The sequence below is a fragment of the Pinus tabuliformis genome, chromosome X (genome assembly GCF_031772625.1).
Source record: "Pinus tabuliformis cultivar Carrire ecotype Pingquan chromosome X, CPIR1, whole genome shotgun sequence".
NCBI lineage: Eukaryota > Viridiplantae > Streptophyta > Pinopsida > Pinales > Pinaceae > Pinus > Pinus tabuliformis.
In genome coordinates this window covers 1613352366-1613424454 of record NC_142308.1, presented here as the reverse complement: position 1 = coordinate 1613424454, position 72089 = coordinate 1613352366, and the positions used below count along the sequence as shown (strand labels likewise).

Here is a 72089-nt window from a genome sequence, read left to right as displayed (position 1 = left end):
CCATCACTGGTCCCACATCACCTAAAATTCCATGTGTCAAACTTGTGTCAAGGTTTTCATAGTGAAAAACTCACTCTAGGTGTTTTCGTAGCGCAGACAGTGTAAAAAACCAGTTTTTCAATACGAAATCACTGAACTAGGAGTTTTCGTAGCGCGCTACAAAACCCCTGAAGCAGCCTGTTTCAGCAGAAAAACTGTTTTTACTAGTTAACTTCCAGAAGGTTTCCTGAGCAGCTGAGAACTCAATTTTGAAAACTGAAAGAGGCTTTTCTTCCTAACATGCTGAACTACGAAACGTCTTTCAGTTTCTTCAAATTCATTCTGAGGTGGGAGGAATGTATGGTTAAACTTGCGCTACGAAACTGTTGAAAGTCAAGCTTGGTCTTTTGGTTTTAGCAATCTTTTTCAAGATCAGTTTCTGGTCACATGAAAAGGTATTTTGGAATTATGAAGAGGGTTTCTCTTCATCAACTCTCCAGCTAAAATAACCTATCTCACTTTCTTCATAAGTGTTTTCAGTTGGGAGATAATAAGCTTTCTTTGAAACCCAAAATTCAGAGAACGGGTTTTCCCTGTTTGACACGTGTTTTTCAAGGAAGGCTGCAAACCAGGAAGGGTCTGATTGATGAGTTCTGAGTATCATAACTAAACACCACTGCAATGAAAGTATTATAAGATGCCATCATAACAAGAACATACAAGAACTCTTCATGAATCTTGAGTTGTCTAAGTAGAAATCTGCATTAGGTTAAAAATATACACAGTCTACACATAACGCAGCAGCTGAGCCAAAAAGTCTCCAACCTCATGCTAATTTGACCTCTTGCTCTATATAAAGCATTTACAATTAGGATTCCATCATCCCTCATCAAGAGAATTCGAATTTGCCATCAGTGACACCTATTCTAACCATAAAACAAACCATTAATTAGAACTAGCTGTTAACTAGGAGTGCTAGTGACCTAATACAACTAGGAGTGTAACTCCTTATCATGATTACAACAACCTTATCTAAGCATTTAAAGCATTATTTGACTTTCGTAGCGCAAGTTTAACCATACATTCCTCCCACCTTAGAATTAATTTGAAGAAACTGAAAGAGGTTTTTGTAGTTCAGCATGTTAGGAAGAAAAGCCTCTTTCAGTTTTCAAAATTGAGTTCTCAGCTGCTCAGGAAACCTTCTGGAAGTTAACTAGTAAAAACAATTTTTCTGCTGAAACAGGTTGCTTCAGGGGTTTCGTAGCGCGCTACGAAAACTCCTAGTTTAGTGATTTCGTAATGCAAAACTGGTTTTTTACACTGTCTGCGCTACGAAAACACCTAGAGTGAGTTTTTCACTATGAAAACCTTGACACAAGTTTGGCACATGGAATTTTAGGTGATGTGGGACCAATGATGGGCAAGAACGGAGTGTTGACCCTATTTGACCATACCAACAAGACTCTTTTATAGATATTAGACACGAAAACAACCATGGAAAGACTAGACCAAGACTAACATGAATCCTTTGGAATCAAACTGATGTCAAAACACATGGTGAGGCTTTTAGGACATGGAATGAGGCTATGAAACTTTTTGGAAAAGAGAATGACACTTGTTGAGATGAGATGACTCAAAACCTATAAGACTATGACTAGAAACAAGGCAAACTTTCCAAAGCTTAGAAACAAAAATTTTATGGTGATAATAGTGGCTCCACTAGGGATAGTGTGCCCTTGTGGTATACTAAGAACTAGTAGCTCCAGTGCCGCTATCCATCCTTTAGAATAAAACTCTAAACTTCTACCCAATCTGCTCCTCAAGCCTTTAATGATTTCTGAAAGAAGAATTCAAACTGCACCTACTGAAACAGATGCTCAATCAACCTACCTTGAGCTTATTTGCACATTCCTACCTACCCTATCAGTTGCAATCTCCACTTGTAGCTCAAGGAACATGAAACTTCCAATGAAGCCAGTCGTCGATCTGATCTGACACTTGAATCTCTTGACTGTGCTTGAAGAAAAAATAAGCAAGATACTGAAATAACCAAGGCAGCATGAGGTGTAACTATTCTTCAAGATGAAAATATAACTGGAAGCCTGAACAGTAAATCTTTTCCATGTAGTCAGCTATAGGGTCAAAAAACACATGGTTAGTTTGATGATTCCCATAACATTCTATATCTTCAAACAATTGATCCTCAACTACACAAAATTTATTTGACAAGCTATCCAACTGCTTTTCTGAATGATTCCAACAAACAATGTAATTTTCCTCATTATTATCATCATTCTTTGGTGTAAGCTGCTGCAAGGAATTACAAAAACGAACAACCTTTTCCTCTGCTTGAGGGTCATAAAAAATTTCTTCCAACATTTCTTCTTGGTGTTTATAATCATGTTCATCTTGATAAAAATCCGAAGACTGACAAGTCTGCTGCATCTCTACATCAATCTCAGAGGATGTAATATGATTTTCATAAGTAAACCCCTGCTGATCTTCATGCTGCATTTCATGGGATGTTATACTTTCTTCTTAGTGTTGAAATGTATTGTTATGAAGAGCCTCTAAAATTTCTTCATCCATAAATTCATCATCATCATAACGATCCTGCAAATACTGAATAAGACTTAAAGAATGTTTACAGCAATCTTTGAGCAGCAATAAGGAAGGATGACATTCTTTATACATCTCATAGAATTCATCATGAAAATTAGCAAGCAAATATATTGAACCATTTTCCAAACTTTTATACCACGACCATGCTTTTCCTTCTAAAGTGGTCATAAACATCCTCATGAGACAATCTTCAGGAAACTGAACCTTAAGATTGTGTACATGCATATGAAACCTAACCAAATGAAGAGCAGCGTTGTCTTTCCTTTCATCTTTGAATATCGGAAGATCCTCTAACCAATCAACCTTTGGCATAGGATTTGGAAAACTAGGGATATGAGACCGATTCATAGGAGCATACTTGGCATTCATTCTTGTATTGGAACTCATCTTGAAACTTCATCAAGCTACTGATCTTCTAGCAGTGGAGTCACCTTCCAATTTCTTATTCGATGTGTGGAGTCACCAAGGTAGTTTTGCAGCCTCAAAAAGATGTCTGAGCTCCTGCTACCTTCAGAAGTTCAGCCTCTTAATTTCGGGAATGAATAGACTTCAGGCTCCCTGCAGACGCACCGAAATGTTATCACCAAAATAGGACCCTGATAGGCTATTGATCAAACTATCTTGGTGTAACTATTTCAAACCAATCTTTTAGCTAAGGCTTAGCCTCCTCAGCCTGAGAGGGCTCTCTCAAAGGGTTAATGATTTAGATTAAAGATATGAATAGATGGCTAACTCTATGGTTTGTAATTGTATATGTTTATAGGTTGAAAGATGAAGGTTGGCTACCATTGGGCTATGGATTCAAAGTATGTTTCAGTACCACATCAAGATCAGCTTAACATGAAGTCAGGGCATAGAGAATTTTTATGCATCAACAAAACAAAGATACAATTCAAGGAAACATTGTTTATAAATACATGAAGGAAGTTAGAGCATGATTGATGAGTTCTAAGTAACATGTATTCATACCACTGCAAGTAAGTGAAAGAGGAAAGCCATGAGACAATATGACATTAAAAACTCTCTTTGAATCCTTAATAGTGAAGCCAAAGCATTCTACCTAGCATGGAAGTCAAGGCATTATAGAGTTTAAGTGCAGAAATGAAAATACAAAACAGTGAAACATAGTTAGTTTATCTATGAAGGAAGTCAAAGCATCATTGATGAGTTCTGAGTATCATAACTAAACACCACTGCAATGTAAGTATTGGACGATTCCGTCATAACAAGAACATACAAGAACTCTTCATGAATCTTGAGTTGTCTAAGTAGAAACCTGCATTAGGTTAAAAATATACACAGTCTGCACATAGAGCAGCAGCTGAGCCAAAAAGTCTCCAACCTCATGCTAATTCGACCTCTTGCTCCATATAAAGTGTTTAAAATTAAGATTCCATCATCCCTCATCAAGAGAATTCGAATTTTCCATCAGTGACACCTATTCTAACCATAAAACAAACCATTAATTAGAACTAGCTGTTAACTAGGAGTGCTAGTGACCTAATACAACTAGGAGTGTAACTCCTTATCATGATTACAACAACCTTATCTAAGAATTTAAAGCATTATTTGACAAATTTCAACCTCAAGAAGTCGAATTTGATGAAGCCTCCCACGTGGTCATCTGACTGTTGAAGACAAACCCTAGAAATTAGGGAACATGTTTCCCTGTTTTTAGGTTTAGGATCCCTGAAAATGGCACGTGGGACAGAGCCTTTATCTCCTCATCCATGACACATTTTTTGAAACTGAAGGAGGTTTTTGTATTCCATGATGTCTAGAACAAAAACCTCTCTTGGTTTTTTAAAATACTTCTCCAGCTGTCCCGAATCTATCCTTGAAAAACACGTGTCAAACAGGAAAAATCCGTTCTCTGAATTTTGGGTTTCAAAGAAAGCTTATTATCTCCCAACTGAAAACACTTATGAAGAAAGTGAGGTTTTTTAGCTGGAGAGTTGATTAAGAGAAACCTCCTTCATAATTTCAAAATACCTTTTCATGTGACCAGAAACGGATCTTGAAAAAGACTGCTAAAACCAAAAGACCAAGTTTGACTTTCAGCAGTTTCGTAGCGCAAGTTTAACCATACATTCCTCCCACCTCAGAATGAATTTGAAGAAAATGAAAGAGGTTTTTGTAGTTCAGCATGTTAGGAAGAAAATCCTCTTTTAGGTTTCAAAATTGAGTTCGCAGCTGGTCAGGAAACCTTCTGGAAGTTAACTAGTAAAATCAGTTTTTCTGCTGAAACGGGTTGCTTCAGGGGTTTCGTAGCGTGCTACGAAAACTCCTAGTTCAGTGATTTCATAGCGCAAAACTGGTTTTTTACACTGTCTGTGCTACGAAAAAACCTAGAGTGAGTTTTTCACTATGAAAACCTTGACACAAGTTTGACACATGGAATTTTAGGTGATGTGGGACCAGTGATGGGCAAGAACGAAGTGTTGACCCTATTTGACCATACCAACAAGACTCTTTTATAGATCTTAGACACGAAAACAACCATGGAAAGACTAGACCAAGACTAACATGAATCCTTTGGAATCAAACTGATGTCAAAACACATGGTGAGGCTTTTAGGACATGGAATGAGGCGGTCCTATTTTGGTGATAACAGTCTACACATAAAGAAGGAAACTCAAGTGCGGGCAGTGCGAGTGTAGTAACGCAAGTGCAGGAACGCACAAGTGCAGGAACACATGAGTGCATGAATGAGATTGTAGGAACACACTCACGAGTGCAAAAATGCTAGTGCAGGCAATGCGAGTGAGGGTTGAACATGTAACAAACTGCACCAGGGTGACATAGAAGTTGAGTAGTTCTAGGTATGTATTGTATTGATGTGTTAAGGTTGACTTGATGCTAGTGGACGATGTCTTAGGAGAGGATGGTTTGGAAGTATGTTAGTAGTCAAGAGGAAGGGTTTCCTGGGTGGTTGGATGCCCTAACCAGGAGCAGATGCTACAACAAGGATTGGTCACTCATGGTATGTTGGAGGGAAAGGTAAGATTGGACCAAGTGTGGATAGTGGATTGGGAATTTATGGTATGTTGGAGGACAGTGTGATAGTGCCCAAGTTGGAGCCTAGTGTGCACCATGTTCATGGACTTATGTGGTGGTTAGAGTGGAAATTGTTGAGCTCATGGTTCTGATCAACCAGGATTAGTTTGTGCATCCCTAGACTTGTGTGTGGAGAAAGGCATCTACAACAGATGATGGGTAGTCCTCCTAGCCCGTGTTCATTGTGGAGATGCACATCTTGCATTGATGGGTGGAAACCCTTCGTGCCCTATGTTATTCTTCATTGGAGCAACATAGGAATACTATAGTGGGTTGAAGTCCCTGGGTTGTTGACGAGAAGTAATGGGTAGTTGAGAGTTCTTCATAAATGGAGTTGTGAACAACTCAACATGAGTCTCGATGTGTTGATTCGTTGATGGATGAATGGTCAAAAAGAGAGTGGATGGTTGAACCGATACTTAGTGTCCAAATGGACTTGGAGCATTGATAGAGGCAGTGTTGCAGATCAAGAGTCGAAGGATTGGGCAGGTATAGGGTACGACTGAGAGGAGATGATAGAGTGTGCCACAGCAAAATGGTTAGAGTATCTTGTTGACGATAGATTGGTTGTTGGTGGACTCACATCAAGTCCCAGTTTTGTATCTTGTACCAGTGGATGTATGAGGGCCATTATCCCTAATATAGGAGCCCTATACTATTGTATTATTCAGTTATATTAATATAACGAAGTTAGTTATTATAAAATTGAAAAAGTTTTGTATATTTTGTGCACTAGTAGATTTACTAATGTTCATATTCCACTATGTGAAGTAGCTTCATTTTGATTCTTGGTTTTGTAGTGTTAGTGATCTAATATTCTATCCTAGACACTAGGATCGTGGAAAAATAACATGGGATTAGAGCGTGTTTGAGCTACTTTGAAGGATAGTGAATCAAAGTGTACACATTGAAGAAACTTAGAGGGAGTTGTGGGTGTCTAGATCATGGAGAAGAGGGTTCAGTTGAAGACATGGCAATGTGGTCTTGACTTTCTTGGCAATGAGATTGGTTGGGAGTTCTGGTGGATTGGTGGTGAGCCTGGTGAACAACAATTTATTGTAGTATAGGTTGTTGATTGTGCACTTCCCATGAATTTTCATGGATGGTTGGGACAACTCGAGGAATTGTTTGGCATGGATGAGATCAAGATGATCGAGATGGATTCATGTGATGGACTACATATTGGCAAGCTAGAGCCTTCATCTAATTGTGATCTTGCTATATCCGAGATTGGAGGGATTTGCACTAGTGGTATTTGATCTCGTAGTATGAGTGCTTGTAGGGCTGAGCCAGTAGAGACTGTGTAGGCTCAGAGGTAGTCTATCCTTAGAGGGAGCATCCCTATGGAGGTTTGGGATCTTCAAGTTTAGATGTGATGAGGGAGAGACACTACCGAGATTGTAGGGTTCATTCTAAAGAGTATGTTGCAATGATGGACACCATATGGGCTAGTGTCATCGGTATTGATGGAGACTTCCTAGTGTTGGAAGTACTCCCTCACTAAGAAGCAGTGTTGAGAATTGTAGCTTGGGAGGTACGCCAAACCCTAGGCTTGAGGGTTGTGGAGGAATTGTCACACAAGTGTGGCTTTTGGGCATGGAACCTAAGCATGTCGGATTTTTGCCCGAGCTTTTAGGTGTGAATCCATGAGGCTTATTGGACATGTGATGGATGGAGACGATAGAGGATGTTGAGACAAATCCAACACAATGAAAATCATCAAAATCTGGGTTTTCTATGTGGAGATATTAATTTTGAAGTTAATGTGTGGGTTTGGTCAAGGTCGGCTAGGCGTTTAGAGACCTTATGACAAGTTGTCAAGCCCACACATGTGATTTGATGGAGCCCTTGTATTATGTATAAATATAAGGTGGAGAAGAGTCATTTAACATATCCAAGAAACATATTTCATAGTCTACACATCAAGAAAGGCAGCTCGAGTGCAAGAAACGTGAGTGGAGGAACGTGCGAGTGCAAGAATGTGTGAGTGCAGGGACGTGTGAGTGTAGGAACGCATGAGTGTAGGAACGCGAGTGTAGGAATGCATGAGTGTAGGAACATATGAATGCAGGAATGTGCAAGTGTAGGATTGCGTGAGTGCAAGAAAGCGAGTGCGGAAACACAAGTGCAGGCAGCGCGAGTGAGGGTTGAGCATGTAGCAAACTGCACCAAGGTGACACAGAAGATGAAAGGGGCTAGGTATGTATTGTATTTATGTATTAAATTTGAATTTATGCTTATGGATGATGTCTTAGAAGAGGACAGTTTGGAAGTATGTTAGCAGTAGAAAGGAATGGTTTCCTAGGTGGTTGGATGCCCTAACCAAGAGAAGGTGTTACAACAAGGATTGGTCACGGGTGGTCTGTTGGAGGGCAGTGTGAGAGTGGACCAAGTGTGGATAGTGGATTCAGAATTTATGTTCATTTGGAGGATAGAATGATAGTTCCCAAGTTGGAGCCCAATGTGCACCATCTTCGTGGAATTAGGTGGTTGCTAGAGTGGTCATTGTTGATCTCATGGGTCTGATCAACCAGGAGTAGTTTATGCATCCCTAAACTTGTGTGTGGAGAAGGACATCTACAATAGATTATGGGCAGTCCTCCCGGCCCATGTTCATTATGTAATATGGACATCTTACAGTGATAGGTGGAAACCTTTCATTCCCTATGTTAGTCTTCATTGGAGCAACGCAGGAATACTATAGTGGGCTGAAATCCCTAAGTAGTTGAGGAGCAGTAGTGGGTAGTTGAGAGTTGTTCACAAATGGAGTTGTGAACAAATCAACATGAGTCTCAATGTGTTGATGCATTGATGCCAAGATTCGGTGGCCATATGGACTTGGAGCATTGATAGAGGTAGTGTTGCAAATTGGGAGCCGAAGGTCTGGGTAGGTACAGGGTACGACCGAGGGGAGTTGAGAGAGTGCATCACAACCATATGGTTAGATTATCTTGTTGTGGGTAGATACTTACATTAAGCCCCAGTTTTGTATCTTGTATTAGTGGATTTATGAGGGCCATTATACCTAGTACAGGAGCCCTAGATTGTTGTATTATTTAGTTGGATTAGTATAACAAAGTTGGGTTATTGTAAAATTGCAAAAAGTTGTGTATATTTTTTGCACTGGTAGATTTACTAGTGTTCATATTCTACTGTGCAAAGTAGATTCATTGTGATTCTTGGTTTGGTAGTGCTAGTGATATAAGATTCTATCCTAGACACCAGGATCGTGGAAAAACAATAGGGAGAAGTTGTATGCCCACCCATGGGTATGACTTTCAAGACAAGGCATGCACTAATTGGAGAGAGAGTTTCAATCTATGTGGCACAAAGTCCAAGAAACCACATAAATCTATGGTATTTATAGTCATTATTCATGATTTTTCAAGAATATTCCACTAGTGTAGACAAAATTTGGATCTGAGTAGCAGATCTGAGGGCTCATGGTTAAATCCCATGTGTCATTAATGCTTGGCACAAATTTCAAGACAAAGTTTCACTTTCAGAAGTTGATCATGTTTATAGTAAAAAGTTGCAATATGATGAGACAGACCTATTAATGTTGTGTTTACTGATTTTTGAGCATCTGATTGAGAATTTTTGCACGAAAGCCGATGTAAGTCTCATTTATTGTTTATTTTCCCTTTTCAAGTTTTATAAAAGAGAGAATGTGTACTTACATATTCTATATGATCTTTGTATGCTACAGCAAGGTAGCAAGATCTGAATTATTGAAGATAATTCTTTGTTTGATGTTATGCATGCAAATCGAGAAGGTGTAGTATTGAAAGGGGTAGTTTTCCACTTGAAGTGAGAGTTCATCCCTTTTGTATTGTCAAATGAGAACGTATTTTTGAATGAAATACATTTCCACTTGAAGTGACACTTCAACCCCTTTGTATTTTCCATGGAGAACATATCTGTGAAGGACAGGCATTGAGACTTAAAGTGAGAGTTTAGTCATTTTGTATTGTCATAGGAGAATGTCTCTTTGAAGGAGAGACATTGCCACTTGAAGTGAGAGTTAAATCCTTTTGTATTGTCAAAGGAGATTGTCTTTATGAAGGAGAGACATTACCACTTGCAATGAGAGTTCATTCCTTTTGTATTGACAAAGAAGACTATCTTTATTGAAGAGTAGCTAATGAAGCGACTACGGAGTTGAGCAGAGCCTATAGATGTAGCCCACACTAGGTGAACTTCATTACCAGCTTGGTGATCTCTTCTCTTATGTGATTTATCTTTGTATGATGTTTTCTTATGCATGTTATTTCCACAATTATGATCATTAAATGCATTAAATAATGAATTTGGATACTATCAACATATTCACAAGTTTAATATTCAAATTGGATTCATGCTTGTTAATACAATCAAGTTATAACATCATTATTATGAATCGAGTATTGTTCAAGGGGATTTCAACCAATCCAAGTTTGGGATTGGTTTCCTCTCGAATCAGATCAAGTTTTGCATCAGAATAGGTCTGACATAGATTGCAAGTGTTGAATCAGAGATGGGAAAAGCATTGAAGAATGCATGACTAAAAAAACTCAAGGAAATCAACCAAAGAATTCGAGTAGAGAATGTTGAGTTGAGAAGATTGCTACAAGAAGTAGAAGAGGAGAAGCAAATATTGCAACTTTAGCTACAAGCCATAGAATATGCCTTGGTAAAGTTGCATCCTCGCCTACAAGCCATCCTCACCTGATCCAGAATCAACAACTAAGGTAAAAAGTGTCAATAATTCTTTAGTTTCATGTTCTTTCCATTATGATGATGATTTTGGTGCTTTTGAAAAGCACACTATAGGCATTGGCTTGAAGCTAATGAAGAAAATGTGATATGAAGGAAAAGGTCTTCGAGTTAATGGCCAAGGAATTGTAAATCCCATCCAAGTGGTAGAACTGCCTTGGTATGCAGGATTAGGCTATGGAAGAGAGGAAGATGGAGAATTCTCCATGACCACCGCTGAAGGAAACTCCAAATCCATAGAAGTAAAAGAGTCTTCGAGTAATGAGTCTAAATCAGTGTAGACTGAGAGCACATCACACCATTCCAGTGATCATGACTGTAAGTCATCTCCAAATGGAGGTGAGCATTTTAGAGGATGAGCTAAGTCAAGTTTTCCTTACCAAATCTACGCCAAAAACAACCAAATAATGTATAATTATTCCAATGTTCCTTATGATTATAATAAAATTGGTAATGTAAAGAAAATTTTATGGCATAGAAAACCATGTACATTTTGTGGTTTGAATAACCATGTTGTTGCAAAGTGTTTGAAAAGAATGGCTTTGTATAGGAAATTTATGTAAACCAAGGAGGAGACATGACATAAAGACCCCTCTCCACATCAGGAGAAAAAGAAGGGCAAGAAATTTTGAATGTTGAAAAACCAATGCACCTATTGCAACAAGAGTGGGCACCAAATAGCTACATGTTGGAAGCTACATCCAAAGGACTAGAATCTTATGAAAACACCCGTGAAGAAATTAACCCTTGTGCAAGAACCAATAGATCAGAAAGTAGAGCATATTGTAACACTCCATGAAGCTGCTCAGGAAGAAAGGCAACTATATGAAGAGAGCCCATTATCCTAGTTATAAGATATGGGTAGCCTTTTTAAGTATTTGAGTATGTCCACCATTGTAAATAAAATGTTTCTTTGGAAGACCCAATAAATGGGCAATTTTTTTTGTAAAAGTGATGAATTGTATAACACTGCTTAAGTATGCAACCTAGTGATATTTTAGGCCTTTTATTAGGTAGCAAAGGGTATGTGTTCATTTCTAAATAAAAGAAAACATGTCTAATTTGTGTATGTAAAATGTTGAGGTTCAAAAGTCCTTCAGTTTGGAGGAATGAATCGAGAAGCTCCAAGAGACCTCAAAAATAAAAGTTCTCAAAATTTGATTGAAACAACACCATGTCTAAGAGCTCGATGAGATAATTCCAACACAACTTGAATCACATAGAATGGAGTCTGTATGTGAAAGTTATGAGGTTCTAAAGTTTTGAAGAAACAACAAAAAGGGAGTATGTGTAACGGATCCCCTACTATCCCTATCCCATACTAAGAATAGAAAAGGAGGTGAGTTACTATGCTAACCTAACCTCCAAGGTCCAGTTATGGAAATAGGGTCTAAATTTTTTTATCTTTTCGACTTCCTCAAAACTTAAAACAGATGACATCATTGTGTTCATCTCATTGAGACCTTTCCATTGATATAAAATTTGCCTCAATCTGATGGGCCTAGATCAAAATATATAGCCTTTCAAAGATTGCCCTATCAAATGGTGCCACATCACTTTGGCCTACCACATGGCTACCCAAGTCAGCCACCTCTCAACCACATGGAAGCACTACCCCAGTTGTTGACCCGTTCATGACTGTGTCATGCATTAACCCCTTTCTATAATTCACAAGGCCCAACACACACACACACACACACACACATATATATATGCCACATGGTGACCCAAGTCAGCTACCTCTATGCCACATGGAAGCACTACCCCAGTTCTTACCCGATTCATGATTGTGTCACGTATTAATCCCTTTCTATAGTTCACAAGGCCCAACAACGAACACACACACACACACAAGGTATGCAGGGGCATCCACACATAAAATTATGGTGGAATTGCACCTAGCCCTAATGGAACTCGTCGTGGTAAGAGCGTTAGGGTTACATGGACCCCTCCTCCATGTGTCATCTTATTACTTGCTATGACCATGTGCTTGGGCTCCAACCTGCCACATCATCCTCGACCGATACCATTCTGTGATGCTTTCAAACCATCAGGGTTACGTGGAAGTCCAACTGGCCGCCTGCCACTCCAGCTCTACTTCAACCAATCGCATGGTCATGCTCTATTACACCTATTTTAGGTGGGCCCCAACACTACCACCTCACCCTTGGAATAAAATCCCAACGGGATTATGCATAGCTCCACTAGAAATCGCTAGGTACAAGGCATCGGGGTGACATAAATGAAAATTTCCACCGCGGTCATGTCACCATTCCATGTGGATCCCCTCCAGGAGTACCACATGTCACTCATTTATAGGTTGCTTAGCACTACCAAAACCCTAAAACCAAGTGAAATGCGCCTGACCTCCCAGATCACCACATGGCTCTAAGGTCACATCACTTGCCACATTAGTAGTGGGTCCCACCAAGTCCCCCATTACACAGTTAAATTCAAATTTCACATTATAAGGAAACTCAGGGGTCCTCCGCTTACCGAAACACACGCCTTACCACAGACCCCACTGCGCAACGTCATCCTGGCAAATAAATCATAGCAGGATTGTCATGGGATCCCATCAAATTCTATAGGGTAAAACCTCTGAGACATGTGGATAGCACAAATTCTTCCTCAGTATCTACAACTCATATATCTCATGCCTACACCCTTCGTCATGACTCTTGTCCATATGGTTCGGTAGGGAGCCCACTCCTTTAACCCCTAGAAAATGAATCTTGACCCCCTCTCCTAGCACTTGGACATAGTGCGTATTCACATAACGCATAATCTCAAGTCCCTTTTGCTCCTTCGAGCCTTGGAGTTCCAGACACTTATGATTATGTCAATGTTTTGGGCTTTTCCTTGCCCTGAGAGCTTGATCACGGTCGCTCTATTATATATGGCCTATTGTGATTTGAGGGTCGGTCCCTTAATGCCTTAAGGTTCAGCCCCACGAAACACACACACACACATATATATATCGATGGTTGGGCCCTTAATTCTTTAAGGTTCAGCCCCATGCAACATATGTGTGTGTGTGTGTATTGTGAATCTCTTTGGAGTTATCCCTCCTGAGCTTTAATGTGTGTGTGTATCTCTACTGGGATTTCAACAGGGCTTGACCCAGCCCCATTCCATATATAGATATATATATATCCTTCCCAAGCTTATTAATGTTAAAACAAGGTCTAATAGCCAATTCCTTTTAGTTTCATAACTCATACAATAGAGGTCTACCCATTCCTTTTCACTAAGGCTCATTACAAAAATTTCAATCTCATAACAGTTCAAAAATATAAAAGCCTCTTAGGCTAATGGTAAGAAAAAAACAATCTCATTGATACATGCATGGATCCATTCATTTACTCAAGAAATATATAGGAAATCAGCATTCCTCAAGTAGGCAGAAAATCACATTTAATAACATATCACAAGCATTGAACATTCACATTGAATCAAGATCAATACTAACCTTAAGCCAACACAGTACACACATTTTAAACATTCAATATGAAAAACTTGAGTATCACTTCTCTTATAATTTGAAAGGTCAGGCAACTAAGATTGGAACTTCAACTCTCTACCCAACCTTAGCAGCCAAGCCTTTCTTGCAATAGTCACCCCTGAGACAAATTCTAGAGCTTGAGGATGAGTTCTTAAAGGATTCAAGCAATGATGCCAACTGAAATAGGGACTCCAAATGACCATCCATCTCCACCCACCAGCTACATAGTTTCTCACATGGAATCCATATGTCCACCACCATAATAAGAATTAGAGCTCTACCATCACAGGCTGAAATAGGGGATCTAGAGGCTCACCTCCACCCACCAGCCAAACAATGGAATGCAGAGGCTCTCACCTCCACCCTAAAATCAATAATGGAATCAAGAGGCTTATACCCCCACCCTCAAATCAATAAGGGAATCCAGATGCTTATACCTCCACCTTCAATCAAACAAGGGAATCCAAAGGCTCACACCTCCACTAATATTATCAACCCAATTTAAAGCATATATGCCAGCCATTCATGGTTGCAATAAAACAAGTCAAGATTCCTTGCAATTTCCTTCTTCAAAATCTAGAATATGTGTCCCAATTCTCAAGCATTTTTAATGAAAATCAAAAAAATTGAGATATATTTAAAATGAAGGAGAATTATCCTGGGAGCTATTATAGTTTGCAGGGATTCCACATGGCAGCACTAGAAAGTGACATGTGGCACTATATGGATGTTGATGTGGCAAATCCTGTATGATAATGTGGCAGGATCTAGTAGCTAACATGGCATTGCAAGTGGTGTTGACATGGCTAGATAGGTGGAAACACATGGAAGGTACATGTGACAGAGTGCATATGAAACACATCATAGAGATGGTGATGTGGCAATAAAATGGAATAATCACTAGGTACCACATGGCACCCTACGATTGGTCGGTTTGGTCTACATAAAAAAAAATTGGTGGTTATAACGGTCAGGGGTCAAACCCTGACCTCAACGCCAACGAACAATGATTAGTCAAACAACAGCAGGGAAAAAACCATATACCATGCAATATCACACAAAAAGGGGAGGCTCGTAGGCTTGACCCTAAGACCTCTCCCCAACAAATTCCTTAAAATATCTTGCGTCAGTCATTCCACCAATGGACCACTTTGGTATATCCACCCACATTGTATTATTTAAACATGAGTTCATTTGACCATTAGGAAAGAAACCAACTTGCCCAACCATGGGCATGAATTCCAAGGGAGTGACCCATGTGCCCAACCACTGGCATTAATTCCAAGAGACAGACCCACATGCCTAGCCATTGGTATGAAATATGGGAGAGGGCTAGTGTGCCCACCAATGGGTGTGATCTGGACTTATGTAGGAATGCAACAAAATACAGAAATACCCATATACACAAAGATGCAGCAGAAATAAAACTTCATTTCATTAATATCAAGGAACTGAAATATGCTTACATATAGAAATAAAAATATACCTCGGGTGATGGTAGCTTATCTCTGAGAAGATATGTGGCAGCTACATGCCTCTGAACTATGTTACAATGAGGCTAAAGGGCTTATTTAGTATTTAACAACAAGGGAAACCATAATCAACCACAACCATAACCCCAGGAGATGGAACGCAAAGAGTTTGTGGGTCTTGTTGGGGTTAGTTGGGCAGCCAACTTCCCAGGGTTGTAACTTGGTCATATTATCTTTGTTTGGCATGTATAATACCTTATTAGAAAGATCTCTCTAAGTACTGCAATATTTTTGGCATGCCCGTAGCCTTAACATGGCTACATGCATACTGCAGACCTCAAAAAACGTCGTTTAGGGGGTCAAAACTGCTTCAGAAGTTTAGGACCCGAAATAGCTAAAAATAGTAAATGTTGCAATAAAAAAGGAAACAGATGAAACCAACTAGAGTTCTAGGTGGAATAGGTGGGTGGCCACCAATATACACCTGTATCAATCCTCCCCCCTTAGGAATAAATGGTGCCCATTGCGTGCAGAGCCTCCATGAGGTGAGGAAATTTTTGTTCAAGTTGGTCTATGGTGAAGGAGTTGGCCTTCTTTGAAAACTCGATATAGATGGATCCTCTATTGGCGATTTTTCTTGATCTGCGTGTCCATGATCTGATCAATTACATGTTCCATGTACTCCGGGTTAAGCTCTATTGGTGTGAGTTGTTTTGCAATTTCAAATGTGTCCAGCAATGGTGGAAAGTATGGTCGAAGAGGGTCTACATTGAACACTAGGTGTAGAACAAGGAACAATGGAATGCTAAGCTTGAAGGCATTTTCCCCTACAGCCTTTGTCATGGTGTATGGCCCATATCGTAGCGGGTGAAGCTTGTGGTGGGGTCCAACGAGGCGCTTGGTGGGCTCCTGTATTGCAGCAATAATGCTGCAACTCTTGGGACTCCCTTCTTTACTTTTATCAACCCGGTAGTTCGTAACAAACTTGAAAGCGACGGTGCTATATGCACAAGTACTAGCTCTTGCCGCAGCTGTCACTTGGTCAGCTGGCACAAGTCCGCAAGGAGATTAAGCAAACTTCTATGAGCTCTGAGAAGAAGCTTTCTAACTGATGGACGGAAGCTAACTCAAAGGAGGCTAATCTACTTGCAGAAAGAAACTGAAAAGCTGAAAGGAAACACAAACCCTAGCAAACCCTAATTTTACCAGCTAATCCTATTGATGCAAGAAAGAGGACGAAAGCTACTGAAAGAGATGCCATTGACTTCTAAGAAGGTGAAATGCATGTGTCTAAGCTACTTCTATAGTAAAATCTGAAAAATATAAAAATAAAAAATAAAAAATAAAAAAAAATAAAAATAAAATAAAATAAAATTAAAATAAAAATAAAAAAAAAAATAATAATAATAATAATAATAAAATAAAATAAATTAAAAAATAAAACATAAAAATAAAAATAAAAATAAAATAATAAATAAAAATAATAAATAATAAATAAATAAATAATAAATAAAAATCTTTTTGTATGTTTGAGTAAAGTGTTAGAATTGTCACGCATGTGCTTTAACTGGTTTTTTACTGTGCAGAGGTGGATTGGCGAGAGGAAATGCTTGCAAGAGGTTGGGAAGGTTAGAAGAGGGCCTAAGGGGTCCCTAACACCCTTCCAAAGAGTTTCACAGAGTTTGGCTATCAAGAAACCGCTTTCGCGAGCTTCTACAGGAAATCTGCAGGTGTTCTATAGGATGTTCTGTATTTTCTACAGGATGTTCTGTAATTTCTACAGGATGTTCAAAATGGGATTTTGGAGGGTGGATGGAGAGAGAAAGGTGGAGAAGTGAGTATGGGGGTAGGATAAGGGTGTGAGGAGGTCCAGGACTTGGTGGATGGAGCTGAGGAGTGATGAGGATGGTTGGATTTGTTCAAGGAGGAGTAGAGCAATGTTGCACAAAAATTAGGGCTACGCGAGTGAATGTGGCAAACATGAGGCAAGAATCCGAGTTAGGGGATGGAGCAGATGGGATTGATGGAGTATAGGTAGATGGAGAGGTATTACAGGCGCTCTGCAAGTTATTTCTCAAACTGAACAAACAATGACTTGGAAAACCAATGACCTAGCTACTTTACTCTAATCTGACCTAAGTAACAGCAAAGGAAATGAATAGAAGTTTATTTGCAATGAAATCACATGAAACAGCTATGAAAGCTAAGCAATCATGGACCTGAACACGTAACCACAACTGGTATCAATTTCTGCAAATGAGAATCTAACACTAATGATTGCATGGTGAGGCAAAGACAATGTTTTTGTTGGCAGCAAGGTCACCTTTGTCCTAGCTCACGATCCCACTGAGGGAGAAGTGAGATCAGAGGTGCTTGATGGCCTTTTTATGAAGATCTTCCCTGCTATTAACCTATCAACTCAATCTGAACATAAAAAGCCTTTCTAATCATCAACAATGACCTAGGTAACTAGCAAGATTTTAATCTACTTAACAGAAATTATTTTGCAAATACATAAAAAGCAAATAATAGTACACAAAGGAATCCTTGGCACTTGGGTTTGGGCCAACCCCAAGAACTATAGGCTCCTAAGAAAATCTCAGAACTAATGCCAAATAAAGCTGCTTTTCATTACTAAAAAAATTACCATGTCACAAGAAATTTATACAGCAGTAGCTACGAAAATGAGCTGAGAAAATGACAGCACTATAGTGCAAAATACAACAGTGCAAAAAGTAACCTACGAAGGCTGAAATCCTTCCCATTTATGCAGACGAGGGTCTTCAGCAGCCCTCCTTAACTCAAGGGGCTCGGCTGTTCAAACTTCCAGTAAACAGTCACTTTTCACAAAGCTGCTCAGCTGCCTTTAGGATTCGTTTTGGTGGCCTGCTGAGCTCGGAGTTGAGGGTGGAGATTTCGAGGAAGGGCCATTTAATGCAAGAGACACCCTTCCTACGAATCCTCACCCTTTTTCCTTCATGCTTGGCTGTCATCTGGCTTATAATTGCTTGGCTTTGTTCCAAAATTTGTCCAAAAACATGAAATAACCACGTATTAGCCTTCTTGGTAAAGTGACCATCCTCATTCGTTCAACTAACATAAATATACTCAAAAAACATGCATAAACTATGAAAAATGGTGGATTTATCAAGAACAGTTAGGCAAAATGAGCCCAATAAGTTACCCAATTCGGGGCTCATCATCACCCCCCTACTAAATGGGTTGCTCATCCTCTGAGCAACTAATCCAGCTCCTCATCCTTGATTGCCTTGACCACCTCTCTCACATCCCAGGCCTCCAAGGTGATATCTTCTTCACGGTCATGAAATCTGGCCTTTCTTTCCACTTCTTCCCACTGCCTGTGTTCCTCCTCTTCTTTGCCTCCTTCCAGCAGCCCCAAAAGCAAGGGAGGACTGAAATTGAGGCCGATCCAGTTGGCCTGAAGATTCTGCATGGGCTGTTTGTAGAGGGGTACTCTTGCCAAGGCCTCCCTCATCCTTGTTGGGGAGCGGTATTCTCTTATCTTTAGGTTGTGGGATAGTTTTTTCCACCTTCGTGTGCAAGCATGAACACAGTTATCCCCCAACAGTTTCTCCATGTCCTCAAAATGGGCTGTGGCTTGAGCTTGTCGTTCCATGTAATCTGGTAGGGCCTGAGAGTCATTGGCCAAGTGCTGGTGGGCGGATATTAATGCTGAGGGATCCTCTGGCTCTGCTCTGATCAATAGTGGTTCCTTTAGTTCCCTGTCCATAACATTTCGGACCTCTGCTGCTCTCTTTTCTTCATGATTTAGCCACGAGGCCATGGCCATAAGTTGCACATCTCCTACCGCAGCATTGGGGTCCCACAAATTCATGTTGGGAAGGGCCAAATTGTGGAGGTAGAACTCTGATAGTTTGGCCTTGTCCTCTGATGAGCTGCTGTCACATAAAGCCATGAATTGATGGTAATTTTGAAATGGAGTGATGCCCCTTTGGGCCAAGGTGTTAATCTGAAACTGCAACCACTGATCCTTAAGGTATAGGGCGTATGATTTGGCAGGTTTCCTACACTGCAGAGCTTCCATCGCCCAGCTGGCCATGTAGGCCAGTTGGGCCTCCTTTTCTTGCACCTGCTATTTCAGAGACTATATCTCCTGTGCTGCTTGCAAGTCCTTCTCCTGTAGCTGTCTAGTTAGTGTCTCAATTTCAACCTGCAACCCATCTCTTCTCTGCTATTCATCAAGGGTTTCTTTGTCTGTTGTGGGCTCCTCCTATTGTTGTTGTTCTCCCAAGATGTGGGGCCTATCTTCCTTATACTGTCCCTATAGCTGTAGTTGTTGTTTAAGCAACTCGTTTTCTTCCTGTAGCTTGGCCCGCTGGCTGCTTTCCACATGCCGTACCATAGCCAATTCCTTTCTCGCCTCTTTGAGTTGTTCCTCCAGGGGACCTATATCTGCCACACCCTTGGACTTGGCGATCTTCATCCAAGTGTGGGTCCTCACTCTCTCTTCTTCTAGTGCAAGGAAAAGTGGCACTGCGAATTTTTGGGGAATGATCTTTCCGGCCTCTAACAAGTTATAGTAGGAGCCCAAGCTAGGCTGGGGGCTTGGTTCCACAATGTTCTCAGCCTTTTCTTCCTCCTGTGATGATTTAGCTGCCTTTCCTTCCAATTCTTCGGTCTCCTTTAGCCTAGCCAGCGTTTCCTGTAGAACAGTCTCAGCATCCTGTAGAGAGGTCTTTGTGTCCAACATTTTAATCCTTTCTCTCCAGGTGGATGTTTTCGGGCTTCCCCGTTCATAGGTGATGGATGCCTTTGAAGGAGACCTTTCCTTTTGTTTAGCTGGGGTGTCCACAATCGTAATTGGCTCCTTTGACTATGGCTAAGGTCTGCCAGTTTTTATCTGCATGCTCCTTCTTGCCTTAAAATACATGTAAGGCTCCCTTTTTGCTTTGGAGATGTGCTTAAGGCAGCCAACACAGCTGCTGCCTCCCTGGCCAAAATCTCAAGTGATTTCTCCTTTTTCTGCTCTGGTTCCATTCTTCCTGTAGAAAGTCTTGTGTCGACTGTTTTCATGCTTCCTATAGAAACTGTTTTCATGCTTCCTGTAGAAACTTTTCCAACTATTTCGGTCTACTTGGCTAAATGTGTCTTTCCTTTTAATTTCTGTGTGGTTGCCTTGGTTGTGCCCTCCTTTTTTTGGACTTTTTTAGTCCTCTCTGCTTTACTCTGCAATCGTTTCTCCCTGGGTGTTTGTGCCATTGTTCCTCCCACAGTTTTAGGCTCAACAACTTGGCCTTTCCCTTGTTTCTCTTCTTGTTCTTTCTGTGGTGGTCTATCCTGTGTTTCTTTATCGCTGGCTTTCTCTCCTGCCTCAGTGTGTTCCCTTTCTTCACTGTTGGATGAGGTGAGTTTCTCGGCCGGAATTCGAATATCGTCATCTCTAGACATGTTGCGGAAAATCTCCCAGGAGAGGGGGACAGTGTAGGTGTGAAGGTCATCTTCCACTAAAAGCTTGATGATCCCATGATGGGCCAGCTGATCCGGTGTCCCTTCCTTAAATTTTGTGCCACACTCAATTAATGATTGTAGAAGAAAATAGGGGATGCTTAACTTCTGTTCTAGAGGTAAATCCATCCCATGTCTGAGTTCACTTAGCAACCGAAAATTATAGCCGTAGACAATACTGAACCGCCCCTCATAGGTAATGTATTTCATGATTTGGAAATTGACTTCGCTCCAAAAAGGATGTAAGCTGGCTCTCCGGACCTCGTTCTTATCTTCTGTAAACTGTTCCTCGGGTAGGAAGAATTCTTTCTTAGCTTTTTGGCCCAATGCCCTCTCCTCTTTGCTCCAGGGTATCCCCAATGGCAGATCAGCAACTCAACTAATGAGTTCAGGGGTAAGCTTTAGGTTCAACCCTTTGAAATTCACAGTGGCCAGTGTCTTTGATTTAGGTTACAGGAACATTAAGAATTCCTCCGTTATCTCATCGTCATGACCCTGAATTTTGTCACAAATGGTCATCCAATTGGCACGGTGAAGAGGTTCACCACCTCAGGATGTTCATGCAATTTTCTGGAATCCGAGGGTTCCTTCCTGATAAACCCCCCTGGCATAGTGAGAGTGCTCTGTTTTATGCTCTGAGCAGAGAGGGACTGTTGTTTTATGGTTTCCTCCTTTGAACCTCAAGATAGGATCTCTCAGGTGTTTATTTTTTAACTTGCACCAATTCCCTGGTTCTAATGCTTTTGCTGCCCAAAACTCGGTTGTCCGTGTATAAAAGGAAGAATTAGGTTTCCACAGACAGAGTGCAGAGCTCAATTTTCATCCCCAGCATACATACAACCATGTAAAATTCACATTCTTCATACACAGGTTAGCCCTCACAGTGCTTTATCTTTTCTACAGGAGGAATTTTCTTAACAGGAACGGTGGAGGAGAATTTTGACGCAGAACCAACTGAGAAATTCCATGCAACACACAGGTAAACTGCTATTTTCGACTCACAGGCAGACTTGTCTCTAACCCTCCAATTCAAGACAGCTCAATTCACCACTTTTTCGAAATATACCATGCATGGAAGAGTGTTTTTGAGCCTACCTCTCTCGGAACTCCAAATTTGACGAAGAAAAGTCCAGGCTTCTCTGCTCCGGAAGGCTATGTCGTACTTCCTATAGAGCTTCTTCCTGTAGAACTCTTGTCGGCTTCTGTAGGATGTCATTGCGCTTCTGAATGATCCTCGTATGCGGGAGAATTTTGAAATAGACTGAAAAGCTCAGTGGAGGACAATGGGTTAACAGATTGTGGAAGCAGAGGACACGTACTTCAACCGAGGACATTTGCAAGTGCAAATGAACAGCGGGTAACGCGAGTCTTCAACCGAGCATTTTTGAACTACGACGCAATTCGTGGCGAGGGGGTGAGGTGGCCAGACCGAACCATTAGCCAACGTCACGGCCATCATTTCTCTGCGTGTCCCTGACTGCCATTACCTCTCCTCTGCCATTAACCGCCGCCACCACTGCCAGTCCCACCGATTTTCCCCGACTGGACACTCCACACGTGTCGGCTGCATGTCTCGTTGGCAAATTTGAACGTAACTGAGCTTGTTCAGATCCCACGAAGCTATGTGACTGGCTATGGGTGGCTAGTTGACTGGCCACCGAATTCATTCAATCCGAACCATTTTCACAGACATGCAGTTTTCGAAATATAGTTTATGCAATTGACGAATGAGGTTAGACACTTACCTGCATGGCCGTGGACGCGTTATGCAGACTTCGGGACTTGGAACCACTGCTTCACTTGATGTTGCCTCGTGCACAGGTGCTAGAACCCATTGTTTCATTTGTTGATGTTGTATGCACGGCTTTGGAACCCGATCCTTCGATTGGCAACGCTGCATGCATAGGTTCTATTTGGTTTCAGTTGTCGAGGATGTTTTCACATCCAGGAGGAGCCTTTTTACATGTTCCCTTTGTTGGTTTTGGCTACCCCTGCCTCTAGAGTATGTCTTCCAGAGAGATCAGCCGCTACAGGATTCCTGTAGAATGTCTTGTAGTTGCTTCTCCTCCTGGGATGCAGGCTAAACGACCAGGGCTATATTCACTGATGAAGAGTCTGGATGGAGCTTGAATAGATAGATTGTGCGAGCCTTTGCTGCTTGACTTGTCACTTGAAAAAAAATTCTGTCCATCTAAAGAAAACAGGGTTTCTTGTATGACTGTGCAGGAACACATAACTAGGTGGGTGCAATGGAGGTGGAAAAAGATGAAACAGGGGTGACATACGGTGATGGATGGATTAAAGGGGTGGCTGTAGTCCTAACCAACAAATTCCAAGCTTCAAATCCCCTTCCAAAATCGAATTTGGCCCGCCCGAAGGTTCTACAAGATGTTTCCTGTAGAAATACAGAACTTCCTGTAGAAAGCACAGAACTTCTTGTAGGAGGTGGAATCTCGACCCGAATGTGATCAAATCCTGGGAAAGGGGAGTGGCCAGGGAGGGAGTGTCTGCAAGGATGTCCTGTAGCCTGGTACAGACCCCTGTCCTCGCTTTGTGCGACCCTCTTTACCTAAAATGTATTCCCTGCAACCTACAATTATTTTACAGAGATTAGGCATGTTTCTTTTTTCTTTTTCCTTTTCTCTTTTTTTTCCTCTCTTTTCTTTCTTCTTCTTCTTCTTTTTTTTTTTTTTGAGAGACAGTTGGGGCGCCTCCATGAGGTTTTCACCCCCACTATCTGCCCTAGGCGCCTCGAAGAGATTTTCACCCAAGGATCTTTTTTATTCCATTTCTTTATTTTTTGAGAGACATCTGGGGCGCCTCCATGAGGTTTTCACCCTCACTGTCTGCCCTGGGTGCCTCAGAGAGGTTTTCGCCCAAGGATCTTTTTATTCCTTTTTTTTTTTTGATGATCAAGGTGTGGGTGGAATAGAGGCAGAGCCCTGCTCCACTACCAGCACTAATTTGTCCAAAGTTTCAATGAACTCCTGCCTCGAAAGGGGTTTCCTGTAGATTTTCAATCGATGCCCATTGACAAGCATGGGGATGGCTTCTTCATCAATGATCCTGATAAGGATTGAACCATTGTCATTACATTTCTCCACTGTATATGGTCCTAACCATCGTGTCCTCAACTTCCCTTTTAAATCCTTGTATCTTGAGTCATACAGCAGCGCCCAATCTCCTGGGTGGAATTGCTTTTCATTAAGGTGTCAGTCATGCCATATCTTCCTCTGGAGTTGAACTACTTCTGAGTGGAGGAGGGCCTACATTCTATGTTCATCTAATCCATTCAGCTGCAGTAATCTTTCACGTTGAGCATGGCTGAGATCTAAGTCTAGCTGAGCTGCCACCCTCAATGTGTTGTACTCGAACTCTATGGACAGCAAAGCTTTCTTCTCGTAGACCAGCTCATAAGGTGTGAAACCTATTGTAGTCTTCCAAGTGGTGTTGTAGGCCCAGGTGGCCTCAACCAGGTGATCTGCCCAATCCTTTCTACTGCTGCTCACCACCTTAGTCAAAATCCCTTCCAATGCTCTATTAGTGACTTCCACCTACCCATTTGCTTGTGGATGATATGGGGTGGAAGTCCTGTGCTTGATCTTGTGATGAGCGAGCAAGTCTTCAATCAGGTTAGAGGTGAACTGGCTTCCTTGATCGGTGACTAACTCTCTTGGGTAGCCAAACTTGTAGAAGATATTTTCCCTTAAGAACTCAACCACCTTTTCTTTTGTCGTTGCTTTGATTGCCTTTGTTTTTGCCCACTTTGTCAAGTAGTCAGTGCACACAATGATCTAAGACCTTTGCTTTGAAGGAGGGTTGATAGGACCCACAAAATCCATGCCCCACTTCTCAAATGGCTCGAAGGTCACTTGAGGCTGGAGAGGCATTTCATCCCTTGGAGTCGGTTTCCCCATCCTCTGACATCGGTCACACTGGCTGATGTATCTTCTGACATCTTGATGAAGAGTAGGCCAATAGTAGCCTGCCTGTAGAATTTTGAAGGCAGTCCTTTTTGCTGCAAAGTGGCCTCCACAGGGCCCGTCGTGACAGGTTAGGAGGATGTCAAAGACTTCCTCCTCCCTAACACAACGCCTCAAGATCTGATCTGGGCCAAGTTTAAATAGGTTGCCCTCGATCCAAGTGAAGGGGGCACTCTTCCTCACAATTTTGCTCTTCTCCTTTGAGGATAGATGCGGAGGGAACTGTGTTGAGACCAAGTAATTTGCTATATTAGCAAACCATGGAGAGTGTACTGATATAGCAAACAGGTGTTCATCTGGCATTTGGTCATCCACTATCCCTTCTTCACCTGAAGACAAATCCAATCTAGACAGGAACTCAGCAACAACGTTTTCCTTACCTGGCTTGTCGACAATAGTCAAATCAAATTGCTGCAACAAAAGTAACCATCTAATGATACAAGAATTTACATCAGGCTTATTCATTAAATATCTAATCGTAGCATGATTAGTGTGTACAAATGTTTGATCAGTGATGTAGCGTCTGAACTTGTTTAGGGAATGGACTACAGCCAGGAACTCCTTCTCGGTTACAGTATAGTTCATCTCTGCCTTGGACAGGTTTTTGCTGACGAAGTATATGGCATAGGGTAGTTTCTCCTCAACTTGTCCTAAGGTTGCCCCTATGGCTTTGTTCGAGGCATCGGTGTGGATGTGGAAAGGTAGGGCCCAATTTTGACCTCTCAAGATCAGGGCAGACACCAGCTTATCTTTCAACTCATCCAGAGCCCCTTGACAGTCGTCAGTCCATTTAAACTCAACATCTTTCCCTAAGAAGCCAAACAATGGCGAGGCTAGCCTACTGAAATCTTTAATGAATCTTCTTTAATATCCTGCTAAGCCTAGGAAACTCTGAATATCTCTTACCTTTTGAGGAGGTGGGACCTTTTGGATGATAGAAATCTTGTTAGAATCCACCTGTAATCCTTGCTTAGAAATTATATGACCTAGCACAGTCCCTTCAGTCATCAGGAATTCACATTTTTCGGGACTGAGGGACAGGTTCATCTCAATGCACTTGGTTAAAACTTTTCCCAGGTTAGTCAATGCTTCTTGGAAGTTGGACCCATAAGGAGTAAAGTCATCCATATAGATTTCTACCGAATCGTGGACCAACTCAGAAAATATGCTCAATACTGCTCTCTGGAAAGTGGCAAGAGCGTTGCATAGCCCAAAGGGAAGGACTCGGTAGGCAAAGGTACCCCATGGACAAGTGAAGGTGGTCTTATCTTGGTCCTCCGCGCTGATTTGGATCTGATTATACCTGCTGAACCCATCTAGGAAAGAGAAGAACTTCTTCCCTGCCAGTCCATCCAACACTTGAACTATGAAAGGCAAAGGGAAATGGTCTTTCTTGGTGGCTTTGTTAAGTTCTTGGTGAAACACTTCCAGTTTTTCTTGGGCACAAGCACTAGAGGTGAGACCCACTCACTGTCGGAGATGGGGTAGATGAATCCTGCATCCAAAAATTTTTGCAATTCTTCTTTGACGATGTCTTTAAGGGCTGGATTCATTCTCCTCTAAGGCTGCCTGACTGGTTTACAATATTCTTTAATGTAAATGTGATGGGTATAGATCGAAGGGTGGACTCCTTTCATCTCCTTATAGCTCCAAGTGAAAGCATCCAGATGATTGTTCAGTAAGCTGCACAGCTCCTTCTCCTGGGAAGGAGATAGGGAGGAGCTGATCTTTAAGGTTCTTTCGGGGCCAAATTCCACATTCTTAACTCTGGGAGAGGTCGGATCAGTCACATAGAGGTCCACTAAAGTGCTGGCTTGGGTACCTTCCACCAACTCCTCTAAGGACAGTGCACTAGGAGGTGGATTTTGAATCAAATTCTCAATCAAATCATCCTCGGTTTGAGGGCCTCCCCTGGTGGTTTCTACTATGCACAATGGTGTAGAGTAGACCTCATCCTCATCTCCCTCTTCCAACCAGAGTGGTAAGTCATCTTCTAGCAGAGGTTGGGTAGGAGGGTATAGGACTAGCTGTTTAGACATAGGCCCATTCTTGATGGTCATGCTTCCAGCTCGACAACTGATGTAAGCATCCGCAGTAGCTAACCAAGGCCTTCCCAAAATGAGGGGGTATCCAGTGAGCTTTGGCTTTGGCTGAAGGACCAAGAAGTCCGCAGGGTACTCCCAAGAGTCAATAGAGACCAGGACATCTTCCACAATCCCTTCGAGAGTCACAGTGGAGCGGTCTACTAACTGTAGTACTGTCAAGGTCTTCCTTAAGGAACTCTAAAGGTTGAGTTTAAGCATAGTGTCCCTGGTCATCACATTAATGGCGGCCCCTAGATCAATCAAGGTATGGGGGATTATGGTGCCATTGATGTGGACATCAACTACAGGACTCCCAGGGTCCAAATACTTTGGACAGATTACTTGCCCCAACATTAGATCAGACAGTTGTCCTATGACATTGATAGTCGATGCATCTCTCTTTCGCCTGCCTGGGTACCTGAAACACTTCTCCTTGATCAATTTGTTGTATATTGGTACATCATTTATGGCCTGGAGAAGTGGTATTTTCACACACAACTGTTTAAGCTCTCCCTGAAGTTCAGTCTCCTCTAGGTTTGGTTGCGTGGTTACTGTTAGTTGCTCAGAAAAGGGTGGAATGGCTTTGGGTTCACTTTCCTGTTTCTCTTCCTCATCCTCCGGGGGAGGAGGTTGATGATCTGGAAGGACCTTCCCAGATCACAGGTTGATCTCCTGGATCTCCACAGCATAGGTAGGGCATGTTGTCTCCCTAGTGTATACCTGTTGGGCCTGTCTGTTGTTGGGGTTCGGGTTCGGTTGAGCAGGCATCTGGGGTTGTCTTGGAGGAGCAGGAGGTAATGGTTTTGGTTGAGCCAGTGGTGGAGGCAGAATGGCGGGAGGAAAGTTGTATTGGGGCCTCCACCCCGGTTGAGGTGCCTTCCACTGAGGTTGGGCTGGACACATGAGTGAAATGAATGAGCAGTGGGTTGAGTATGGTATTGAGATGGATAAGACCACGTAGGAGGTGTGGACCAGGAAGGATGAGAAGGGGGCCCCAAGAAGGTATGTGAGCAGATTGGTTGGGGCTATAATAAGCTTGGGATGTCCCTTGCATCCCTTGCTGGTAAGGTCTGGGCCCATGCAGCCTCCTTTGGTTGAGGAAGTAGAGAGGTTCAGTGGTTGCCTCAGTCCCTTGGTACATGGCTTTAAATCCAGGTAAGGTTGGGCATTGGTTTGTGGGGTGGTCTTCCTCACAAATGAAACATACCTCTACTGAGTGTAATGGACACTCGTTCTTAGGGTGCTTCCTCGTACATCTGGGACAGAAAATGGCCAAAGCCCTCTCAGCTTCCTCTTTCTTTTGTTGGATTCGGAAAGTATCAAGTTGCATGGCAATGGCCTGTCTCATCTCACTTTTGAGGTCTTCCATCTGATTAGCAAACTCATGCTTGGAGAAGGCGGCACTAGCTGAAAGTGGATTCCCCCTACCTCTTTTCTGGGCTGCCCTAGAATGGTTTCTAAACACAGTCTTTATGTCCTCATAAGGTAGTTGGTAGATGTCCCCTCCAGCTAGCAAATGAAGGGTATCTAGAAGGTCTTCAGGGACTCCTCGAGCAGAACCAGCTTCAGAGATTCAGGGTCAAGTGTGCACCTGGCCCGTTTATAACTAAGTTGGAACCTTTCCTCGTAGTCTTCTAAAGACTCGTCATTTCCCATGGTCATTAGAAAGATTTCTCCTTTGTTTCCTTGGACCTACAGTAGTCCCAGTATCTGTTGTTAAAGGCTTGCTGCATCTAAGCCCAAGTGGTGATATTGTTTCCAGGTAACCCCATGAACCAACATAGTGTTGCATCCTTGAGGGTAGAAGGAAAGTGTTTCAACTTTTGCTCGTCCTCAGCATAGTGATAAGTTAGACAAAGGACAGTAAACTCAAACAGGAAGGTATCAGGGTCTTCAGTGGTCAATCCATGGAAGTGAGGTAAGGCTGAGGGACTTATGTTTTTCATTTTCATGTCCCCATTGGTCTCTAGGATGGGGAAGGCACCTTCTATTCTCTCCTCATCTCCTATACCATTTCTGTGCTCGGTCATGGTCTCAAGAGCAAGGTTCTCTCGCTCTTCTTTTGTTATAGGATCTTCGTATATCTCAAGAGGTTCACCTATAGGTTCGTCTGGATCACTGCCACCAAAGAAGAGAGAAGGGTGACTCAGTGATGTGGTGGGGGTGTTGGGCAAGAATTTTCCGGTATTGTCTATGTTCCTACGAGGCATGAAATAAAAGATTTTTGGTTTCTTTTTCTTTTTTCTGCTTGTACCTGCAAAACTGAAACAGATGGAATTGCAACTAACTAGAATCTATCTCGCGGAAATGAAAATGCGGAATTGAAATGAAAGCAAGAAAGGACTAATCTATTTTGCTGAAATGAAACTACGGAATTGAAATACTAATCTACACTTGCGGAATTGAAATGCTAATCTACGCTTGCAAAATTGAAATTGCGGAATTAAAAGGCTAATCTATGAAAGCAGGAAATGTCTAATCTACTTTTGCAGAAATGAAATTGCAGAATGGAAATGAAACAAACTACTTAGTAGAAGGTTGTAGTAGAAAAATAGAAGAAAAGCAACAATCACAAATACTCTGACGCTTCCCTGGAAACAGCACCAAAAAGATGGTGGGCTCCAATATTGCGGCAATAATGCTGCAACTCCTGGGACTCCCTTCTTTACTTTTATCAACCCGATAGTTCGTAACAAACTTGGAAGCGACGGTGTTGTATGCACAAGTACTAGCTCTTGCCGCAGCTGTCACTTGGTCAGCTGGCACAAGTCCGCTAGGAGCTTAAGCCAACTTCTATGAGCTCTGAGAAGAAGATTTCTAACTGATGGATGGAAGCTAACTCAAAGGAGGCTAATCTACTTGCAGAAATAAACTAAAAGGAAATGCAAACCCTAGCAAACCCTAATTTTACCAGCTAATCATACTTATGCAAGAAAGAGGACGAAAGCTACTGAAAGAGATGCCATTGACTTCTAAGAAGGTGAAATGCATGTGTCTAAGCTACTTCTACAGTAAAATCTGAAAAAAAAAAAAAAAAAAAAAAAAAAAAAAAAAAATATATATATATATATATATATATATATATATATATATATATATATATATATATATATATATATATATATATATATATATATATATATAGATATAATAATAATAATAATAAATAAATAAATTAAAATAAAAATAAATAAAAAATAAAAATAAAAATAAAAAATAAAATAAAATAAAATAAAAATAAAATAAAAAAATAAAAATCTTTTTGTATGTTTGAGTAAAGTGTCAGAATTGTCACACATGTGCTTTAACTGGTTTTTGACTGTGCAGAGGTGGATTGGCGAGAGGAAATGCTTGCAGGAGGTTGGGAAGGTTAGAAGAGGGCCTAAGGGGTCCCTAGCACCCTTCCAGAGAGTTTCATAGAGTTTGGCTATCAAGAAACCGCTTTCGTGAGCTTCTACAGGAAATCTGCAGGGGTTCTACAGGATGTTCTGTATTTTCTACAGGATGTTCTATAATTTCTACAAGATGTTCAAAAATGGGATTTTGGAGGGTGGATGGAGAGAGAAAGGTAGAGAAGTGAGTATGGGGGTAGGATAAGGGTGTGAGAAGGTCTAGGACTTAGTGGATGGAGCTAAGGAGTGATGAGGATGGTTGGATTTGTTCAAGGAGGAGTAGAGCAATGTTGCACAAAAATTAGGACTACGCGAGCGAATGTGGAAAACGTGAGGCAAAAATCCGAGTTAGGGGATGGAACAGATGGGATTGATGGAGTACGGGTAGATGGAGAAGTATTACAGGCGCTCTGCAAGTTATTTCTCAAACTGAACAAACAATGACTTGGAAAACCAATGACCTAGCTACTTTACTCTAATCTGACCTAAGTAACAGCAAAGGAAATGAACAGAAGTTTATTTGCAATGAAATCACATGAAATAGCTATGCAAACTAAGCAATCATGAACCTAAACACGTAACCACAACTGGTATAAATTTCTGCAAATGAGAATCTAACACTAATGATTGCATGGTGAGGCAAAGACAGTGTTTTTGTTGGCAGCAAGGTCACCTTTGTCCCAGCTCACGATCCCACTAAGGGAGAGGTGAGATCAGAGGTGCTTGATGGCCTTTTTCTGAAGATCTTCCCTGTTATTAACCTATCAACTCAATCTGAACATAAAAAACCTTTCTAATCATCAACAATGACCTAGGTAACCAGCAAGATTTTAATCTACTTAACAGAAATTATTTTGCAAAGACATAAAAAGAAAATAACAGTACACAAAGGAAGCCTTGGCACTTGGGTTGGGCCCAACCCCAAGAGCTATAGGCTCCTAAGAAAAACTCAGAACTGATGCCAAATAAATTTGCTTTTCATTACTCAAAAAATAACCATGTCACAAGAAAGTTATACAGCAGTAGCTACGAAAATGAGTTGAGAAAAGGACAGCACTATACTGCAAAACACAACAGTTCAAAAAGTAACCTACGAACGCTGAAAGCCTTCGTATTTATGCACTACGAGGGTCTTCAGCAACCCTCCTTAACTCAAGGGGCTCGGCTGTTCAAACTGCCAGTAAACAGTCACTTTTCACAAAGCTGCTCAGCTGCCTTTAGGATTTGTTTTGGTGGCCTGTTGAGCTCCGAGTTGAGGGTGGAGATTTCGAGGAAGGGCCATTTAATGCAAGAGACACCCTTCCTACGAATCCTCACCCTTGTTCCTTCATGCTTGGCTATCATCTGTGTTGAAATTTGAATAATATAACACTTATTCACAAAGATTATCCTGATTATACACTATTTACGAAATGCATGCATAATACATAACCTCCTCTACCATTGATCATCAATTTGCGGAACTAAAAAACAATCACATGTGCACATTGAAACATCAATCACACATATCAACACAATATGTAATGGGGAAAGCATACAGCTGAAAACCCCCAACTATCTGTATATTATAATCATAGAGAACATGTAACAATACATAGTACAATACTCCTCACAAGTACTCAGTACTATCTCCACATGCTACACACAAACAAGCTCAGATCTGAACAAGTAACGGGTTCAAATCTCCTCCACCGTTTGCCTACCTCTACTACGCAATCCAAGTTGAGAATAGATCATATCCAAGTTCGAATTCCCTTGGCTTGTACTGCGCAATCCTCATTGGCAATCTCAATCAATGATTGTGCAAAGCTCATGCACAGCTATAGTCACAACTGATAGTAGTCTCACCCTTTCACCCACCTCTAACACTTGTCTCCATTGAACTGTCAATGCACTGAGTTAACTGATGTATTCTGTTATCACTGAAGAAAAATGTTTTAAATCCTGAACATTCATTTTTTAAAAATTTCTCAAAGGGTTCTTGTGGATGGAAGTCCCGTGTTTCTTCTCTATCAGAGCTGGATTGAGATTAAAAACACAGTGCATACTTCTGTCATAGGAGACCGAACGCACTCTCAAACAAAGGATATCTATGCAATATTAGAGAAGTTGTCTAGGGATGCAGGATATGTGCCTATAAAGGACACTCTGTTGTATGATGTGGAGGACTATAATGGATTCTTGTGGATGTGCTCAACAGCCAACTTTTGGAGAGGTCATTGATGCTATTCAAGTTGATGGAACAACTCCTTCATTGACAATCCCATAGTAATCGTTGCATTCAGGTTACCTCCAAGAGATCCTAAAGGTCCTTTCAGGATGCCATTAATAGATAGATTCAAGGATATGGGAACTGTGGTTATGGGAAAAACAGAGTCAGGCACTGTAAGGCAAGGAGACAGCTTAACTATAACGCCAAATAAGGTTCACGAGAAAGTTGTAGTTGTTTATCGTGAAAGTGATGAAATAAAGTATGCAAGGCCTGGAGAAAATGTTAGGGTGAAATTATCTGGTGTTGAAGAAGATGACATCTCTACAGGCTTTGTTTTGTCTTCCATTTCAAATCCAATTCAAGCAGTGCTGGAGTTTGAGGCTCAGTTGCAGATATTAGAACTACTAGAACATAAAGCAATATTTATTGCTGGTTATAAAGTTGTACTGCATATTCATTCTGTTGTTGAGGAATGTGAGATAATGGAGCTGTTAGAGCAGATGGATCCAAGGATGAAAAAGCCAATGAAAAAGAAATGTATTTTTGTTAAGACTGGAGCAGTTGTGTTGTGTCACATTCAGGTAAATGACACTATCTGTGTTGAGAAGTTCTCTGGTTTTCCTCAACTTGGAAGGTTCACACTTCGGGATGAAGGTAAAACAGTCGCAATTGGAGAAGTTGTGAAGCTCCTGAATAACATGAATAACTGACAGAAATTCACTGAGACTATCCCTCGGCAATTATTCCATATGCACTAATAGAATGAGTGGGGCCTCGAGGGATTCTTTAATTCATCTTTCTGCACAGATTATGTGAGGCAACCCGTGAAATCGTTTCGATTTTTAGATGCAAGGTGAACATGATGTCAGTAATCTTTATGACCAGAACTGTCTTCAAATGAAGAATAATGCAAGGGAGAAATTGCCCTTTTTATGAACTAATGGAGGAATTGCATCATGCCTTTATATTGACCCCCGTATTACCTTAGTATCGCGGCTTCCCCGGCACTCAACTCAACTGGAGATCAGGTCTACTGCATCCCATTCTTTTACTAGTTGGCCCTTTATTCGCTACAGGCGAGGCGAGGCTTGTCTTGGATTGGTCTAAAAAAAGGCGTTTCCCTATTTGGAAGCTGTTGTTGGTTTCATGATCTTCATGTACTTCATTGAGACATACCTTGACTTGAGGCAACATACGTCACTTAAGCTTCCTTATCTGCCTAAGCCTTTAAAAGGAGTGGTGAGTCAGGATAAGTTTGAAAAATCTCGAGCTTACAGCATTGATAAAAGTCGCTTCCACTTTGTTCACGCAGCAGTGACCATCATAGGAGATTCAGCAATTTTACTTCTTCGAGCATTACCATTCCTTTGGCAGAAATCAGAAGTTGTAGTTGCAAACTTGGGCTTAGATCCTCATAATGAAATCATTCATACACTCATATGTTTAGCAGTTGTTACTCTTTGGTCTCAGTTGATAGATCTGCCTTTTTCACTGTATTCAACTTTTGTCATTGAGGCTCGGCATGGATTCAATAAACAAACGATTTGGCTTTTTCTCAGAGATATGGTTGTGGGTCTGGGCTTTTCAGTTTTACTTGGGCCACCAATTGTTTCAGCAATAATCATAATTGTGCAGAAAGGAGGTCAATATTTAGCAATATACCTTTGGGCCTTCATGCTTATACTGTCACTAGTGATGATGTCTTTATATTCTATTCTTATAGCTCCTCTCTTCAACAAGTTCACTCCTCTTCCGGAAGGGGAACTTAGGTTGAATATTGAAAGGCTAGCATCATCTCTAAAGTTTCCGTTGAAGAAGCTATTTGTGATTGATGGTTCAACAAGATCGACACACAGCAACGCATACATGTATGGATTTTACAAGAACAAGCGTATAGTGATATATGACACCTGGATTCAGCAGTGCAAAAATGAGGAGGAAATGTTCTCCATATTGCCCGCCGGCTCCTTATTTTCCACCTGATCAACACAGACAATTTCAAAGTTTTGGGTTGAAACTGTGTTTTTGGAATCAAACAGCAGTTTCGTAGCGCACTACGAAACTGCTGAAGCTACACAATCTAATCTCAGTCAACCGGTTTTGAAATACAAGTGGGAATTTTGAAAAGGGGTATGTCTACAAGGAATCATCTGAAGCCATCAGTTTTCAACAAGATCAAGACAGCTTGCAAGAACTTTTGCCTACACATATGAAAACGGTGGACAGCGTATTAAGGACGTGGCATTTTGTCATATCATAAAAGAATTGAAGCATGCATCAGACAGCTTGAATGCGTTTTCTCTTTGGTTTTTAAAATAGTGGATGACACATCATCAATACAGCCTACAGCACATCAGAAACATGGCAGCGTTCCATACCTTGGATTATTAAAGACTAAGAAACATGTTGTTATATATTTGAGCAAATTAATGAAAACAAAAGCCGAGAAGCAGGGGACATCTCCTAATACTACGGGGCAGTAAAGGATTCAGCGTTCAAGGTCAATAAGGTGTATTTAACATCCAGCTCAGCCAAAACTGCAAGGAGCCCAAGTGTCAAAGAACAAGAAGGAATCATTCTACGAAGAAGATAGAGTTAGAGTCATAGTCAAATTAGAACTCTTTAGAACTCCAGTTAGCACTAATTGTATTTAATAGTTTGTTGTAAAGCAGATAGGTGTCATCATAGGCAGAATTCGAGTTCCCCTCATGTTGGAGGAGGAAGCTCGAAGTAGTTAGAATAAGGATTTTCTATATATAGCTGGAACATCTATGTAATGGGGGTTGGATATTTTATAAAAACAGAGTGTTGTTTTGGCTTATGTAAAGAACAGAGTTCAGTAATATAAGTTATATGCTTTTCTTCTCAGGATTCATACAGCATTTCCATGTTCAAGATGTGTTATTTTACTTTGTCCTTCATGTCTTTTTTCAGTTGCTTAGATGAGTAATCACTCAGAATTCACTTATGTTGCTCTGACTTCCTGTACTCATCTATGAACTGTGGTTTTATAAGAGTTGTATTTTGAACATTTAAATGTCACATGCCCTGACTTCTATGTTAAAGCAATATCATTATTTACTGAGGTTTGATTGACTCCATAAGCCCAATGGAAACTTATGTAATGTTTGTCCAGCCTTCATATTTATTAATGTTATTTCAAGAGAGTTAGCCATCTTATTAATAGTCAAAATCAATAACCCTTTGAGAGAGCCCTCTCAGGCTAAGGAGGCTAAGCCTTAGTCAAAAGATTGGTCTGAAATAGTTACTTGAAGTCTTCCTGGTTAGCAGCCTTCTAGGGCCTGATTTTGAGATAACATATTCTTTAGTTGATTTATGATTTAATAATTAGTGAATTAATTAATAATTAATTCACATCACTAATCACTAGTGTATCTGGCAGTTAGACTAAATACAACTAGTTCAACTAAGTCAAACTGAACACAACTCCATCAACTCCTCAATCAACTCCACCAAACTCAATCACTTGAGTTCTAACTGAAGTCCATCATGCAATATCTCAACTAACCCATAGGAAAAGCGTATTTCCTTCTGGCGGTTGCATGTGCCACATCCGTAGCTCGAACTGAAGTGCTGCAAGCGGATAAGATAATGTTTATAGTCCAAATATTATTAAGAGCTAATAATATTCGACTGTTCTATTTTTTGACTGGCAGTCTAAAAATAGACTCCGCCCATATGTCTAAAAATATAGGTCCATCTATTTTTACCAACATGACCAATTATCCATAAATAGCATCCTACAACTCATAGACCATGATCCATATGTCTAAAAATAGACTTTGCACCAAAAATAGCCTGCGGGCCCACTTAGTGAAGGCAACTTCTTTTCACTAAGCTCCATCATCTTGTTGCATTTTCAACACTCCCTCTCAACAAGATATGGATTATCTGCAACCCCTATCCTACCTCTGTGGTATTCGAATTTTATCCTGGTGAGCGCCTTCGTCAAGATATCAGCATCCTGATTCTCCGTGGGAATGTATGAAAGTAACATGATTCTCTGCTGAACACAATCTCTAATATGATGGTACCTGATGTCGATGTGCTTGGATCTATCATGAAATACTGGATTAGCCGAGAGTTTAATGCAACTCTGGTTATCACAAAAAATCACAGTAGGCTCCAAGTATGACCCGAACAACCCGACCAAGATCTTCCTTATCCATATAGCCTCGCATGCAGCCAAACTTGCAGCCATATACTCGGCCTCTGCTGAACTGAGGGCCACGGATCTCTGATTCCTGCTGTACCAAGAAACTGCTATCGAACCGATACTGAAGATCCCTCCAGATGTGCTCTTTTTGTCCGTTGGGCTCCCTGCCCAATCTGCATTCGTGAAGCCACATAGCTTCATCTCATCCTCCTGTCTGTACCACAATCCATATCCCGATGTGCCTCTGAGATAATGCAATACATGCTTGCCTGGCTTCCAGAAGAGCTTGGTTGGCTTAACCATAGCTTGTGAAAGCTAGTTAACAGCATAGCATATATCAGGTCGTGTATTGACCAGATACATAAGCGACCCCACCAACTGTCGATAAACAGTGGCATCCACTACCTTTGCTGAAGTAGCATCCTCCTTCCTCCAACCCCCAGGAAGAGGAGTATCAACAGGCTTGCAGCCATGCATGTTGAACTTCTCCAGTATCTCCCGGGCATACTTACCCTGAGAAACAAATATTCCATCATTGCGCTACCAAATTTCCAATCCCAGGAAATAATGAAGGAGGCCCAAGTCCTTCATCTCAAACCCTCTAGCAAGATCCTCCTTGCATGAAAGTATCAACAGTTCATCTCCTGTCAAAATCAAATCATCTACATAAAGTACAATGATCAACAACTTACCCTCCACCACAATCTGGTATAGGTTAGGATCCGCCTCACTCTTGGAGAATCCAAGTACGGTGAAATAACTGTCTATCCGTGTGTACCAAGCACGAGGTGCTTGTTTCAACCCATACAACGCTCTCTTGAGCCTGGACACATGCAACTCGCTGCTGAAGATCTCGAAACCTTCGGGCTGCTCTATGTACACCTCCTCCTCAATGACTCCGTTGAGGAACACAGTCTTCACATCCATCTAATGGATGTGCCACCCCATCTGTGCTGAGAGAGCAAGAATCGTCTGTATGGAAGAATACCTTGCGACAGGTGCAAAGGTCTCCTCATAATCAATCCCCTTTATCTATGAGAAGCCTCGGGCAACAAATCTTGCCTTGTACTTATCCACACTCCCATTAGCTGTCTGCTTCACTTTGTAGATCCATCTCGAACCCACCACTGATTTTCCCTTCGATCTTGGGACAATCTCCCATGCATTGTTTCTGACAATCGAATCATACTCTTCCACCATGGCATCTACCCATGCGGGATCCTCCACAACTTCCTCGAAAGAGGATGGCTCAGTCATGACACATTTGCTCACAAGAGCCATGTATCCAGTGTATTGATCAGGTCACTGTCTCTGTCTGCGCTGTGCTGTAGGTGTTCCTACAACCTTCTCTACATCTTGAGCCAGTCGCTCAGCTTCTGTAGTGCGCTTTCGCCCTCCGATGGTTGGTGTTGCATGAGTGGTCTCTTCCACTCCATGAACTTCATCTTGTGGCTTATCCACATCTTGAAGCTCATCCTTAGGAACTAATAGCTCCTCATCTGCATGCAAGTGTGGCTCCCTCTCAAGCAAACACTTCATGGCTTTCTCCTCCTGAAATTTGATATCCCGTCGCACAACAGTCTTGCGACTGTCTGGAAAATACACACGATAGTTGTGGGGTGTATCAGTGTACCCCACAAATATCCCAACCTCTGCGGTCGGCTCCAGATTCTTCCTGGCATCCTTCGTCACATGCATGTAAACAGGAGAACCAAAAATCCTCAAATGGGAAATATCAGGCCTCTTACCAGAATAAGCCTCCTCGGGTGTACTCATTCCAAGTATCTTGTGAGGACAACGGTTCTACACATATACTGCAGTATTGCATGCCTCCACCCACAAGTGAACGGGTAGGCCCTGATCATGCAACATCACCCGTGCAGCACCCACGATCGTTCTATTCTTTCGCTCAGCAACCCCGTTCTGTTGTGGGTTATGGGGAGCTATGAGCTCTCTTCGAATCCCTTATGTGCTTCATAAGTCCTTGAACTCGCCAGAGATGAATTCACCACCATTGTCGCTCCTAAGAGCCTTCACCTTCTTCCCCGATTCCTTCTCGACTAGTGCTTTGAACTCACAGAACTTTGAGTATGTCTCGCTCTTCTTCTACATGAAGAAGATCCAACACTTTCGAGCGAAATCATCAACAAAGATCACATAGTACTTGTGCTTTGCTGTCGAAGCTACTGAGAAAGGTCCACACACGTCTGTGTGAATTCTCTCAAGGATCATTGTGGCACGACTATCCTTCTCGTGAAAGGTGTCTTTCACAAATTTTCCCAAAGTACACCCCTTGCACTGATCTGACTATGCAAGAGTGCCTTTAGGAAGCCTAATAGAAATCTGCTGCAGTATCTTCAAGGCTCCATGGTGAAGGTGGCCCAATCTCCGATGCCACAGCTCGCCATATCCCGGCTCACCAATCCTTCTACCTTGCATTCCATTGTTGCGCAGCAATCTACATGCAATTGATAAAGGTTCTTGACTCAAACCCCTATCTTCCAGGTTTCTCCAATTGTCTTACTACGCAGGAAAGCCTTTCCCTCGCTGAAGACAACATCATATCCCTTGTCTTCTAACATCACCACAGAGATAAGATTCTTCTTCAATCCTGGAACATGCATCACTTACTTCAATACGAAGGGTTTACTAGACTCCCTCTAAAAGGAAATGGTACCAATACCGGTCGCATTGTATCTACCATCATCGCCCATCTCGATGTGCACTCCAAGATCTTTCTCATCTAGATCAGAAAATAAATCTCGATCTCCTGTCATGTGAAAAGACGCACCACTGTCCAAAAACCATACCGATCCCATCACACTTGATACCAAGCATGCAATCAGTGAAAAATCCAGCTCAAACTGTGAGGCTAAGGCCTCTCCCACTGCACATCCAGCAGCTTGCTTATTTTTCTTCTTCTGCGGACAATTTGTGGCATAATGTCCATGCTGGTGACAGTGAAAGCACTTCACCTTGGACATGTCCTGCTTCTTGCCTTTCACACCGGAATGAGAAGCTTTCTTTTTCTTCCCCTTCTTTACTTTGGTAGCCAAAGTGAAATTTTCTTCATCAGATGCCTTTGATGAAGATATGTCCCTGGTATTCCGCCTGATCTCCTCTTGCACAAGATCAGACCAAAGTCTCTCCCATCCTGGAAATTTCTCCCGACCATTAATAGGGTCCTGATAGGAATTCCAACTCTTTGGAAGACCAAGGAGAGCCAAGCTCACCAAGTCCTCATCATCGACAGTCACCCCCACACTTCCCAGCTCATCCCGGCATTGGGTGAACTTCATGAGATACTTGGGCATACTGTCTCTTTTCTCACACTTAATGTTTCTAAGTTTATCCTTGAGCGCTAACTTCCTCTGGTCGCTCTTGCTTTAGAATAAATCTGTCAACGCTTTCCACATCAATTATGGAGAAGCCTTTCCATGCAGGCTGGATACAATGTGATCTTTCACGCCCTCCAACAGAATCCTTCGACACTTTGTTGTCTTCTTTTGCCAAGCCTCAACTTGAGCAGCATCAGCAGGCTTTGGGACCTCAGCCTCTATGAACTCCTTCAACCCATTGTCATCTAACACTGCCTCCATCATGTCTTTCCATGCAATATAATTCGAGCTGCCTTCAAGGGCATACTCCAATCGCAATCCATTGAAAGACATTTCAACTTCGACACCAAGAAAACACTGCTGCAAATTCGAATTCCACCAGCTCAAAACTCAACCGCTTCTGATCTAAAATTCGTGATAACAAAGTATTTATCATATAGAGATTGACTGTATTGGCATTTACCCGATATCTCACCTTCCAAAAGAAGGATGAATCCAAAGGCTACCTGGACCGATTACAGACTCTGCCTGAAGAAATAAAAATGTAATCACTTTCTGAATAATAGATCTGATGATCAACTTCGCTCTAATACCATGTAGAAATTTGAATACTATAACACGTATTCATAGAGATTATCCTGATTATACACTATTTGCGGAATGCATGCATAATACATAACCTCCTCTACCATTGATCATCAATTTGCGGGATTAAAAAACAATCGCATGCGCACATTAAAACATCAATCACACATATCAACACAGTATGTAATGGGGAAAGCATACAGCTGAAAACCCCCAACTATTTGTATATTATAATGATAGAGAACATGTAACAATACATAGTACAATACTCCTCACAAGTACTCAGTACTATCTCCACATGCTACACACATACTAGCTCAGATCTGAACAAGTCACGGGTTCAAATCTCCTCCATTGTTTGCCTGCCTCTACTGCGCAATCCAAGTTGAGAATAGATCAGATCCAAGTTCGAATTCCCTTGGCTTGTACTGCGCAATCCTCATTGGCAATCTCAATCAATGATTATGCAAATCTCATGCACAGTTATAGTCACAACTGATAGTAGTCTCACCCTTTCACCCACCTCTAACACTTGTCTCCACTCAACTGGCAATGCACTGAGTTAACTGATGTATTCTTTAGTTGATTTATGAGTTAATAATTAGTGAATTAATTAATAATTAATTCACATCACTCATCACTAGTGTATTTGGCAGTTCGACTAAATACAACTAGTTCAACTAAGTCAAACTGAACAAAACTCCATCAACTCCTCAATCAACTCCACCAAACTCAATCACTTGAGTTCTAACTGAAGTCCATCATGCAATAGCTCAACTAACCCATAGGAAAATCGTATTTCCTTCTGGCAGTTGCATGTGCCACATCCGTAGCTGGAACTGAAGTGCTGCAAGAGGATAAGATAATGTTTATAGTCCAAATATTATTAAGAGCTAATAATATTCGACTGTTCTATTTTTTGACTGGCAGTCTAAAAATAGACTCTGCCCATATGTCTAAAAAAAGCGGTCCATCTATTTTTACCAACATGACCAATCATCCATAAATAGCATCCTGCAACTCATAGACCATGATCCATATGTCTAAAAATAGACTTTGCGCCAAAAATAGCCTGCGGGCCCACTTAGTGAAGGCGACTTCTTTTCACTAAGCTCCATCATCTTGTTGCATTTTCAACAATCTGGCTCATAATTACTTGGCTTTGTTCCAAAATTTGTCCAAAAACCTAAAATAACCACGTATTAGCCTTCTTGGTAAAGTGACCATCCTCATTCGTTCAACTAACATAAATATACTCAAAAAACATGCATAAACTATGAAAAATGGTGGATTTATCAAGAACAGTTAGGCAAAATTAGCCCAATAAGTTACCCAATTCGGGCTCATCAGCGCTCCTTCTGCAAATGTAGCCAAACTTTGTCACCCACCTGGAACTTGTGTGGCACTCGATGTTGATCATGGTGGTGCTTGTACTTAGCATTGGCTATGTCAAATATATCATGAAATTGTTAGTGGATGTGTTGAATGCACTCAATGAAGTTGTTAGCCCTGTCGGCTTCAGACTGTACGTGAGACAAATCTACCTAAGTAGCTACAAATGGTATGGCCACATCAATGGGACATAGTGGTTGAAATCCCAACCCTACCTGAAAGGGGATGAGGCTCGTTGAGCTGTGGAGGGCTTTGTTGTAGCTTTGATGGACATATGGTGAGCTTTCATCCCATGTGCATTTATGCTTCGATTTTTACATGTGCATAATGTGTACGATCATCATGTTGACAACCTTTGTTTGGCCATCAGTTTGGGGTGGAAAGTCATGGACTTAGTAAGTTTGGTATCCATCATCAACTAGAGACTTGACTAAAATACACTTATGAATATGTTGTCCTGATCTAAGATAATGGACTATGGGATCCCAAAGAGTACCCACACTCGCTCAAAGAAGATCTTAGCAATGGCCTCTGTTGTGATACTCTTCTTGTAGGCCGCCATAATGGCCATCTTAGATAATTTTTCAATAACCACGAAAACGCAGTTGTTGTCATGCTTAGTAGAAGAAAGGCCTGACATGTAAACCATGGAGATGGATTCCCAAGGTCAACTAGGAGTAGGAAGAGGAGTATATAGGCCTTGCTTCTTGATGGTTGGTTTGGAAATGGCACAGGGGGTGTAGGATCTAAAGTACTTCCCAATATCCTGACGAAGGTTCAAACAATAAAAATACTTATGCAGTACTGCCATTGTTTTCTCTACTCTAAAATGTTTGGTGACCTGACTGTAGTGTTCCTCCAAAATCATCTTGGCATGCTCATTTGAAGGAACACAAATGTGTCCCACATGGAATAACAGTGCATCCTAGAGGTGAAAATTTGGAACTTTCTTACCTTCCAGGAGTGCTTGGTATGTGTTGTCAAATTCTAGATCGCTTTTGTAAAGATGTGACCACCCCGAAGTCTTGTGCCCACAGGAGTCGAGCACAGTGATTAGTGCCATGACTGGTGGTTGGATAAGGTATTCTGCAACATTATTGGTGTTTTCATTCTTATACTTAATGTTCAAATGGAATTTGTGCAGGTGTGTGGATAATTTCTTATGGCGATCGTTCTACAACTTCCCTTGTGTCTATATGAACTGCAAGGGTCAATGGTCTGTGTGGATGACCGTTTCCTTCCCTAGAATGTAATTCTTCCCTTGACGCCAAACCTACACAACGGAATACATTTACTTTTCATAAGTGGGATACTTTCAAACTATGTCTGAATGTGTCTCACTGTGGTAAGCCATTGGATGCCCCTATTGAGTAAGAACTGCACCAATAGTGTAGTAGGAGGTATTTGTTTCAATATCAAATGGTTGTTATAAGTTTGGTAATGTGAGCACTAGGGCAGAGCAGAGGCAATGCTTCAACTCAACAAATTCCTTCTATTTGGTTTCGGACCCAAAAAATTTGCTTTCACTCCGCCCTTGGTGACTTGACTTAAAGGCCAAGTGATATCAAAGAACCCTAACACAAACCTGCGATAGAAATTGGCAAGACCCAAAAAATTGTGGAGTTGTGTTAGAGTGGTTGGGGTTGGCCAATCCTGAATGACTTGTATCTTGGTTGGGTCCACATGCAAACCCTACTCATTAATGATGTACCCCAGATATTGAACCTAGGTCATGCCAAAAGTTCATTTCTCCAAATTGGCACATAGTTTGTGTTGTCGCAGGGTTTGAAGGACCTGTTGAATATGGTGCAGTTGTTAAACTTAAAATTTGATGCCTTGATTCGATGAAATTTGATAGGATGGAAATTTCATGGAACAAGAAATAACATAAGGAGATCAAAAACTTGGTTTTAGGGGACCAAGAAGCTATGGATGCATTGAAAATTTGTGGATTACTGAAGTTCTTTATGATGCCAAATATGTGAGTGCAAAAGTGACTATTAAATATGCTCATCAATTATTGGGACCCTGAGCATGGACATTTTATGATTGATTGCATGACCTTACAGACTGAAATGTAAAATATCTACTTCGTCATAGGTTTATATAGGTGAGGAGAAGCAATAAACCTAAAAGTTAAAGCAATTGGGGGTATTAACATTGATGACCACATTGCAATATATTATGCACCTAGAACGAAAACAGTGGAATCGTCAATACCCATTGGAAGCATAGATAATATGGAAATTAAAATCCCACTTTTCATAATTGGCAAGGTTTTGGGATCAACTTCCTTGCATCAAGCTTCATGACTAGAAACGTTTTTGATAGTAGAATTCCTAAACCAGTAATCTATGATTGGTGTAACACACTCTTATCCAACATGAATAGCCAATTGACATCATATAGACAGGGGAAAATAAAGAATTTTGGATATGCTTGTTTTTCTCCAAGCAGATTTTTACCTTATGACCATGCATAACACCCCACATCATCAATCTGAGACAGCCTCGAATGGCGAGGTGAGTGGATATGATGAGCTAAGATGGAGGAGGCTGAGTGACTCAAGCAACCTTTGATGATGAGTTCTTCCAATGGTGGGAGTAACAAGTCATAGGCATAGAAGAATACCCCTACGTACGACTAGACTTCTGGGTAGATCTGGAGTTAGTACTACCCAAGGATGTTGTGTGGGGAGAGATCGATAATATTTTATAATTTTTAAGATATTTAATTTTTCTTTTATGATGATAAAGAAAAATTCTCAAGAAATTAAAGTCTTTTTTTTGGTGGAACAAATGTATTAACAATATTTAATGATGATGATACATATGTCAAACCAATGAGACCTGAAGGATTACAAAGGCACAAACATTGTTGCGGGACGCTAGAAACAAAAAAGTATGAGAGAGTCCTATGAGCAATTAAAGGAACTTAGAGAGTTTGAATCATTAGATTCATGTGGCACTAGTATAGGTCCTGTTAGGGTCCTATAATTTATAGGATCTCAAGATAATTGAGTATTGTATCTCAGGAATCTTATTTTGTAAATACTTGTCAATATGCGAATGATTTCCAAATAAAAGAAAAAATAGAATAAAAAATGAAAGAGGGTATAAATAAGAAAAACAAAGAGAAAAACAAGAATATTAAAAAAGAAGAAAAGATTGAACGCCACCAAAAGAATGAAAAAATTTAAAAAAAAAATGAATAATACTAAAAGTGTTACAAGTTTAAGTGTCACTACTGATAGTTAGATATCTTCATTATTGTTAAAATAAAAGTTGTGTGCAGCGTGTTCAAAATGCCACAATCATTAGTTTTTAGTTTAATCATATAGTGTAATCATGATTAAACTCCTTTCAATTTTTGTAAATTAGGTTAGAGAATAAAGATTTGCTCAACAAATTAATCTGGGTAGATCATTAGTTAGGTAGAAAATGACATTGATTCAATTTTTTAATGTGGATCAATTGGAGAAACAGGATAGATAGTTTTTCATTTTGTATAAAAGAAAATAAATTGGGTTTGTTAGTCTAAGTGCACCTTTTTGAAAAATAAAAAATGCTAGTTTAGCTAAGGGTAGGTAGATTAGATGATTTGTAAATAGTTGCCTATATTATTTGTATCCAAAGTTTTGATCATAGGCTAAAGGGAAAATATGTGCACTATGGGAATAAAGTAATTTCATATGTTTATTTTTAACTTTATCCTAAGTTTGGAAAGAAAAAGTTAAAAAGTGCATACGAACAAATCTTCGCTGTCGTATTATGGTTAATATACAGCAATTTGAAATCCTTGAGATCCGCTTCCACTCCTCATCCACAGCCCTCATTCGCCTTCGGCAACCCTCTTCATCCTGCCTTTACCGCTGGGGGGATCTGAAAAGTTGTTTCTCCCGTCGGGCCCCATCCCCTACGTGTCACCCTCTCGTGATTTCGCAACCCATCCAAAAACCACCTTTCCATCGCCCGCTCTACTACGCCCCACTACGACTGCTCTACCACTTTCCTCCCGCCACATTTCATAATCGATGGCCTATTGAATTTCATCCTGGCAAATAAATGTTCCTCATTGATTTGATTCTCCCAGGTAACTGTTCGAAAACTAACGGTCCCGCACCACTTTCAACGGAACCTTCCCAGCGTTTAAAACCTGTTGAACCCATCACTCTCCTTTCTTTACTACTCATCCTATCACTCTGTTTCTTTTTACTATTTTTCTTTTGTTATTAACATTTTTGCACAACAATCACTCTCAGAGCTTTTCCACGACTAGACCATGACAGAAACCTAACAGTAACCTGTTTCTTTTACCTGAAAAATTGTTACTCAAACACTTTCCCCGGTAAGCTCTTCTATAAATTCATTTTATTCTCAAATTCTTACAGTCATGCCTCCAAAGACTAAGACTCAAGATATGCCAATTAATATTTTGATTCCCCCTTCTGTATATTTAGATCATATACCTTTAGCTAATAGGGATTACAAGATTAATGAAGCCCAATTGACTGTGATTTTCTTGAGTTATATTGTTGGTTAGAAGATAAACATGCAGATAAGAATGATGAAATTGGGCTCTAGGAGTCCAACCTCCCCCATTACATTTTACCCTTGACATTCCAAGCCCAGAGTTTACCAGAAGGTGTCAAGCATGCTATTTCCCTGCCCAAAGAGTTATCATTGCCCCTATCGATGAAATTCTCTTCACAATTACTGCCCAGTCCACTGACAAAATGACGTTGGCTCCCACAGTGGAAAATATTGTTTCTTTCTCCCTAGTAGTCCTCACCCAACTTTATCAGAAGCTGGATTTCGCCACCAAAGCTAGAATATTTGAGATCTTCTTGCTTGAGAATGCCCAATTTCCTAAAAAGAATCCTCCATAACCTTCCTCCATCTTCCCTAATTAGGCCAAGAAAATTATATCCATGATTTCCTACATTTTAGGTTATTATTGTGATCAATGGGTAGATGAGCCAATTTTAGGATTCCTCTCCATATTTTCCATAAACAACAAACCTTCCATTGTGTTCAATTTCAGTCAATTCTTGGCTAACAGTATTAATGAAAAATTCATAAAGTTTCCCACAGAACAGATGTTTAATTACACCTCCGTTTTGATTTATATGTTCCTTTACTATCAATCAGACAAATTCAGTTTTGCACTGCAGAAGCTTGATGATGCAAGAAATCAGCAGCCAGTGATATTTTGGACCTCATTGGTCATGAAAGAACAATAGGAATTCACTTATAAGTAGTTCATTTAATATTTTTTTCATCCAACCATAAACATCCTTAACAATACAGTATAGCATAGGATCAGTGAGGAAATCAAGAGAATTTTGCACCTGAAAGATCAAGCAAAGACTAGGGATTGGTATTTATACCAAAATTACATAGACATTAGGGTGTATGGTTATGAATTGGCACCCTATAAACTCCAAAATACCTCCCAATGAGGATTTTTTCCCTGGAGTATATTAGACAAATGTTGAATTTAGATTATATCTATTTTGTAGTAGCCAAGAAGAAATCACAGTTCAGAATAAAGACATAGGTGGGCACGTTTGTGTGTAACAAAAGAACAACAGGTGAAGAAGTAGATAGGATACTTAAAGAAATGAAGTTCAGTCTAATCTTTACATGGTCTGATGACCCCTGTGGCATCATTTCAAAGCTTAGAGTAGAGAACAAAAGAACTCCTTACATTCATACTTCAAGGCCATAAATAGAGCAGTATGCCAATCAACTAGAATGGACATAAAACACTTTACAGGAAGCTGAAGAACAAATTTTTTCCACTTCCAGTTTGCAGAAACCCAATCCTCAAGAAAAATCAACTAAAAGGCAGAGGGAGGAATGATCATCATCAACAACTGGGAGTGAAGCCAAAGAGTTCAGGATCAACTACAGGAAGAGGGCAAAGTTGACTCCTAGAGTAGAGTTGGAAAAAGAGACTGAGGAGTAGGCTACCATCATAATCACAGATTCACCACCTGCAACCAGAAAATTCAAAACATCCCCTAATGAACCTTCATCTTCACAGGGTCACAAAGAAACTAAGCTAGAATCACAGAATGTCCAAACAGAAAAGGAGAAGATAGATTTTGACATGTACAGGGAGATTAAGCTTAGAAGCAGGTACCTACAACCAATTCTAGAAGCAGACCTCCAGTTCACAGAGTAGTTTGTTGTCAGTCTTTGACACAGAGCATGGAAAAATGTTGATGGCCTTTCTTGAGGCCCAAATTCCACGGCCAAAATCAGCGAAAAACTACAAGAGCACTACTTTTGAATTCAACACTAAAGACATAAATCCCATTGATCAAATGGAGATGCACAAGCAAACTGGTGAAATGATATCCTCCACTTTGACTAACACTTCTATGTCACTATCCAAATTGCAGGTTTGATTTGCAAATGTTTAATCACACTTGAAAATGGAGAAAGTTTCTTCCTTGGCAAAGGATAACAGGATCAAGTCTTTGGAAGACTTGGTGGTTAAGATAGGATATGATCCCAAAGATGATAATTTTGTTGAGGAGATTATTCAAAAGAAGAACCTCGACATTGAATCCTTGAAAAAGCAGCTCAAGCTACCAGCCACAGAGGATCCATTGACCAAGGACATTGAAGAAAGTGAAGCACAGAAGGCAAACATGATGAAACTGATCATAGAACAGAATATGCAGATTAGACAGATGGAGGCAGAGATGGAGAAAATTATAAAGGAGAAAGAAGACAATCAAAAGATGGTCATTGTCCCCCTGGATGCCATACCCATTTCTCAGCTTCCAGCAACAGGGACAACCACTACGACCACTTCTTCCACTTAGATTGTGAGTGTTGAACAAGTAACGAAGACACTGGAGAACATGTCACTCCAATCAAAAGAGATTGAGACTTTGCAGGGCCAACTAAAAGCCTTAGAAGTGCAAAAGGCCAAAGTTGAAGCTACTCGGGTTACTGAAATGCAGAAACCCAAAGACTATTGGAGAAGTTGCAGAAGGTAGAGATAGACACTTCAATTGGTCAGACCTTGGCCCAAGCCAAGGAGACCATTTGGATGAATATACTAGACTCTATGAATGAGATTTTGCCTTCTATCCTGTTATAGCAGCTACAACCACCCTCTAAAATTTTTCCTTAGTTTTGGTTTGGAGCCTCCCTTCCCACCTTCACAGCAGCTTGTCTTGCTTCATCAAGTTCACAAGCTTCAGTGTTTTGCTTGCACAAAGGCAACCTATCGATCACAACTTGATGCATTCCCCTCACAGGTTGTTGACTTGGACTTGGTCCAACTGCAGGCTGAGCAGCTTCCCCAAGAAAATTGCATATTTTTGGAGGGAAACCATCCTTCCCTCTAGAAATTGTGTAATCTTGTCTAGCAACCTTCTAGGCTCCAATATTGTGCAATTCTGCCAATCAACACTCCCAACAGGAATTACGCAATTTTCCCCAGCAGGGACGCTCAACCCAGAATTTTCACAAATATGGGCAGCAGTCAGCTGCTCTGCCCAGAATTTGTGCAAATATGGGTAGCAGTCAGCTGCTCTACCCAGAAATTGTGCAAATCTCCTAGGCATCCAACCCAGCTCCTAGCCAGAAATGCGCATTTTCTCACAGCAGTCGAGCAATCTCTTACATGTGCAGTTGAGGTGACCGGTTCACTCCAGGACTGAGCGAAATAGACTTGCATGCATGGACTGCGTCTCACAAGGTAGCATGCAAAGGCATCCCTTGTTTCGGGGATTTTTTTCTAGCAGTTGGAGGTTACATGCAAGGATCATTTACAAAACCTCCCACCAAGTGTCGCTTTCCCTAGATTTGTGGCATGCGTGTCACAACTTTATGTTATCAAAACTCATCAATCGGATGCTAAAGAGCTCATTCCTCACATCAACCTTGCATCTCTGACATCCCACATAACATCTAGGATTTTTCGGTACATTCATCTCAATTGTTTTGGGGTAAGCTCACTTCCCATGCCTTGTGTTGCATTTCTATCACTTTTTGTGTTTTTGCTTGTGTGGGTATTGTTTTCTTGATTTCAGTGAGTGCTTGCTATCATTTACATGTATATTAGCTTGTCCTAGCACTGTTTCAGTTTTCATTGCTATCTCATTGTTGTCGCATGCATGAAAATGTCTTTCACAAATGGTCGTTGATTCAGCGACTCGCCTCACCCACATGCATGGTGTTTCAATTTCTGAATCAATCATTGGCCATTTGCATGCATGATCATTCACTTATGCTTACAATCAGTATCACCATGCATTTGCACTCACATTTACTTTCAGTTGGCCTTGGCCTAGACTCTGCCTCACCAAGCCAGCAATGCACAATCCTGAGAGGGAAGGCTCTATCTTCCTCTCAGGAAATGGGAATTTCTGCCCAATGACTGTCCCCCAAAACTGTTTTGCGCATTTCTAAGGGACAATGACTGCTGGCCCAGAAAATTGCGCAACACAATCACTGAACCTGCAGCCATTACCAGTTGAGATTGTGAATTATGCAATTCCAACAGTCAACAGTCAGACTGGACTATGCATTGCGCAATTCTAGTAGTCAGTTAGTTTCCCAGAAGCCAAGATTGTGCCTTGCGCAGTCTTGCAAGTCAGTCTCTCGACCTCTCGGCTGAAATTGTGCAACCTTCATGATCAGTCACACAATTATGCTGCAAGTCAGACCTCAAGTTCATTTTGGTTTTTGACTAACAGATTACTTGCCATGAGTGTTGCCATGTCTCCAAGTATTGCAGGTTTTCATCTGCCTCTCAGTAGTGCAGGTGCAATGGTTTCCAAGAGGGAAGAGTCATAGACACTGCTCAGAGAACACCTGGAGATGTAGTCGATCAAATGTTTATGAGCTTGCCTACTCATGAAGATATCAAGTTGATCGTAGAAAAGAACATCAAGATATCATACCGAGCAACATCATGAATAGTAGCTAAAGGCAGCGAATGCAATGAATGGAAGAGGAAGGTTGTTGACAACACTGAGGCGTAACAAAGTTGCAAGATCAAGCAAATTCACTGATGACGAAAGCAACTTGGGATACTCAGGATATGAGGTGACGGAGTGAAATGAAGATCACGCGAAGACAGAGAATGGAACAAAGAAGGAGTTGCATGTGCTGAAGTAGCAACTCGAGGAAGAACATGAATCTACACAGGCAAACGAATGAGTTGCAATAGGAACAGGAACAACAGTGGGCGCAACATGCACTCATGAATGAAACTACACCCATACAAGTTAAAGATCCATCCCAGCAGCTGGAATGGAATAGATATGGTGAGCAGTGTTGTTGATCACATGCAAGGGATTCAGCAGCATGCATGTCGTTGTGCGCATGCATGCAATCCAACCCATTCAACACACTCACCAAGGCAAATACAAAAAGCAAGTCCAACTGGAGTTTAACATGTACTTCGAGAAGTTGATGCACATGACCACCAACACACACTTGACGATCAGCATGGACACTATGCATTAGTATGTTTCCAGTTCAGCCACACCCAAGAAGACCATGCGCATGTTAGCAGATGAGTTGGATGAAGGAGCCAAGCCAATGCACCGGTTGCAACAAAGGCAAGAGTTTGCTTCAGCAAGATGTCACCATGAGGTTCATGCACACCATCACGAACAACCAAGCTTAGCATCAACTCACCACCTTCACCATCACAAGCATGCCAAAGATTTGGTCTCATCACAACGGACCAAGTGTCAATGATGTCTTGTATGGCTTTCTCAATCCATGTTGTCTCACATGAGTACATGTGCATTGTAATGTAATGTCATGTCAAGTGTAAGTCAAGTGTCAACAGTTGGATGTAACAGTCATAGAGTAGATGAAGAGTCATGAGGGTAGATGAACTATCACAAAGGGGAATGTCAAGGGTCACCCCACCCTTTGCTATAAATAGTCCCTCATAACTCATTGTAGAGGCTTTTGTCAGCCAAGCTTCTGATAACACTATCTTGGAGAAAGCTTGGATGGTATTGTAATGTGCCTTGGCTTCTCCACTTCATAGAGCTAGTTCATCTCTTTGGAGGAGCAGGCAGATGTGGTTGTAACGTTCCACTGTTGGGGCTAGCAGGTTTACAAGGACGTGTTGTATGATTGGGACTTACACTTCTTTATATAATAAGAGCCAGCACATTTTCATGCATATGTTGTTATTGTAGTTGAAATACTTCGATTGCTTAGCAATATGTTTTTTAACTTACGTAGTTGTGTATGAACTGCTTCATATGCGATTATATGAATCTTGTTGCAGATGTGATGTTGGTTTAACCATCACTTTGGATTTTCAACTGATCTGCTTTCCATCTTGTGATGCATCTTCTCTCGTGTGTTCCCTTCTCAGCTGAGTACTACTACATGTTTCCAAGGGGCACATTCATCTCACTCGCTATGTGTTAGAACATCTCATTCACCTTCCTTGACTCATTGCAGCGGTCACACCCTTGCTACTGATAGAGTTATCTTACTTGCCTCTGTGCAACATCGCGGTCAAGGCATTACCTTACGACCCACTGTTGGGACTCCTACACCAAACTATCTGAGGTCTATTTTGGACTTCTTACCAGGAGATCCCCTTGAAATGTTGGCGGGTCCAGCACCGTTAACATTTTGGTGCTAGAAGGAGGGCCAGATGACAAGCTAAGTCCTCACATCTGTTTTGAATATCTACATCATGACTAACTACCGAGTTGCTCTTCCGAAATGTATGTCTTATGGAAACGATTTCATCATCCCAAAAGAGATCTCAGATAACTTGTCTAATAAAACATTTGATGGTGGAGGCTACGTAGCCTTGGTTAGGCACGCGGTCAGCATTATAGGCTCATGCGAAAGACATTGATTCTTTGAAGAATACATGAGTTGTGCGTTGTTCATCTACACACTTTGAGGGCACCCAATGCACTAGTGTGCCACACTACCCGAACAATCTATTCATTCTCTTACTCATCTGGTCACCGAGATAGACCTTGCTTTCCATCACTTTGACTATAAAGCACTTGAGAAAGAAATTCTGGAATTACGAAAAGCACTCGATGAATCCATTGAACAATTTCACACACGCTTTTGTAATATTGCTTACTCATTCCCTAGAGATGACATTGATTGGGAATTTGTCGATTGGAGATTTGAGTATCTTCTTTACATATCTAAAAATCCACAATTCTTGGAATCACTCGAAGCTCGCTCATACTCCAATGATGGAGTTGTGCAATTATAGGCAGGCACAGTCACTGTCACAAGTGACTGTCTGCCTTCAAATAGCTCCACCATCGCGGAGTGATGTGGGAGATCATGCACACGCCATTGTTGAACTGTCACATCCTCCCACCCCACCTGCTCTTCAAATTTGCGTAGATTTGGCTCACCGACCTGTTGGTTGTCCCGTGGACTCGTTCCCTCGACCTCCATCCTCACGTTCTGTTGATCCTCTGGATTGTATTGTCATGTGTTCTCCCATTTCGGACTCCTCACTTGTTGTGAACGAGGATCAAGTTGTCAATGAAGTTGGTGTTATGCAACCAACTTGCGCCATCGTTCATGATGAGTATGTGCAGGAATCTAAAGAAGAGCCCGCGATGAAGGATGACTCCCTTCCAATCGTGCCTCATCCACTTCATCCTGACACCCCCTGTGATTCTGCCACTGCTGATTTCCCCTGTGAAAACTCATTTTGGATGCTTCTACTTCCGATCATTCACGGGACACCTCGGATGTCAGTCTGTCATTACAGTGCAGAGAGGACACATCTTCCTCAGAAAATTCGTTCAATCTGTCATTTATCTTTCTTGAAAACACTGAGGGTGAACATCTTTTCTTCTCATCTACCCCTCTACCTGATTCATCAAATCATGAGGATGCTGAAAAACATCCTGAATTTTATGATCTTGGTTGTCGTGATCTATTCACTTCCTCATCTAATCACGATGTTGATTCAACTGTTGTTAATCTATCCAAGGCACTGGTCTACAATGATCTATCTTTCCATGAGGTTGAAACCCCCTAGACTGTCGAGGCACTTCAGCCCAAGCTGATGGTTATGTCAGGCCCTCGTTGTCCAGGGGTTGGTCTCACTTCCGGTCAGGAAATTGTTGAAACACTCAAGGCTCCTCATCACTCTGTGCTTTGCACTAAAGATCAACCAAACACCCAGATTTTGCTTCCTCCACTCAAACTACATGATCCCATTGCTCGTGCATTGGAGGAATCTTACACATCAAGCACACATGCACAACACAAGTGGTATACCTTTCTCATGTTCGCTTGCATGTCACAGGCAAGAGACTGCATACACTTAAAATTTGCATGCAGTGTAGCACAACATCATGGCAGCAGCACCAAATGCATGTCATGCACTATCACTCATCTTTGTTCTGTGGTCACTTGTAAGCTCGGAGTGTGTTTGTCTTTGTTGTTACATCTTTCTTGTTTGCTGGTTCGCATAGTTGTCTTGTCCGCAAAACTTTCCTTCACCGACATGGGTCAACCAATGCGCTGGTGGTTGCATTGGAAGTATCACTTCACGTGAGATGACCCATGCACTATTAGCTTAGGCGTAGGAGTAGTGTCTGCTTTTGAGTTGTTTGCTTGCATGCTTATTTGCTTACTTGCTTTGTTTGTTTTTTTGCATGCTTATTTGCTTACTTTCTTTGCTTTCACTTTTGCTTTTACTCTTGCTTTGCTTTGTTGTTTGTTAAGTTCACTTGTTTCATTTCGTAGGATAGTTTCACATGAAACCATGTATGATTCTTGAAGTAAGCTAGGTAAATTATAAGAGGTTGTGTGCTTCTGTCACTACTTGGTTATCTGTCATCCTCCTTTTGTATGAAGAACTTGTTACTTTCATTCCATGATACATCGATGGAAAATATGTACTGTTCGAAGTGAACCTTGGTGAAAACACAATGCTTGTGCGCTAACTAGTGTCACCTACTCCAGTCGTTTGTTTTTGGGTTAACCTTTGTCAGCTCAGTCAAGTAGAGTAAGGTGAGGGGGAAAACCTTAACAGGCATGTCAGAGGTATAATAAACTAATTCTCTATAGGAAAAACCTCTTCTACTCTCAATAAGTCGGGATCCCTCTTCCACCTCTGAAATGAATAAGTGTTATGTGCAATTACGAAGATGAAAATGAAAAAAATGAAAAGTGAAAAAAGTTTGAAAAAAATGAAAATGAATAAGGCGAAAGAAGAGAAAGGATTCTTGTGTAGAGAGGTGATGCAAGTAACTCCACCAGGGTACTGACCATGCTCGCTCACAGCGGAGCCATGCCTGTGTTCCTATGTGACTCCGTCGGGGTACTATACAGGCCTACTGGCAGCGGAGCTACACCAGAGATGAAACCAAGACTTTGTCAACTATATTGCTTGTGCATCAATATAACCCTCAGCCCCAATCGAAACAATTGTTTTGACTTTCCTTGGAATGTGTGTCAATCAACCAAGAGTTTGGCAGATGCTACATCTTATAATCAAGCTAGTGTGAAACCAAGAGGTGTTGAGAACTGAGCAATACTTCCGGAGGTGTTAGACTTGCTTTTCATGAACAAGGTCCATTCAAAGATCTGGAGTTCCACCAATGTGTCACCAAGTGTTGTAGCGGCTACAACCACCCTCCAAAAATTTTCCTTAGCTTTGTTTTAGAGCCTCCCTTCCAACCTTCACAACAGCTTGTCTTGCTTCATCAGGTTCACAAGCTTCAGTGTTTTGCTTGCACAAAGGCAGCCTGTCGATCACAGCTTGATGCATTCCCCTCACAAGTTTTTCACCTGGACTTGGTCCAACTGCAGGCTGAGCAAATTCCCCAAGAAAATTGCGCATTTCTGGAGGGAAACCAACCTTCCCTCCATAAATTGCACGATCATGTATGGCAGCCTACTGGGCTCCAAGATTGCATAATTCTGCAAGTCAACACTCCCACAATAATTGCGCAATTTTCCCTAGCAGGGTTGCTCAACCCAGAATTTTCATAAATATCGGCAGAAGTCAACTGCTCTTCCTAGAAATTACGCAAATCTCCTAGGCAGCCAGTCCAACTCCCAACGAGAAATGTGCATTTTCTCCAAGCAGTCGAGTAGTCTCTTGCATGTGTAGCTAAGTTGACTGGTTCCCTCTAGGACTGAGCAAAACCGACTTGCATGCATGGGCTGCTTCTCACGAGGCAACATGCAAAGGCATCCCTTATTTTAGGAATCTTTTTCTAGAAGTTGGAGGTTACATGCAAGGATCATTTCAGAAACCTCCCACCAAGTGTCACTTTCCCTAGATTTGTGGCATGTATGTCACAACCTCAATGTTATCAAAACTCATCAACCGGACGTTGTAGAGCTCATTCCTCACATCAACCTTGTAGCTCTGACATCCCACATCACATACAGGAGCTAGCAGCACATTCAGCTCAATTTTTTTGGGGTAAGCTTGCTTCACATGCCTTGTGCTGCATTTCTGTCGCTTTTTGTGTTTTCGCTTATGTGAGTATTGTTTGCTTGATTTAAGTGAGTGTTTGTTGTCATTTACATGTATATTAGCTTGTCCTAGCACTGTTTCAATTTTCGTTGCTATCTCACTGATGTCGCATGCATGAAAGTGTTTTTCATGAACGGGCGTCGATTTGGTGACTCGCCTCACCCACATGCATGTTGTTCTGTTTTCTGAATCAGTTATTCACCATTTACATGCATGATCATTCACTTATGCTTACACTCAGTATCACCATGCATTCACACTCACATTCACTTTCAGTTTCCCGTCAACGAGTTTAGGTAGCCTTGGCCCGGACTCTGCCTCACCAAGACAACATTGTGCAATCCTGAGAGGGAAGGCTCTATCTTCCTCTTAGGAAATGCACATTTCTGCCTAGTGATTGTCCCCCATGATTGTTTTACGCATTTCTAAGGGACAGTGACTACTGGCCCTGTTAGCTCTGTTATATATTTCAACATTTGAGGTTCAAGAACAGCTTGGTTGTGCTGTTTTGTGCTTAATGAAGTATCACGTCAATTGCCTTTTCCCTTTCACCCCATTGCCTCTGCTTTCTCCTTCTTCATTCCCCTTATACTCCCCTAGCCCCGTTGTCTCTTTTCCTTCCTAAACCTCGCTTATCCCCTTTAAAACCCCTGAAATCCATCAAAGCTCCATTTCAATATAGCCCCTGGTGCTATCGGTGTTTAACCCATATAACCGTGCCTTCGCAAAAAAGCGCTACCCGTGGCCTTCCCCTGTCACATTAGTCCCACTAAACCTTTTTCATTTCTCCACGGTCCGATCATTTTGCGCACGATCCAATGGCATTCGCGCCTCCCACCGCCGAAAGCTACACACACGATAGCCCACGAGGAAAGTGGTTTCTCGCAAGTCCCATCTACCACGCGTGGCTCATTGAATGTGCTCGCACCCCCGCATACAGATATCGCCTACCCTCCCGAAGCAGTGCAGGGAATACCGCCCTCCCCGCTAGCTAATCATCGCGCAACTTCATCACCTGATGATCGTTGGATCTCCCTGCCCGAGATCCAACAGCCTACGATCTCCTTGCTCATATACCTCCCGATAGCTTTCGTAAACTGATCTCCACTGGTCAATTACACAATTCGACAGTCAGATTCGTTCTTCCATCCAGTTTGTCTGCCCGCCAAGAAGCCCAAGCTCGTTAGTTTCTCTGTGCATCCGAAGGACAAGCATAATAGGTCCCAGTACTATTTGCATTAAATCTTCAACTACCTCATTCAAGAGACAGCATGGCCAAGGAAGGAAAGTACAATATTTGAGCGGTTAAATGTGTTGATCAGTAATGGAGCCCGTTTCATTTTATACTCCACCTATGCAGGAAGGACGGCCAAGCAAAAGAGAATGTCAAATTAATTTATTAAAGCCAGCAGATTGTATCAGAGACCCATATCAGAAGAGTTAAGGTGGTTGGTGGTCCATTATGACCCTTCCACGCATAGGATAGCAAATATTTTTGTAAGCATCCTCTATATATACCCAGAAACAAGATGTAATGGGGGTTGATGGATGTTATTTTGATGTAAGGTTCAACTTCTGGAGATTGTAACTACTGCGATACCTGCAGCGTCTGGTCTTCATTTTCAGCTAATACAAGCTTCTTTTGTTTTTAATTGCTCACTTTCCACTTCTTCTCTGTTCCAGGCTGTGCCTGTTATGCTTTTATTCATGTGCTCTTGATTTTTAGCATTAGAGGGGTTGTCATCCCACCTCTGCGTTAGAATCTAGTAAGTATTATTGAATGTGTATGCATGTTTCTGTTGTTTTAATGAAAGAGAGTTGTCATCCTATCTATGCATTAGGAAATAGATTTGTAGACCTCTTTACTAGTTGCAGCCAACCATCACATGGTCTAGTGCATCTGCTGGTGTGGTTAGTATTCTCCATGTTCACCTAATCCTCAAACTGTGAGTAATTGGTGGTCTGAAGCCTTGTAGTCTGGGGGTGTTCACCCATGTCTGGGGTTAAGAATAGTAGAAGTGGTTATCTGGCTTGAATATGCATCATTCCTTCCATTCATCCACTTATTTCCAACATTTTTGTTGATTTTGTAATGTTCCCGAGCATCTCTGAGATACAACCTAGGAGAGTTTCTTGGGGTGATAACATTAATTGGCACCGTTGCTGGGGAGACGAGATTGAAGCTCAGCTTCCCTGGGAGAATGACACAGTTCCAAGCTTTGATGATAAACAAGGTCTGGACACATTTCTGGTTGTAATCATCTATCTGGCAACTCCATTGGAGGGAGACCAACCTTTTGGTGACTCCACATTGAAGTTCTAGCTCAGTTTGTGAGACAAACTCGAAGAAATCCTCAGAAATCATCAGCTGAACCAGTGCTTGACCCTAAGAAGATCATTAAGCCAAAGGAAACATCACAGAAAGGGGCATCAGGATTAGGTAAGCCCAAGAAATCTTATTTGTCTCTGCATGAGGATTTTTTAGTTGAGAATACACAATTTGAAGACTTAGAGCCTAATGTTGCTAGTGAACAAACACTTGCAGAGATTCATAAAGCTCCTTGTCCATCTAGTTCCCCTTTGAATCTCAGTCCAAAGAAGGTTTCCCATACAATCCATAATATCCCTTTGTCTCTGTCATCCATTTCATCGTTACATATTGCTCAATCTGCTTGTGTCCTTTCACATACCCCGGTCATGGTAGGCCAGCAAGCACCTACGAAGATAGAACGAATTGTAGCTACCAGGTATGGACCTCTAGTCCTACCTGTTCCTTTGAATCCCATGCCTATGGGAGAATATCATAAGTATATGCCCAAGTTCACTTGCACAGGGGAGTAACAGCAGAAGAACACCTTGAAGCTTTTTACAGTTATGCTGATAATTTAGATATAAGTGAAAATGATGTGTGGATGAGAGTTTGTGTATAGAGCCTTGATGGAGAGGCCAGGAAGTGGTTCAGAGAACTAGCCCCTAGATCTATTGCTGATATTGAAGCCTTAGATGAAGCATTTTTGAAGCACGGGGGAGATAAAAAGGACTTGCTGTATTACCATACTGAGTTTGGTAACCTGAAGAGGGAAAATGGGGAATCATTACCTGAGTTCAATAAAAGATTCAGTCGTATGTATAGTAAGATACCAGCTGAAGTAAAGCCTACCCCCACCTCTGCCAAAATCACTTATGCCAATGCTTTTGACTCTAATTTCTGCCTATTGTTGAGAGAAAGAAGATGTGCTACTCTGGCAGACATGCAGGATACATCCCTAGAAGTAGAGTCTAATATTATGGTTGCAGAAAAGCTCAAAACACATGTTGATAGAAGAAGGTAGAGAGGTGAGGCTTCTTCTTCCTCTGCCTCATCTTCAGAGCCTAAATTAGATAAAATGACTAAGATGATAGAGTCATTGGCTGCTGAAATTTCTAAGCTGAAGGTTGAGCAGAATTCAGGAAAGACAAGGCAGCAGAACGCATTTGCTCCTAGAAATCAGAATCCATTCAGAAGAGCAAATGAATAGTTACAAATCATTCAGAGGGGTAAAGAAACAAATGAAGAATAGAAAGTTAAACCTCCTTTCCAAAATGTGGTCATGGAGGAGGAACAGTTTGAAGATGAGGATGAAATTCACTGCATGGAAGATAAAGGCAGTGCTGCATTTTTGACATTGGTTGCGTATGAAGAATCACTGTTGCAGGATCAAATAAGTCAAGAGTGGAACAGAGAGGCTGTTCTATAGACTGGTGAATAGCAAAGATATAATCTAAGGTCACATGCAAAAAATGTCAAGGAGAATCCTGCCCAGAGAGCTATTGTCCAAACAGAGTCACAGAATATCAGGCAAAGAATACCAACGGCTGATTCAGTCATCCTCAAAGCTCTAGTTCAAGAGGTAAGAGGTTCTGACAACTTACCTTCCTCTTTCAGCTTTGATTCAGAAGTCCAGAAGTTAAAAATATATGTGCCTCTGATAGAGTTGGTCAAGAGTGAAGTGTTTAGAAAGGTTATCCTTGAGGCCCTTGAGTTGGAAACCACACAAACCTCCACTGACTCTGTCAATTTGCAAGATGACAAGCCTGCCATTGTGCTTAGTCCCATGATTGAACCTGCTGATAATAATTCTCCATATTTTTATGTCTCCTTGACCATTCATGACAAAATCCTCCACAATTTCCTGCTAGACACAGGGGCCAGCCACAATTTGATGCCTAAAGCTGTCATGGAAGAGTTAGGCCTTGACATCACCAGACCATATCATGATTTATTTTCATTTGATTCAAGGAAAGTGAAATGCCTAGGATTGATTAAAGATCTGGCCATTACCTTAACTTAGCTGCCCATGAAGAGTATGATGATGGATATTGTGGTAGCAGATGTTCCTCCCAATTTTGGCATGCTGTTGTCGAGAGGATGGATTAAGAGACTAGGTGGGACATTACAAAATGATTTATCTTATTCCACTGTCCCAGTTTTTGGTGGAGAAAGTAGAAGATTGTACAAAGAAGCACAGTTGGCATACATCATCAATGATGAGAAGAATCCTACTAATCATCCTATTTATGCTGTGGACACTGATTTTGGAGCATGTATCCTCCAAATAGAAGAATCTCAGAAGGCCTCAATGCAGATCAAGAAACCAACAGTTCAGGCCAAGGAAGAGAAAGAATGTCGGGTTTTGGAGATGTTCTTTGATGGAGCATGTTCCAGGGAGACTGCAGGAGCAAGGGTGGTGCCGGTATCTCTAAGACAAGAAAGCACCCAGTTGTCTTTTAAGCTGGCTTTTCAAGTCACTAACAATATAGCAGAACATGAGGCTCTGCTATTGGGCCTTAATGTAGAAAAAGGCAGAGGAATCATGAACATAAAGGTGTTTGGAGATGCCGATCTGACCATTCAGCAAGTAAATAAAACATTTCAGGCAAAGCACCCAAGGCTGAAAGCATACAGAGATGAGGTATGGAGAATCAGAGATTCTTTTGACTATTTCTATATTTCATATATTCCAAGAGCCCAAAATCAACTTGTTGATTCCCTTGTTGTGTCTACTAGTCTGTTTATCCCTCCCATGCCTCCCAGACTAGTTTATGAAGTGCAAATGAAATACAGACCATCCTTGCCTGACAATGTCCAGCATTGGAAAGTTTTTGAAGATGATGATGAAATAAATAGGTTTCTGCAAGTCATTGATGAGTTTTCTGAAATGCAAATTGACCAAGAAAATGAAGCCTTGCAAGAAAACCCCCAATCCTAGCTTAGAAATAAAATTGGCAAAGATAGCATTGTCCAGCTTCCTAGCAATCATATTCCTAAGGGTTTAATTCCTCTAGAAAGACTGTTTGACCAGAATGATGTGCCTTACAAGGCTACCCAAAAAGAAGATCAATCTGCAATCTATAAGTATGATATAGGGAGTCTAAGTCAGCCAAGATATGTAAATTTGTCCACTCATCTGTCTGTTGATCAAAGTTCTGAATACTGCAATTTAATGAAGCAATTTGCTGATGTGTTTTCCTGGGAGTATAGTGACCTGAAAACCTATGATAAAAAGATTATTCAGCATAAAATCCCTCTGGAGAAAGACACTATTCATTTCAAACAGAAGCTGAGACCAATAAATCTGATGCTTCTTCCTCTGATTGAAAAAGAAATTAAAAATTTGTTGGCTACCAAAATCATAGTCCCTCTCGGATATTCTAAATGGGTAGCCAATTTGGTGGTAGTGAGGAAGAAAAGTGGAGAGATCATACTATGTGTTGATTTCATAAACTTAAACAAATGCTCTAAGAAAGACAATTATCCTCTACCCATGATGGAGCATTTGCTGCAGAAAGTCTCAGGAGCCAAAGTAATGTCTTTCCTGGACAGATTTTCAGGCTTTAATCAGATTGTTGTGCATCTGGATGACCAAGAGAAGACTGCATTCACCACTCCTTGGGGCACTTTTATGTATGCCAAGATTCCTTTTGGATTGATTAATGCTGGAGCCAGCTTTTAGAGAGCTATGGATATAGCATTTGTGGGAGAGAAGGATAAATTTGTCCTTATCTACCTTGATGACATAACAATATACTCCAGCAGCCATCAAGATCATTTGCAGCATTTGAAAAAGGTGTTCCTGAAGCGCAGGAGGTTTGGGATTTCAGTGAATCCTAAAAAATCACAGTTTGCTTTAGAAGAAGGCACGCTGTTAGGACATGTTGTTTCTACTTCAGGTGTCCGAATTGCCCCAGAAAGAGTAAGAGCAATACATACTTTGCCTGTCCCGAGATCAAAGAAGGATATTCAGTCCTTTCTGGGCAAAATTAACTTTGTGAGGAGGTTTATTCCAAATTTTGCAGAACTGGTGAAGCATGTTACCTCCATATTGAAGAAAGGATCAGAGATTAGATGGACTGATGCAGCAAGAAAATCATTTGAGTCCGTTAAAAAGGACATTATGGAAGCTCCCACTCTAAGCAGCCCGTATTACAGCAAGGAGTTCCGTACATTTTCATTTGCCTCTGAAGACACCATTGCAGCAGTTTTATTGCAGGCAGATGAAGAAGGTTCAGAGCATCCGATAGCATTTTTCAGCAAAAACTTAAGGGACGCTAAACTGAGGTATGGCATTATTGAAAAACAAGCATATGCTCTTATCAAATCCTTGAACGCTTTCAGAGTTTACATTCTGCATTCCAAGATAATTGCATATGTACCTTCTGCTGCAATAAAAGATGTTTTAACGCAAGATGATGCTGATGGAAGAAGGGCTAAATGGATTGCAAAGCTAATTGAATTTAATATAGAACTGAAGCCCACTAAGATGATAAGAGGTCAGGGTCTTGCCAAGTTATTGGCTGAAGAAAATTGCAGATCATTGGATATAGATTTCCTGTGCACAATTGCAGAAAATGGTCAGACAGATGAAGAGGAGGAAGCAACTAAACCAGAGATAAAGCAGTTAGTGGCTGAGTATCTAGCTTCTTGTGATTGGTATTCTGAGATAATTAGTTTCCTGCTGAAGCTAGAAATCCCTCTAGGCTTAAGCACAAGTCAAGCCAGAACTTTAAAACTTAGGGCAGTAAAATATTGTATCCATGAAAATCTGCTCTGCTGGAGGGATCTATCTGGAATGCTTTTAAGGTGTCTGGACAAAGAATAGTCAATAGAAGTCATGCAGCAATTTCTTTCCAGCATGTGTGGAGGGCACCATTATTGGAAAACCACTGTCCACAAAATTCTTAGAGTTGGGTATTACTGCCTCTCCTTATTTTCTGATGTATTTTCGTTTGTTAAATCTTGTGACAGGTGCCAATGGTTTGAAGGAAAACAGCAATTGAAGTCCCTGCCCTTAAAACCAATACATGAAAAAGGACCTTTTCAGCAGTGGGGCTTAGATTTCATTGGAGGAATCAATCCACATTCCAGTGGCCAGCACAAATGGATATTAGTAGCCACTGATTATTTACCAAGTGGATTGAAGCAATCCCTACCAGGAAGGCTGATCATAATGTGGTCATGAAGTTTTTAATTGAAAATGTATTTACCAGATTTGGTTGTCCACATAAATCAGTCACAGATAATGCAACAGCCTTCAGGGCAAAAGAATTGGTGGAAATGTGCAATTCAATGGGTATTAAACTGGTTCATTCCACCTCATATTATTCTCAATGCAATGGTCTAACAAAAGCTTGATAAGGATAATCATAAAGCTGTTGGAGGACAACAAAAAGAATTGGGATTCTAAGCTCAAGTATGCACTATGGGCTGACAGAGTGACCATTAAGAAATCCACAGGGAATTCTCCTTTAAAGCTAGCATATGGCACTGAAGCTGTGTTTCCAATTCAGTTAACTCTCCCTGTGGCAAAATTCCTTCAAGAAGAGCAGAATGAGAAAGAAGACATGGCAAAAAGGATCACTGATTTGGTAGAGGTACATCAGATCAGGGAACAGCTGGTTGAAAAGGCTGCAGCACATCAGAAAAAGATCAAGGATGCTTTTGATAGGAAGACAAAGACAGACAATTTTCAGGTTGGAGATCTAGTTCTGAAATGGGATGCATTGAAAGAGAAGAAAGGCAACCATGGGAAGTTTGATGCTTTCTGGACAGGGCCTTTCATCATTTCTCAGATTCAAGGGAACAACACCTTCATACTGAAAAGTATGGGGGGAGAGGCAATTTTTGATGGCCTAGTTAATGGGCATTTTCTAAAAATTTATGTGATTTAAGGTCTTGTGGCCTTAAAGTTGTAAATATTTTATTTTATCAGTCTTAGTGTAGGTTTAGTCAGACTCCATGCCCAATGGAACACTAGGAATTTCAGCTAATTTTTTTTTATTAGGAAGGCATTAATCTGCAGGTTCTTGAGACCTCACAGGGAGGATCTCATCCCCAGAAGGAGCCAATGTTAGCTCTGCTATATATTTCAACATTTGAGGGTCAAGAACAGCTTGGTTGTGTTGTTTTGTGCTTAATGAAGGCTCACGTCAGTTGCCTTTTCCCTTTCACCCCATTGCCTCTGCTTTCTCCTTCTTCATTTCCCTTATACTCCCCTAGCCCCGTTGTCTCTTTTCCTTCCTAAACCTCGCTTTTCCCCTTTAAAACCCCTTAAATCCATCAAAGCTCCATTTCAATATAGCCCCTAGTGCTATCAGTGTTTAACCCATATAACTGTGCCTTCACAAAAAAGCGCTACCCGCGGCCTTCCCTTATCACATCAGTCTCGCTAAACCTTGTTCATTTCTCCACCATCCGATCGTTTGCCACATGATCCAACAGCATTCGTGCCTCCCACCGCCGAAAGTTGCACACACGATAGCCCACGAGGAAAGCAGTTTCCCACCGATCCCATCTGCCACGCATCGCTCATTGAATGTGCTCGCGCCCCCGCATACGAATACCGCCTACCCTCTTGAAGCGGTGCGGGGAATACCACCCGTCAACAAAGCCGCCCGTCTCGCTCGCTAATCATCGCGCAACTTCATCGCCTGATCACTGTTGGATCTCCCTGCCCGAGATCCAACGGCCTACGATCTCCTTGCTCATATACCTCCCGATAGCTTCTGTAAACTGATATCCACCAGTCAATTACACAATCCGACGGTCAGATTCGTTCTTCCATCCAGTTTGTCTGCCCACCAAGAAGCCCAAGCTCCTTAGTTTCTCTGTGCATCCAAAGGACAATCATAACATGTCCCGGTACTATTTGCATTAAATCTTCAACTACCTCATTCAAGAGATAACACAGCCAAGGAAGGAAAGTACAATCTTCGAGCGGTTAAACGTACTGATCAGTAATGGAGCCCGTTTCATTTTATACTCCACTTGTGCAGGAAGGATGGACAAGCAACAGAGAATGTCAAATTAATTTATTAAAGCCAGCAGATTGTATCAGAGACCCATATCAGAAGAGTTAAGGTGGTTGGTGGTCCATTATGACCCTTCCACGCATAGGATAGCAGACATTTTTGTAGTCAACCTCTATATATACCCAGAAACAAGATGTAATGAGGGTTGATGGATGTTATTTTGATGTAAGGTTCAACTTCTGGAGACTGTAACTACTGCGATACTTATAGTGTTTGGTCTTCATTTTCAGCTAATACAAGCTTCTTTTGTTGTTAATTGCTCACTTTCCACTTCTTCTCTATTCCAGGTTGTGCCTGTTATGATTTTGTTCATGTGCTATTGATTTTTAGAACTAGAGGGGCTGTCATCCCACCTCTGTGTTAGAATCTAGTAAGTATTATTGAATGTGTATGCATGTTTCTGTTGTTTTAATGCCAGAGAGCTATCATCCTATCTGTGCATTAGGAAATAGATTTGTAGACCTCTTTACTGGTTGCAGCTGGCCATCACATGGTCTAGTGCATCTGTTGGTGTGGTCAGTATTCTCCATGTTCACCTAATCCTCAAACTGTGAGTAATTGGTGGTCTAAAGCCTTGTAGTCTGGGGGTGTTCACCCATGTCTGGGGTTAAGCATAGTAGAAGTGGTTATCTGGCTTGAATATGCATCATTCCTTCCATTCATCCACTTATTTCCAACATTTTTGTTGAGTTTGTAATGTTCCCAAGCATCTCTGAGATACAACCTAGGAGAGTTTCTTGGGGTGTTAACAGGCCCAGAAAATTCCACAATGTAGACCCTAATCCTGTAGCCATTGCCAACTGAGATTGTGCATTGCGCAATTCCAGCAGTCAACATCCAGACTGGACTATGCATTGTGTAGTTCCAGTAGTCAATAGGTCTCCCAACAGCCCAGATTGTGCCTTGCGTAGTCTTGGCAGTCAGTCTCTCGACCTCCCGGTCGAAATTGCGCAACCTTCATGATGAGTCACACAGGTATGTTGCAAGTGAGTTCTCAAGTTCATTTTGGTTTTCGACTAACAGATTGCTTTCCATGAGTGTTTCCATGTCTCCAGGTATTGCAGGTGTTCATCTGCCTCTCAACAGTGCAGGTGTAATTGCTTCCAAGAGGGCAGAGTCAAAGACACCGCTCAGAGCACACCTGGAGATGAAGTCGATCAAATGTCTATGGGATTGCCTACTCACAAAGTCATCAAGTTGTTCGTAGACAAGAACATCAATGTATCACAACGAGCAGCATCATGAACAGCAGTTGAAGGCAGCATACCAAATGCAACGAGCGCAGCGAATGCAGCAAACGCAACAAATACAATGAATGCAAGAGGAAGGTTTTTAACAACACAAAGGTGGAACAAAGTTGCAAGATCAAGTAGATCCATTGATGATGAAATCAACTTGGGAGACTTTGGCTATGAGGTGACGGCACGACATGAATATCGTGCGAAGACAAAGAATGGAACAAAGAAGGAGTTACATGTGCTGAAGCAACAACTCAAGGAAGAACATGAAGCTGCACAGACAGATGAATTAGTTGTAGCAGGAACAGGAGCAATAGTGGGTGAAACATGCACTTAGGGATGAAATTGTGCCCGTACAAGTTAAAGTTCCATTCCAGCAGCTGGCACGAAGCAGACATGATGAGCAGTGTTGTTGATCGCATGCAAGGGATTTAGAAACATGCATGTCATTGTGCAAATGCATGCCAGCCAACCCATTCAGCACACTCACCAAGGTGAAGACAAGAAGCAAGTCCAACTGGAGTTGAACATGTACTTTGGCAAGTTGATGTGCATGACCACCAACACACAATTGAAGATTAGCACGAACGCTATGCATCAATGTATTGCCGCTTCAGCCAAACCCAAGAAGACCCTGTGCATTTTAGTAGACGAGTTGAATGAAGGAGCCGAACCAATGCACCAGTTGCAACAGAGGCAAAAGTTCTCTTCAGCAGGATGTCACCATGAGGTGCATGCACACCATCACAGACAACCAAGCTTGGCATCATCTCACCACCTTCACCATCACAAGAATGCTAAATAGTTGGTCTCATCACAATGGACCAAGTGTCAGTGATGTCTTGCATGGCTTGCTCAAGCCATGTTGTCTCACATGAGTGCATGTGCATTGTAATGTAACATCATGTCAAGTGTAAGTCAAGTGTCAACAGTTGGATGTAACAGCCATAAAGTAGATGAAGATTCATGAGGGTAGATGAATTTTCATAAAGGGGAATGTCAAGGGTCACCCCACCCTTTGCTATAAATAGTCCCTCATAACTCATTGTAGAGGCTTTTGGTCAACGAAGCTTCTGATAAGACTATCTTGCAAAAAGCTTGGATGGTATTGTAATGCGCCTTGGCTTCTCCACTGCATGGAGCTAGTTCATCTCTTTGGAGGAGTAGGTAACATTCCACTATTGGGGCTAGCAGGTTTACATGGACGTATTGTATGATTGGGACTTACACTTATTTATATATTAAGAACCAGCACATTTTCATGCATATGTTCTTATTATAGTTAGACTGCTTCAGCTGCTTAGAAATATATGTTGTTTAACTTGCGTAGTTGTGTATGAACTGCTTCATATGCGATTATATGAATCTTGTTGTAGATGTGTTGTTGGTTTAGCCATCAATTTGGATTGTCGACTGATCTTCTTCCGAGCTTGTGATGCATCTTCGCTCTTTTGTTCCCTTCTCAGCTAAGTACTCTTACAGGTTGCCAAGGGGCGCACTCATCTCACCCCCTATGTGTTAGAACCTCTCATTCACCTTCCTTGACTCACTACAGCGGTCACACCCTTGCTACTGATAGAGTTATCTTACTTTCCTATGTGCAACATCGTGGTCAAGGCATTACCTTACAACCCACTATTGGGACTCCTACACCAAACAGTCTGAGGTCTAATTGGGACTTCTTACTAAGGAGATCCCCTTGACATGTTGGCAGGAAGAGAAACTATAGTGCAAGGAAGAGAGAAGTTGGGGGAGCTCCCAACAGAAGCCTCCAACATTATCAAATTCTTGAACTCAAAGTCCAGGTATGAGCTTGAAGAAGTAGGGATCAGTGATAGAACTGCCACCATTCTGGAAGTCAAGAAAGTCTTGACAAAGAGGAACCTTATTGATCGGTTGGAAGAAAGATGTGAAACCTTGGCGCTGCAAGTAAACAAGATCACTAACAGAATTGAAGCATTGATCCAAAAGGGACTGCCCAGCATTTATGTAATAAATGAAAAATCAATTGCTCCAGAAGACTATATCCTGAAGATTAAAGAAATGGCTAGAAGCAGCATCAAGTTCAGTGGGATTAAGGGCAGTATGATAGTAAAGGCACTTTTGGAAACCAGGTCAAATGATTTATATGTACAGAATGAAGTAAATCACATTTTCACTGTGAAGCCAACTTTTTCCAAATACACAAAGGTAGATGAAATTTACCGCAGGGTAACAAAATTGACAATGCCAAATGAAAAGATATGGGAAGAATTGGTCAATTTATTGGATTGAAGGATAATTTAGAAATAGTAAAACAGTTGCTAGCGTAGCAGCCAGCACGACAATCAGTTCAGCAAAGCAGCATAGTTTCGGGTTGACTCAGCAACCGAAACCATCAAAACAAGGCCACCTTTCTTTTTCAGCTGTCTATGTGGCCTATTCTTCTGCCAGGATTAGATCATATTGTTTGTAATTAGGCTAATAATACACTGTCGGTTTGATAGTGATTTTGTAAAGGATTTTTGTAATTTTCATTATAAATACTTCACTGTTTGAAGTATTAAGGGTTGATTTCTGAATGTAATTTCTTCTGCATATTGTATTTTTCAAAGTACTGGAGCATCAATAATACAAGGACCTTTCATAGGATTCATGTGGTGTACCAAATGGTGATGTGTCTCTTCTATTTATCTGTTTAAACATTGTTTTTCTTTCTCTATTATTCTGAATATCTAAATTACTTAACAGAAACTGTGATAAATAGGATTTGTTACTTAGAGCACCCTATTTTGTTGTTGGTAATTTTAATGTTTTCCACTGAAGTCAAATCAAGGAATTATTAATTTCTCCTTGATTTCTACTGAACCTTACACTTTTGTTATTTCACCATCCATTTAATTTCTAAAAATATCCAAATAGTGCAACCTATCTTGCCCTGTGATAACTCCTCGAAAATTTGAGGCCAAATCCAGTTTAATTTATAGACTCCATAGCCCAATGGAATTATAACACTTAAATCAACCAAAACAATCAAATTAAAACAAATTGTACAGTCATAACTAGCCTAAATTTTACATAAAACATAGCTATATCTTACAGAAAGGTCCCTCTCTGAAGCTAGCGGGGCTAGATCCCATCTTCCAAAGTGGTTTTGATGTTGTCCTATGTGTTTACTCCTTCAACCTCAAAAATAAAAAACAACAACATAGTGGTGACCATACTGGGGACGAAAACTCTTTAGATTGAAAAATCAGTATTCCCTTGTATTCAATCAGTATTTCTATAAATTGAAGCTTATATATCATTAGGAAATGCATGATATGAGATTGTTATTTTGTATATATTGTAGTGTGTCATTGATTTGATTTTTATTTATGTGATGATTTTTAATAGACTTGGCTCCCAAAATAATTTTCACTAGAGCTCACCCTGATCCCAACCCTGCTGAATTTGTAGATAATCTAGAAAATTGGTGAGAAAGAGAAGTCTTACAGACATTCAAGGTAGTAATAATCCTTTGTCTAGATTCAATTCTCGTCCTGAGAGTAGTCCTTTGTCAAGGTCTAACTCTCTTCCAGAGAATTTTTAAACCATTCAAGATATAGAGTTTGATTTGCCTTTCGAGCATAGTTTGTTTAGATCAAAATCTGAGGCTTTTGTAGATTATACTGTCATTGATAAATTCCTAATGCAACCATACATACCCCAAATCCAACTTCTTGAAACAGATCTTGATCTTGAATCCCTACAACAATTTGACAAATTACAGGGTCTAATTTTACTTTTGGACCAAGTTATTGAAGAAGCTTATATTCAACAATCTATTGAATTTTTTGATTTAACAGTTGCAGTAGCCTCTTTGTCTACCCAATCTTCCCAGTATTTTCATCTATAACCTCCCATTCCTACTCATTCCATAGTCTCAACTTCCTCGCTTGTGATATCTCAAACTATTATTCCTATTATCCCTGTAGTTATCACAACTACAACTACATCAGGTCCATCTTCTAGTCAATCTTCCAGACCAGTTATGGCAGGTAGGTATGCACCTTTTGTGTTACCAGGCTAGCTAAATGATATGCCTGGAGTTTACCAATCTAAAATTGTGACCTTTGATAACATTGGTTCTCATACTGCTTAGCAACATGTGGATATAATGAATGATGTGTTTGACCTTCAAGAAGTAGATGAAGTCGATGTTAAAATGAGATTGTTTGCTCAAAGTTTAGGAGGTGATGTCAAAAAATGGTTTAGGAGTTTACCTGCTGGAAGTATAGCCAACCTTGATGCATTCCATTAAAATTTCTTAGCTAGATGGGAGATCAAGAAAAATCCACTTCAACTCCTAAATGAATATAAAAGATTGAAAGGAAAACCAAATGAAAGTGTGGAAGAATATTGTGAACAATTTAACACTGTTTACAATGCCATTCCACAAGACATCAAGCCCTCCCTTGGCCTAGATTTAATTGATTTTCCTGATGATTTTGATGTATACATGGAATATCAACTTAGAGAGAGAGACCCGACAACTTTGGAAGAAATGCAAGCTAATGCTATTAAAGTTGAAGCTAACATCTTCACCAAGAAGGCCAAATTAAAATCTGAATGTAGGGTTACCATAAAAGAATAGCCTTCCACTTCTGTTGTTGATCATAAAATTTATAACCTAGTGGGGGTAGTAAATCAGATGATGCAAAGAGTAAACATAAATGACCAAATTCGAGTGAGAGAGAACTAAAATGCTCCTCAAAATAGAAACCAAAACTTTTGAAGGAATGTTCCCCAAATTAAACAAAGAGAACAAAAGGGTCCAGACTAGCAGGTTCGGCCTCCTTTTCAGGAAAATTACACAGATGATGAGGGGAATAATTTTGAAGATTTGGATGATAATCAAATAAATTTTATGGGGATAAACGATGATGAAACAGTTTTCCTCACTCAAGAGAAGCAAGAACTCTTTCTCCTAGCTCAAACTGAACTAAAATCTG

The 72089-nt window shown here is 41.1% G+C and overlaps 1 protein-coding gene and 1 pseudogene across 1 annotated transcript; both read left to right on the top strand.

Moving 5' to 3' along the window:
• The first annotated feature begins 32682 nt into the window (after window positions 1-32682).
• LOC149146223 (eukaryotic peptide chain release factor GTP-binding subunit-like) lies at window positions 32683-33258 on the top strand. The gene has a single exon (XM_089452704.1). It carries the CDS (start codon window positions 32683-32685, stop codon window positions 33256-33258), a length of 576 nt encoding a protein of 191 aa, XP_089308830.1.
• Window positions 33259-33634: 376 nt separating this feature from the next.
• LOC149146222 (CAAX prenyl protease 1 homolog pseudogene) lies at window positions 33635-34531 on the top strand (annotated as a pseudogene).
• Window positions 34532-72089: the final 37558 nt, after the last annotated feature.

Coding starts and splice junctions, on each gene's coding strand:
- LOC149146223 (XM_089452704.1), top strand. CDS start 32,683: ATGGGAACTGTGGTTATGGGAAAAACAGAGTCAGGCACTGTAAGGCAA.